The sequence below is a fragment of the Salvelinus namaycush genome, chromosome 34, assembly GCF_016432855.1.
Source record: "Salvelinus namaycush isolate Seneca chromosome 34, SaNama_1.0, whole genome shotgun sequence".
NCBI classification, from domain to species: domain Eukaryota; kingdom Metazoa; phylum Chordata; class Actinopteri; order Salmoniformes; family Salmonidae; genus Salvelinus; species Salvelinus namaycush.
Window position 1 is genome coordinate 39,821,365 of NC_052340.1, and position 68,291 is coordinate 39,889,655.

Genomic DNA, 68,291 nt, shown 5'->3' on the forward strand with positions numbered 1-68,291 from the left:
ATTTTCTAAACTTTATTTGCTTAAAACTGCATTGTTAGTTTAAGGGTTTCTAAGTAAGCATTTCACGGTAACGTCTACACCTGTTGTATTCGACGCGTGTGACAAATACAATTTGATTTGATTTAGTTTATTTGCAGCTGTCATTTAGAACAGTAGCAGTGGGATTTGTATTTGTATTTATTATGGATCCCCATTAGTTGCTCTTCCTGGGGTCCAGCAAAATGTGGGCTGTTATACATTTGAAAAACATTACAATACATTTGTTGGTGGTTACCCTGGAGGTCGGGTTTTGGGCTATACCGATGCCATGATTACTGTATAAGATGTGATAACCTTTGTATGCTTGCAATGCGCAATGATGGAAAAGTACTGGGTAAATGGAGACGTACTGCTTTAGTTCTCAGGCTGAGAACTGTCTGCTCCTGCTGACAGTCACGCAGCCTCAAGGCCGAGATAGTAGAGCTGAGAAACCACAGTCTGGACATGTTTTTCTCATCTTAGATACTTTGTATCTAATCCAATGCAACAATGTTAAGATATGATTGACGGTAGTTTGTATGAAAAGGGTTGTCTCTTGTTTCGCCACACAGACCTTTACTATAGACTACTGAAGTATTCTGTATGTGAAACTCTATCTGCAATTGCATTTTATTACTAAAGAGTTTTATACCAAGGTTCCTGTGTCTGTGTCATCAATCTGGAAGACTGATTGTTAAAGGAAACTTTACATCACCCCACGCAAAGGACCACCCAACACATTCATAACAGATTTATCAACACACTAAGTGTGTGCCCTCAGGCCCCTACTCCACTACCACATATCTACAACACAAAATCCATGTGTACGTGTTTGTATAGTGTGAATGTTATCATGTGTGTGTGTATCTGCGCCTGTGTATGTGTTGCTTCAGGGTACCCGCTGTTCCATAAGGTGATTTTTGTCTGTTTTTCTTAAATCAAATTTTACTGCGTCCATCAGTTACTTGATGTGGAATAGAGTTCCATGTAGTCATGGCTCTACGTAGTACTGTTCGCCTCTGTTGATAAAACAGTTACTGGAGACAGGAGATCAAGTTGAGACATAGGACGAGGTGTATAATTGTATAATAAGGCAGTTTATTCAAGTGTAAAGATATCTGGCAAATCGTGCAGCACGGCCCCGTTCTGTCTGATTCATATGGAATCGTCGGAGAAGAGGGCGCTAAACATATTGTACAGATTATATATGCGGTCAATGATGTAGGTTGATCTGGTAGTCTGGCCTTCTGATTGGTCGCTCTGGGTCGTGGGTAGTCCTGTTCGGGCCTGATGTCGACGTTCCATTGGCTCTTAACATAGTTCTTTGTCTTGAGTCCCAACCTTGAATATAGTGTGTGTGGGGTTGTTTTAGCAGGGGCCTGTTCATGGGGGAGGGGAGTTGTGTGTGTCTGTGGTTGGTGTCTAATGAGACCAGCATGTGTCCAAGGGAAAGAGGGGGTGTGTGCATTTTGTATAAAAGATAGCTTATGTTGAGAAGTTGTTATAACAAGTTTCCAGTATCTATTACAATTTCTTACAAATCCCCCTCTTCACGTCTTATAGACGTGAATAAACTAGTTAAAATTTGTCAGAAGACAAATTTTTGATTCCCCCTCTTCACGTCTCACAAGAGACGTGACATAAAAGTAAAAAAGACAAAGCTATGGGATAAAATTTGTCAGAAGACAAATTTTTAATTCCCCCTCTTCACGTCTCACAAGAGACGTGACATAAAAGTTTCTTAGTCCTCAAATAGATAGACAGGTCCAGCTTCCCCATCATCAAGCAATGGGAACATTTGGGCCCTTTCCTGTTTAGGGTCTATGGCGGCAGTGATAACACGGCTAGCAAGCGTGCGCGCACATGGAATGCAACAACATCCACAAAGTACAAGAATGCCCGCAAAAACGGAAATAGATACTAGGATAGAGGAAACCAGCGTCTTATATTTACCAAAAGCATCCATCCATGAGTCCCACATAGAAGTGTCCACTCCAGAATGCTGTTTCATCTTACCATTAAGGGTACGAAGTCCCTCCAAGGCCAGAGTCAGGCTTCCATCAAAAGCTGTATTGTTAGGAATAAATGTACAACATTGTTCTCCAAACATGTCTCCGACTCCCCCTCTTTCTGCCAGGAGCATGTCTACTGCAATACGATTTTGGAGGGTCATAAGAGAGGTTGCCGCCAATTGGCCATCCACAGCCTCAAAGCCTTGTTGAGTCCAATTTCCTAGTTTCTGAACATTAAAATGAATGTAATTGATTCAGCCCACATTTTTATTAACTGTGCACCACCAACAAACAAAAGATTCAAACCCAGCTGCCACTTGGTCCACCAGTTTATATTCATCTGGCACCCCCTAGGGACACCAATAGCATCAATGTAAGTTGGGTCGTAAATGAGCAAGGACCAAAAAGGAGACCACTCCAATATCTACACCTGGAGTGGCCAATCACACATTAGTAACCAAAAAACGAGAATATGTTAAACCCTTAGGTCCATCCCTCTATACAACCTGTACCAGGTGGGCTCGTCGCCACCCGGGAACTTCAAACCTTCACAACAGGGAGGACAAACATCACTTTTTTATTCATTCGACAACATCAACTACAGCAAACCAAGGGTCCTCCTCTGTCAGGCCCACTCTCCTGCGGAAGCTTGTTTTCGTATCAGCCTCTCCAACTGGAGCATCAAGCAACGGCATCATACCAGAGGCCCTTTACACATCTGTAACAGACTTCTTCAAACAAGGTATGATACAGGCAACACAGCACATGAGCATGCGAAAAACAACAACTAGGGTCTCATCACTGCAGTGTACTTACCAAACCAAGCACCCAGCCAAGGGACCAGTCCACTCTCCTCCACACCTGCAAGACCCTTCATCTCCACTGATAACCTTGCCAACCTACTCAGAGCTTTTGAAATGCTCCCATCCGGACTAGTATTGTTAGGGACAAACGTGCATCACTGTTCTCCAAACATTTTACATACACCTCCCTGGTTGGCCAGAATCATGTCCAGTGCTAGTCTATTTTGTCTACTGGTTTGAGAGGTAGCATCCAATTGTTCAGCCATCCCTGTAAGTGCTGTGTGGGTGTATTTAACAAATCATTATTAATTATAGTAGATATAATTGATCCAGACATTTTGTTTTAGCATCAACAATAGCTGGGCCAATGATGGGCATCAGATGCCACAGGCCATCTTTCCTGTTTAATGTCTGGAATTCGTGGGGGACCCCTATTGGGACCCCCAACAGGTTGGTGTGAATGTTATCTGTACCCTCGGACCAAGGAGCGTCACGTTTCTGCCGTCTCCTGGGTTGGTCCCAAGCCTCTGTGTCATGTGCGGCTCCCAGAAGTTGGTTAGCTGTAACCTCAATAATAGGCAATGGTGTTTATCAGACTGGCCAAAGCACATGTGCCCTGACAATCTCCTTTCACAATGGGGTCAACCGCCTGGCAGGTCCACACATCCACCATACATCAGCAACACCTCTAGTTAATAGTGACATTAGTGATGCAGGCAGTAGTAGGGAGCCTCCCATAGTCTATACCTCTACCTGTACCAGTGATACAGCTGTAATATCCCCCATATGCCTTAACTCCCCACGGTGCCTTCTGGGGAGGGACTTCTGGGAACACAAGACTCAGAGTCTTACACAGGGTTGAATTTGGCTTAAGCTTTCCAATATGCACATCCAACCTTCCCCATTACTTAGGACAAATGGGTGAGCAGCCAGAATAGGTCTGGCATGTCCACATACGACACAGTCCTTTCTATTAAGTGTTTTGTAGGCCAACCACATATTCTCCCTTCCCTCATAACCAGTTTCAGTCCCCAATTGGTCACTATCTGAGATGTCTTTTACATTTATTACCTGTACCAGATTGGAGAGCTTAGGTGATGGCGTGGGACTTGGTCTTGAAGTGGTGGAGGAGGCCGGCTGAACCCTGGTCCGTTGGAACTGGTGGTGGCTCTGGCAGTACTGTGATGGTAACATCCCCATCGTATCCTAAACAGACAGCTCAGGACTACAAGCAGTCCTGTAAAGCCCCATCCTCTCCCAGAGAACACATCACCAGCCAGAGATCAAGCAACACTTTCACTTCTATGAACGTACACAGTGATGCAAGGTCGGGGTCAGGGAATTTTCATTAAGGAGTTGACCCCCGAACTCTATTAGCAACGGTTCTTCTCCTTAACTCTGTGATCATTCGGCAGTGTCAGTGTGTCTCACCCTCCAAGTGCGATATGCCCCCAGGTCGGGTGAATCACCTTCTCCTTTAATTCACCTGTAATGCATAAAATCTTGGACATACAGGTTTGGTTAACAAACAGTTTCTCATTTGTTCTATCTGATTATATATTTAACTTCTATGCCTATTTTTTAGCTAGAAATTTTAGTTTTAAATTAGTTTATTATCCAATAAGCCCCATCCTATCCTAAACCACAATGTACCCCTCCCCCATTTGATACCTGGCTCTGGCCAGGTATCAACCTTACCTACTCTAAATAATGACTTAGGTAAGTTTATGGTCAAGAGTTATAAACTCTATTCTAATCATTTTAACTCAAAACTAGCATCCCAATGACCACAAATTCATTATTCTCACTACATCCCCCCGTGAGTGATCAAGTCACAGGAAAATGCAATGAAAAACAGGTCAAAAGGTTACACCTACATTCGTGTTCCATACCATATCTAGACATACCAAAAGAACCCTTTATCTTAACAAAGTCCCTTGATAATGGAGCACCACTGGCGTCCATCCATGGAGCCAACACATAAGGTTGGCAACCCTCCCTCAGACCTGGTGGGATAACCAGCCTCAGACCATTTTGTAGTTTAGTCAATGTAAGTTCCTTTCGCCATAATAAGACGTCCCGTCCTTTAGCATAACTCGACCAATCGGGACCCGTCTCAGCGGCAAGGTTTTTCCAGGACCATTTATCTAAACCCCCCAATGTCATATACCAATGAAATCCGGTCTGCCATAATGTCTTGTCTTCAGCACTGTCCCTAGAACTTTCCAGCATTCCCCAGGGTACCGTGACAGTGGTGGTGGCGTTTATGGGGACACATAGGGTGGTACTTCTAACTCGGTCTGTAGTACAGGTATGGTTACTAGTTACAGTATGTCGTTTGTATATTTTGTGGTTGTAGATGTGTGAAGTGGTGTTGGATGTGACATTAGTTTGGCTGCTGCGTGGGACAGGTGGATGTGCCAGGTGCTGTATTAGCCATGTGAAAGTTCCTAGGAAACTCCAGTGATTATAATGAAAATAACAAACAAGGGACCAGATATCCCCAATCTCGCCCAGGGCGGGAGATAACCCGTCCCCCGGCGAGATTCCTTAGTTCGTGTGACTGGGAGTCGTTCCCACATTCTCACTACCTGAGGTTTCTGTGATTAGAATCGAATTCAGGTCGTTCAAATCGGCCCTGACCTCAGTCAAAGTTCTGGAAGGAGTTGGTGCTGGAGTGCAATGTGTAAGGTGGTGCCAAGGTGCGCCTGATTTACCTTTGACCTGGACTGAGTGTGAAGTAACCTCCTTCACTTCGTACGGTCCAGTCCACCTGGGTTCTAGCCACTTTCTCTTGTGGACTTTCACCCTCACCCAGTCACCAATTTTTACCTTCAGTGATGCCGGATCTCCCGTCAGCTCCCCCTCTTGGACCTTGTGAATCTGTTTGGAGAGAGCTGCAGAAAGTTCCGTCAATTTTCTCCCATAGTACATTACAATTTGTTGTACATCAAGGGCGGGCATATGACCTCCCTCCCTTGGTGGACCAGGCATGACTCTACCAGTCATTATCTCATGAGGAGAGAGATGGGTGCCTGCACCTGGCGAGGCTCTCATGGCCATCAACGCCAGGGGCAGGGCTTCGACCCATGTCAACTTCGAACCTGCACATACCTTAGCTATCTTAGCCTTAAGGGTCTGTTTTGAGTGTTCCACGAGGCCCTGAGATTGGGGCTTGTACACTGACCCAAATTTGTGTACAATGCCAAATCTTTCCTCCACCTGCCTCAGGTGTTTGTTACTGAATTGGGATCCGTTGTAGGATCGGATTTGCCTGGGGACTCCATACCTTGATATGAGTTTGGTTTGCAGCCACTTAATGACCGATTTTGCATCCTCCCTTGCTGTTGGTATTGCCTCAACCCATTTAGAGAACCTGTCTACCATAACTAACAGGTACCTTTTTCCATTTGTCACATTATCTTGCCCCATATCTGTGTAATCTATGCTGATGTCCTGAAAACAAGCGTTAGGGACTGGGTATGAACCCATGGGCGTTTGATATGGTTTCTTTGGATTATGGCTACCACAAATGCTACACTCGTCACAAAACAAATCTGTCATGTCTTTCATGTGGGGGTGCCACCAGATGTGGGACACCTTCTGTAAAGTCTTCAGTTTGCCTTCGTGTGTGGACCCATGAGCTTCCCGTATTAGTTCTGGACAGAGGTTTGCAGGGGCCACTAGTCTGCCATCGTGGCATCTCTACAGTTCATCAGGTCCTTTGGTGGCCCCTTTCTGTCCCCATACTGAGTGTTCATAGGGTCCTGCTGAGAACTGGAGTTCTTTTATGTGTTGCTCTGTGAGCTCAGTCCGAGCTGGTTGGGTCTGTAGTATCATTTGTCTCGGGGTGTATCCACCAGCTTTCTTGGCTGCTTTGTCAGCTGCATCATTTCCCTCGCTGACTCTGTTTTTCAGTTGTTGATGTCCTTTACACTTCATGATGGCCACCTTCTTAGGTAGTGAGACTGATTTAATCAGTTTTTCCATCTGTGTCTTGTGTTTGACTGGCAGGTTTCCTGTGGTGGTGAAGTTGCGTCTAACCCATTGTGGTCCATCAGTATGGACTGCTCCATGAGCATACGCTGAGTCGGTGTAGATGTTTACAGTCTTTCCTTCAGCCTTTTCCAAAGCTTGTGTTAAACCTATGATTTCTGCCAGTTGGGCCAATGCAGGTTGTGGGATGATGGCAGATTCCAAGGTCACGTGTGACCCGTCTGGAAGCTGTTGTACCACTGCGTATGCTGCTATGTTCCCTTCCTCTCCTCTATAGCAGCATCCATCTGTGTATAACCATAGGTCCGGGTTGGTGAGTGGTTCGTTCCCCAGGTCAGGTCTCAGTTTCAGTTCTTGTGCAGCTCTTTCTGCACAGGAGTGGGGTAGACCTTCTTCAGCATTGAGTGCGTCTGCCATGTTTTTGTCAGTGTTGACAAATGTGATGTGTGATTGTGTGCATTTATTCTGGATTTTCGTTTTTCTTTCAGCGCTGAACGTGAATTGTTTGCTCATCAGATATGCTGCAACCCCATGGTGGGTGTGGATTTCCAATGGATGGCACATTACCAGGTGGGCTGTTTTTTCAATAGCTTTTGCCACTGCAGCTACATACCTGGAACATGTGGTTTGTCCTACTTCGATGTGGTCCAATTTGGAGGAGTGATACATCAACACTCTTCTCTCCCCCTCTTGTTTCTGAAAAAGGATGGATGATGTGAATCCTTCTTTTTCAGAAACATCCAGATGGAATTTGTTTTTGTAGTCAGGTGATGTCAAGGCTGCTGCCACTGAGAGATCTGTTTTCAGGAGTGCAAAAGCCTTTGATGCTTCAGTGGTCCATTTGGTGGGTCACTCCCTCCACCTCACACATGACAGTTGGTTCGGTGTGGAGTGGAAAATGCTGACCCCCATTCCCGTTCTGTGGTGGTGGGCAGCTTCAGGGCCATGGGGCATATTCGTCTGACATGCCCTGGAAAGGAGGAGGCGGCTGCTGGTTAGGGTCTGGGTTTGGGTGATTGTATGCGGTCGGAGGGGCTGCCCGTGGTTGGTACATCATGGGTCTTACTTCTCCCCTTGCCCTAGGGGCGTATCCTCTTGCCCTATTTGCTACCCAATGTTGCTGAGCCGCTGTTGTTGGGTATGGGCACTGGCGTGCAAAATGTCCCATTTGTTTACAATTGAAACAGCCCCCCCATGGTGTCTCGTGTCTTGGTTGTCCCCATGGTGCTTGGTATGGTGCCACAGGTGACTGGTATGGTGGCACTGGTGTTTGGTAGTATGGTGGTGTTGCCATCGGGATGGGTTGGTCCATTGGTGGTCCTGAAATGACCGGTACCTGTGGGGTTTGCATCATCTGAGATACTGTTTTCTCAATGATTTGAGAAATATCTGGTTGGTCTTCTGCCACCATCTGTTTCTTCGGTTTATCTCCTTTCTGGGCCTCTTTCAGTTGTAGTTTCAAAAGTTGTACCTGTAGGGACTGGACTTGTGTTTCTGCTTCTCCCTTGTCCTTGTTGTATTGAGTGATGTGGTGATGCACATGGGAGTTGAACTGAGCCTGGGCAATGCCCTTTATGGCGTCAGTCGGGGCTCCAGTGACCACCCCCATCATATCAGTTTTTTTTTATATGAGAGTGCCCTTCTGGTTTCTTCAATTGCCCACGTTCCTATCCTTTGTTCTGCCTCTGCTCTTTCCCTATGTTTTGTACCTTCCTTTTTGAATAAGTGGTTCCTATTCCTTTCAACTTCACTTTCTATCCCTTCCTTCACTGCTTCCTCTAATTCTTTCTCCATAGTGAGGAGTTGCCCTTTTGATGGGGCAGCTCCACTAAGGTAACCTGCCTGTGTCCATTTTAGCCTCACTTCCTCCCATACTTTCTTTATTGTTTTATATTGTATTTTTCCCCCTGCTCTGTCCTTTATTCTCTGATCTAAGTATTCATTGAATTTGTGTTTGGGGACGGTGGTCGTGGCCATTTTGTCGTTAAGCTATGTCTGGGTCTATACTATTTTGGTGCACTTAGCCCGTCACTTGGTCGAAACCAGCGATGTAATTTCCGTATCTTCAGTAAATTATTTTTCCGTTTTCCAACAATATTTCAGCTATATCCTTTTGGAACAATATATTAGTATATTCAAGCGCTCCCAAAATAATTGAAATAATATCTTTAGGAACTATTTTCCAAAAGATATTATTGTTATTCGCTTATTCGATTAATTAAATATTTTGCCAAAACATTTCAGAAATGTCCTTTTGGAACAATATATTAGTGAATTCAAGCGCTTCTATAATAATTGGAATGACAATTTTAGGAACTTTTATTCAAAAGTTATTATTATTTTTCGCTTATTCGATTAATTAAATACTTTGGCAAAACATTTCAGAAATTTCCTTTTGGAACAATATACTAGTATATTCAAGCGCTCCCAAAATAATTGGAATAAAGATTTTAGGAACTCTTTCCCAAAAGTTATTATTAATTTTAACTTTTTCGATTAATTAAATACTTTGCCAAAACATTTCAGAAATATCCTTTTGGGACAATATACTAGTATATTCTAGCGCTTCTAAAATAATTGTCAAATTAATTCTAACCCTTAAGGAATTACCAACAGCACAAGAGGGAAAAATCAGGTCAACTTTCAGCGCGGCGGCTGGACAACGACCTAAGCTTTTTGACTCGGCGGTCACTTTCAACACAGTCTCAATTTAGCGTATCAGTAATTAGTAGCAATCAGTCTCGTGGAACGTTCAATCACTCACATTAATTTGGAGAGTTTCAGGTTTAATACCTTCTACCATTAATCTCAAAATGTCAAGCTCAGACTTATTGCCGATGCTTCTAGTGGGATGCCATTCCCGCTAGGCCCAGATTTGCTAATACAACTTGAACATACAATATCATATTAGATTCCTCACGGTAACACCTAGCTGATCCACTATTGCCCGACTATATGAATCTTATTTTTATTTATTTTTTATTATGGATTCCTCACGGTAACCCCTAGCTGATCAACTATCAACTATGGCCCGACTATGTGAATCCTTTCTTTTAATTATGGATTCCTCACGGTAACCCCTAGCTGATCAACTATCAACTATGGCCCGACTATCTGAATCCTTATAAAGCTTATTCCTCACTGTACATCTAGTCAATCAAATCGACTAGTGCCAGACTATGTGAACAAGTCTTGACCTATTATTACTCAGATATCTTTACACAATGCCTTCGGTTATTGACAGTTTTCACATAATTTTTAACAATAATCCATACTCGCCTTCAGAAACACTGATCTTAATTTGGGTATTGACTATAATATAATATGCAGATTTCGATTTAACAGGTTCTGCTTACCTTTCTATTTGTCGAGCTCTTTGATCAGTATCCTGAGGCGGGCTGAATCACCGAATTTCTCCTGATTACCAGTCACCCCTCCTTCTCGAATCTTTCTCCAACCCGTCTCCTCTCTCATCACTTTCTATGGACCGAATTCCAAGATTTTAACAAACCATCCTCTGCATACCAAGTTTGTTGATAAAACAGTTACTGGAGACAGGAGATCAAGTTGAGACATAGGACGAGGTGTATAATTGTATAATAAGGCAGTTTATTCAAGTGTAAAGATATCTGGCAAATCGTGCAGCACGGCCCCGTTCTGTCTGATTCATATGGAATCGTCGGAGAAGAGGGCGCTAAACATATTGTACAGATTATATATGCGGTCAATGATGTAGGTTGATCTGGTAGTCTGGCCTTCTGATTGGTCGCTCTGGGTCGTGGGTAGTCCTGTTCGGGCCTGATGTCGACGTTCCATTGGCTCTTAACATAGTTCTTTGTCTTGAGTCCCAACCTTGAATATAGTGTGTGTGGGGTTGTTTTAGCAGGGGCCTGTTCATGGGGGAGGGGAGTTGTGTGTGTCTGTGGTTGGTGTCTAATGAGACCAGCATGTGTCCAAGGGAAAGAGGGGGTGTGTGCATTTTGTATAAAAGATAGCTTATGTTGAGAAGTTGTTATAACAAGTTTCCAGTATCTATTACAATTTCTTACACCTCCCATAGTCTGTTCTGGAGTTGGGGAGTGTGAAGAGACCTCTTGTGGAATGTCTTGTGGGACATGCATGGGTGTCCGAGCTGTGGGTCAGTAGTTGAAACAGGCAGCTGGGTACATTCAACATGTCAATACCCCTCATAAACACAAGTAGTGATGAAGTAAATCTCTCCTCCACTTTGAGCCAGGAGAGATTGACATGCATAGCATTAATGTTAGCTCTATGTGTACATCCAAGGGCCAGCTGTGCTGCCCTGTTCTGAGACAATTGCAAGTCCCTTTTTGTGGTACCTGACCACACAACTGAACAGTAGTCCATGTGCAACAAAACTAGAGCCTGTAGGACCTGCCTTGTTGATAGTGCTGTTAAGAAGGTAGAGCTGCGCTTTACATTGGACAGACTTCTCTAAATCTTAGCTACTGTTGTATCAATATGTTTTGACCATGACAGTTTACAATCAAATCAAATCACATTTTATTGGTCACACATGGTTAGCAGATGTTGATGCGAGTGTAGCGAAATGCTTGTGCTTCTAGTTCCGACCATGCAGTAATATCTAACAAGTAATCTAACCTAACAATTTCACAACAACTACCTTATATAAACAAGTGTAAAGGAATGAATAAGAATATGTACATATAAATATATGGATGAGCGATGGCTGAACGGCATAGGCAAGATGCAGTAGATGGTATAGAGTACAGTATATACATAGGAGATGAGTAATGTAGGGTATGTAAACATTATATAAAGTGGCATTGTTTAAAGTGGCTAGTGATACATTTATTACATACATTTTTCCATTAATAAAGTGGCTAGAGTTGAGTCAGTATGTTGGCAGCTTCACTCAATGTTAGTGATGGCTGTTTAACTTCTCTGGGATAGGGGGCAGCATTTTCACTTTTGGATGAATAGCGTGCCCAGAGTAAACTGCCTGCTACTCAGTCCCAGATGCTAATATATGCATATTATTATTAGTATTGGATAGAAAACACTCTGAAGTTTCTAAAACTGTTTGAATGATGTCTGTGAGTATAACGTAACTCATATGGCAGGCAAAAACCTGAGAAAAATTCCAACCAGGAAGTGGGAAATCTGAGGTTTGTAGTTTTTGAACTCAGCCCCTATTGAATACACAGTGGGAAATTGGTAATGTTGCACTTCCTACGGCTTCCACTAGATGTCAACAGTCTTTTGAAACTTGTTTGAGGTTTCTACTCTAAAGGAGGGGCTCATAAGAGTTCTTTGAGTGAGTGGTCTGGCAGAGTACCACAGACTCAGTCTCGCGCGCTCACGTGAAAGTTAGCTACGTTCCACTTCATTTCTGAAGTCAAAGGAATTGTCCGGTTGGAACATTATTGAAGATTTATGTTAAAAACATCCTAAAGATTGATTCTAAACATAATTTGACATGTTGCTACGGACTGTAACTGAACTTTTTTTGACTTTTCGTCTGCTCCTAGTGAACGTGCGTCATGAATGTGGATTACTGGTGTCACACCCTGGCCTTAGTTATCTTTGTTTTCATTATTATTTTAGTTAGGTCAGGGTGTGACATGGTGAAGTATGTGTTTTTGTATTGTCTAGGGTGTTGTATGGTTTAGGGGGTTAAGTAGAGTAGATGGTTTAGTGTTCAGTGTAGGTGTCTAGGAAAGTCTATGGTTGCCTGAATTGGTTCTCAATTAGAGACAGCTGGTTATTGTTGTCTCTGATTGGGAGCCATATTTAAGGCAGCCATAGGCTTTAGCTGGTTGTGGGTAATTGTCTATGTTGAACGTTTGTTGCTTGTCTGTGCACTTACGTTATTTAGCTTCACGGTCGTTTGTTGTTTTGTTAGTTTGTGTATAGTGTTCGTTTTCGTGTTTTTTCTCTCTTCCAAAATAAAGAGATGTATTTTGCACACGCTGCGCCTTGGTCCACTGTCTATCAAGAAGACGATCGTGACAACTGGACTGAACGCGCTAACAAAAGGAGCTATTTTGACATAAATGATGGACATTACCGAACAAAACAAACATTTATTGTGGACCTGGGATTCCTGGGAGTGCATTCTGATGAAGATCATCAAAGGTAAGTGAATATTTATAATGCTATTCTGACATCTGTTGACTCCAACATGGCGGATATCTGTTTGGCTTGGTTTGGGCTCTGAGCGCCGTACTCAGATTTTTGCTTTTTCGGTAAAGTTTTTTTAAAAATCTGACACAGCGGTTGCATTAAGGAGAAGTGTATCTATAATTCCGTGCATAATACTTGTATTGTATCTGCTCCGGGCTTCTCGTTGGGAGTGTAGGATGCTTTGCGAGAGGCCACTGTGTTCGGCTTCCACAGCTCGTAACATGCGATTGTCATTGATTGCCATGCTCCTCTTGCTGTGCTCTTTCGACTCTGCTATCAGATGGGGGATCTCCGGGCAACATTCACCAGTCAAATAACGGCAAACGAGAAGGCGGAGATGCATCCAAAAAGTGCGAACGCCGTTCAGCCACCGGCGTAGAAAAGGTAAACATTCCACTCTGCGTTTTCCCCAGTTTCTTACATAGGCAGGCGACCTGGTTGATCAAGGAACCCACCTCAAGCCTATAATCCCCGGCAAGCAAACAATTGCCGCATTGGAACTCCGAGTGATCCGGTTTGTCCGGAAACAACGTGTAGTAGATACAGCTCCTACAGCGCTGGAACAGTTAGTTTATTTCTCCAGACAAAGAGGGCTCCATTACAAAACTCATCTGGTACCAACTTCGTTAGCTTGATGGCTAGCAGCTTAGCGGCTCTGTCAAGCAGGCTTCAACATGTCTGTTAAGCGGGATTCCGGGACAAGAAATAGCGGTCTTAGCTGTTAAAAGCTAACCACGTCGCGGAATCCACGCAAAAACAAGTTTGGTATTTGTATTTAAAGGAATTTTGTGATGTTTTAGTCAAAAATAACAAACCGATTGTTTCTAGCATACAGCGTTCAGGTGCGCACTCTGATAACGTCACAAGGGTGGGGGTCAACCTCACAGCCTTTCAACCTAATGAGCTAACGACTATTTTTTATGCCGTATATCCAAAGGCATCTCACCCACCTCCACTAGTAAGACACATACAGATGTTAATTTAAACGCACCAATACATATCCTTCAACTTATATAATGTATTCTTTCCAGTCTCTGAAGCCAAGTCTTCGCCGCTATTCAATAAACTATACACCCGTAATCAATTGTCATCCTGGTTAGAACTCGTTAAATATCCATAAACCATTGTCTATCAGCTTGCCATTTATAACATGAGACCAAGCGCATAAGAGCCACCCCCTTCTTACACTTTGTTTCAACATTTATGACACAATGTTTCCATGTATATCTCTCATTGAACCATAGACCCAAATATTTGTGTAATACTGTAGTCAATCTTCTGACTGCCTCAGCACTTCTAGTGACACACACATGCACAGCCCTCAATCACACTGACCACATTGTCTAACCTCTTCAGTTCAGAGTTCAGAGTTCACCAGACACCAGTCAAACCAGAGACACAAACGCCAGTAGCATTCTGCTTTCAAATTCCTTCTCTCTGGCGTTGATGCACGTATGAATATCCCCCCCTTCCTTCCTTCTGTTTGGAAAATACACAGTGGAAGGATGTGGAAGGATGCAGTGAAAGGACACAGTGGAAGGATGTGGAAGGACACAGTGGAAGGATGTGGGAGGACACAGTGGAAGGATGTGGAAGGACACTGTGGAAGGATGTGGAAGGACACAGTGGAAGGATGTGGGAGGACACAGTGGAAGGATGCAGTGGAAGGACACAGTGGAAGGACACAGTGGGAGGACACAGTGGAAGGATGTGAAGGGACACAGTGGAAGGATGTGGAAGGACACAGTGGAAGGACACAGTGGAAGGATGTGGAAGGACACAGTGGAAGGATGTGGAAGGACACAGTGGAAGGACACAGTGGAAGGATGTGGAAGGACACAGTGGAAGGATGTGGGAGGACACAGTGGAAGGATGTGGAAGGACACAGTGGAAGGATGTGGGAGGACACAGTGGAAGGATGTGGAAAGACACAGTGGAAGGATGCAGTGGAAGGATGTGGAAGGACACAGTGAAAGGACACAGTGGGAGGATGTGGAAAGACACAGTGGAAAGACACAGTGGAAGGATGCAGTGGAAGGACACAGTGGAAGGACACAGTGGGAGGACACAGTGGGAGGACACAGTGGAAGGATGTGAAGGGACACAGTGGAAGGATGTGGAAGGACACAGTGGAAGGACACAGTGGAAGGATGTGGAAGGACACAGTGGGAGACAACACAGTGGCGAAGGACACAGTGGAAGGACACAGTGGAAGGACACACAGTGGAAGGGACACAGTGGAGGACACAGTCGGACACAGGGAACACAGTGGAAGGACACAGTGGAAGGACACAGTGGAAGGACACAGTGGGAGGACACAGTGGAAGGACACAGTGGAAGGACACAGTGGGAGGACACAGTGGAAGGACACAGTGGAAGGACACAGTAGAAGAACACAGTGGGAGGACACAGTGGGAGGACACAGTGGAAGGACACAGTGGAAGGATGTGAAAGGACACAGTGGAAGGACACAGTGGAAGGACACAGTGGAAGGACACAGTGGAAGGACACAGTGGGAGGACACAGTGGAAGGACACAGTGGGAGGACACAGTGGAAGGACACAGTGGAAGGATGTGAAAGGACACAGTGGAAGGACACAGTGGAAGGACACAGTGGAAGGACACAGTGGGAGGACACAGTGGGAGGACACAGTGGAAGGACACCCCCCCCCCCCCTCCCCCCCCCCCCCCCCCCCCCCCCCCCCCCCCCCCCCCCCCCCCCCCCCCCCCCCCCCCCCCCCCATTTGTGGATACTGACTGAACTTCAAAGGAGTCAAGCTGATTAGAGTTAAGTGACAATGGGTTAGAGATGAGAGGAGGTCTTGGATGGGGGCCTCTATACTCACAGTGGAAGAGATGAGAAGACTGTATATTATCTGAGAGTTTATATTACCATCTAGCCATGAAGAAAAAAAATACCAATAATAATTTTAACCCTCTACTCATTCCTTAACCCTTTTCCTAATCTTACTCCAAACCAGACAAAATCTGGAGGATTGTCACCGCAATGAGGCTCCCGTGTTCCATCCTGGTGATTGCGTCTAGCTATCCACCAGAAACCTCCCGCTCAGCCGGCTCTGCCGGAATCTGAGACCCCATTTTGTGGGGCCCTTTAGGGTCCACCGGAGGGTTAACTTCTTTGGGATAGGGGGCAGCATTTTCACTTTTGGATGAATAGCGTGCCCAGAGTGAACTGCCTCCTACTCAGTCCCAGATGCTAATATATGCATATTATTATTAGTATTGGATAGAAAACACTCTGAAGTTTCTAAAACTGTTTAAATGATGTCTGTGAGTATAACAGAACTCATATGGCAGGCAAAAACCTGAGAAAAAATCCAAACAGGAAGTGGGAAATCTGAGTTTTGTAGTTTTTGAACTCAGCCCCTATCGAATTCACAGTGGGATATGGGTTATGTTGTACTTCCTAAGGCTTCCACTAGATGTCAACCGTCTTTAGAATGTTGTTTCAGGCTTCTCATGTGAAGGGGGGCCGGATGGGAGCTGTTTGACTAAGGGGTCTGCCTGCAGCCTCATTCTCAGTCATGCGCATTTCACATGAGAGGTAGCTCTCGTTCCATTGCTTTTCTACAGACATTGGAATTCTCCGGTTGGAACATTATTTAACATTTATGATAAAAACATCCGAAAGATTGATTCTATACTTAGTTTGACAAGTTTCTTCGACCTGTAATATATAACTTTTTGAACTTTTCGTCCGACTGGACCTGAACACACTTTTGGATTTGTTTACCAAACGCTCTAACAAAAGAAGCCATTTCGACATAAATGGACATAAATGATGGACATTATCGAACAAAACAAACATTTATTGTGGAACTGCGATTCCTGGGAGTGCATTCTGATGAAGATCATCAAAGGTAAGTGAATATTTAATATGCTATTTATGACTAATGTTGACTGCGCAACATGGCGGATATTTCTTTTGGCTGGTTTAGGCTCTGAGCGCCATTCTCAGATTATGCTTTTTCCGTAAAGTTTTTTTGAAATCTGACACAGCGGTTGCATTAAGGAGAAGTGTATCTAAAGTTCCATGCATAACACTTGAATTTTCATCAACATTTATAATGAGTATTTCTGTGAATTCATGTGGATCTCTGCAAAATCATAGCATGTTTTTGAACTACTGAACATAACACGCCAATGTAAAATTTGATTTTTGGATATAAATATGCACTTTATCGAACAAAACATACATGTATTGTGTAACATGAAGTCCTATGAGTGTCATCTGATGAAGATCATCAAAGGTTAGTGATTCATTTTATCTCTATTTGTGCTTTTTCTGACTCCTCTCTTTGGCGGGAAACATGTCTGGGGTTTTCTGTGACTTGGTGGTGACCTAACATAATCGTTTGTGGAGCTTTCGCTGTAAAGCATTTTTGAAATCAGACACTGTGGCTGGATTAACAAGAATTTTATCTTTAAAATGGTGCCTAATACTTGTATGTTTGAGAAATTTGATTTATGAGATTTCTGTTGATTTGTATTTGGCCAATTTCTCCAATTCCCCTATCCCCAATTTCATTGGCTGTTGGCGCTAGCGGAACCCCAGTCCTAGACAGGTTAATGAATGAACTTACCATTTACAACTCCCCACCAACTACCGGATCTCAGCCCCTTTTCATGTTTCCCTCCTCAGGCCGGTGGTTCCTGGTCTCCATGCTGATGCTGTACCCCGCGACACCCCTCCGCCTCCCCTGGACATCGATGGGTCCCCTGCCTGTGCCATCAGGTCTCTACTGGACTCCTGATGTTGTGGGGGTCGGCTTCAGGATCTGGGGGGGGGGTGGGGGGGGGGGGGGTACTGTCACGCATACTCCCGTTCCCTCTCTCCGGTGCTTGACGTCGCCTGTCTACTAATTACTGCCGGTCCTGGCAACCATCATTACGCACACCTGTTCCCCATCATTACACACACCTGCTCCCCATCGTTATTCACACCTGGACTTCATCAGTACCTTGATTACTTCCCCTTTATTTAGCCCTCAGTAGCCTCCGTCTTCAGGCAGTATTGGTTATGTTCACATTCAGTACGCTTCTCCTGTTTTGTTTATCTGCCTTATTCTCATTATTAAACTCACCTTCTTCACCTGCTTCCTGACTCCCAGCGTATACGTTACAGGGGTTGAGTTGAGGTATGGTGGGGTGAGGGGTTGTTTGATGGGCAGGTCTTTAGTCATCAGAGGGACTTGGGCCTTCAGTCAGAGAGCAGGATAGAACATCAACAGTGATCTTCTAACACAGGAGGGCTGCTACAGAGAGGCCAAACAGGTTCCATCTTCCTTGTGATGTGCAATCCCTGGGACCAGGACCCCTGCTGTGCCCTGCGCTGGAGATAGACATCTCAGATGGAAGGCTGGGTTAGGGACAGGGGAGATGGGGACAGGGGAGATAGGGACAGGGGAGATGGGGACAGGGTTGCACCTAGAATAGAAGCTCAACAGGTGGTGTAATTTCAACTTAAATGACAAAAATTGATAAACAAAGTCATTGGTGTTTTTTTGAAGGAGTCAATTTGACTAGTCTACTTTAGTCATGAGTCCTGTCCAGGGGGTGAGGCCCTGCGATAGAGTAGAGTCCTGTCCAGGGGGTAAGGCCCTGCGATAGACTAGAGTCCTGTCCAGGGGGTGAGGCCCTGCGATAGACTAGAGTCCTGTCCAGGGGGTAAGGCCCTGCGATAGACTAGAGTTCTGTCCAGGGGGTAAGGCCCTGCGATAGACTAGAGTCCTGTCCATGGGGTGAGGCCCTGCGATAGACTAGAGTCCTGTCCAGGGGGTGAGGCCCTGCGATAGACTAGAGTCCTGTCCATGGGGTGAGGCCCTGCGATAGACTAGAGTCCTGTCCAGGGGGTGAGGCCCTGCGATAGACTAGAGTCCTGTCCAGGGGGTAAGGCCCTGCGATAGACTAGAGTCCTGTCCAGGGGGTGAGGCCCTGCGATAGACTAGAGTCCTGTCCAGGGGGTGAGGCCCTGCGATAGACTAGAGTCCTGTCCATGGGGTGAGGCCCTGCGATAGACTAGAGTCCTATCCAGGGGGTGAGGCCCTGCGATAGACTAGAGTCCTGTCCAGGGGGTGAAGTTGTACATCTAGCTACCTCACACTACAGAAACAGGAGATAGACTCCTGCTCCTATGAGCCGTTCCGGCTCACACTAAGCCAAGGCTCATACAAGGTTACTTACCAACATGATATGTGGGCATTTGATTGAATGAATGATGAATGGACTTCAACAATGTGGTACCACATAAGACATGGATATTTTGTTGCAGATGCCATCTAACCAGTTGTGTTTGACTGTGTTTGATTGTCCTCTCGCACAGACATACAAGAAGTTTCTCCTGAGCACAGAGCAGTGGCTCACATTCCAAAGGTTATAGAAGATAATTCCCTATTGCCCCATCCCCATTAACTGACATATCTCACTGCTCTAGACTGGCTATGGAAAATACTCTATAGATGTCATTTTTTTAACCTCCTCACTTCCGCACCAACCAGTGAGGTCCTCTATGAATACGCATTAAATATGCTAGTAGATACCATAGACTTCCAGTCATTGCGCTAATGCTAGTTAGGATTGGCTAGCGAAACTAGCTTCATACTGGACACAGAGACATAGAAATGGTATCCACATCTGACTCTGGGGAAGTAGATAAATTGCCTCGTTGCCAAAATCACGAAGTATCCTTTCAAGGGAACCACAGTCATGGTGAATTAGCCGCCAAGAGTCGATTAACGCACCGGTGCGTAAATCTAAGTAACATAATAAAATAATCCCCATCAAAATCATATAGATGCATTGGATGCGTCTCAACCCAAACCGTCCATCGATGTCGCACTTTCGCATCTGAGGTGAAAGGTGACAGAGCCAGAGTGGTGTTTGTCAGACCAGGAGACATCCCATCTGAGGTGAAAGGTGACAGAGCCAGAGTGGTGTTTGTCAGACCAGGAGACATCCCATCTGAGGTGAAAGGTGACAGAGCTAGAGTGGTGTCAGTCAGACCAGGAGACATCCCATCTGAGGTGAAAGGTGACAGAGCCAGAGTGATGTTTGTCAGACCAGGAGACATCCCATCTGAGGTGAAAGGTGACAGAGCCAGAGTGGTGTTTGTCAGACCAGGAGACATCCCATCTGAGGTGAAAGGTGACAGAGCTAGAGTGGTGTCAGTCAGACCAGGAGACATCCCATCTGAGGTGAAAGGTGACAGAGCTAGAGTGGTGTCAGTCAGACCAGGAGACATCCCATCTGAGGTGAAAGGTGACAGAGCCAGAGTGGTGTTTGTCAGACCAGGAGACATCCCATCTGAGGTGAAAGGTGACAGAGCTAGAGTGGTGTCAGTCAGACCAGGAGACATCCCATCTGAGGTGAAAGGTGACAGAGCCAGAGTGGTGTTTGTCAGACCAGGAGACATCCCATCTGAGGTGAAAGGTGACAGAGCCAGAGGGGTGTTTGTCAGACCCTGAGACATCCCGAAAAATTGGTCTTCTCACGAAAACGTCGGTAACGTCCGAACGGTTTGATCTACATTCACTATTATGACCCCTCTATGGAAAGGGTGGACTATCACAAACACAATGGTGTTCTCCATTTAGCTCAACAAACCTCACAAGTGTCTTTGGACTTGTCTGAAGGTAATCAGTACCGGTTTAAAAAAAATATATGAAAGTACAGTGTAATGGTAGTTTAGTTCAAACCAAAAACAGATGTTACATTTTTGTGCAAAAACACAAACACTTCATAAGCTGTGTTATATCTCCTAGATATAGGAAAAACACTTTAAACCATTATTCCTTATGATATATTTTTGACTGTCTTTTTTGCCTTTTATGTTATGTGTTGTTCAATGCATTTTTATGAGCTATAGTAGAAAGGCCAAATTCTATATTTTATCAAATCATTTTTGTATATATATATTTTTTATACCTACAGGGGTCCTAAAATTCTAAATCAAATAGCTAAATGATTCATGGTATGGGTACAGTGTTTAATAGTCACATGTACAGGGTTAGAGGTGTGACTGCAGGATACAGTGTTTAATAGTCACATGTACAGGGTTAGAGGTGTGACTGCAGGGTACAGTGTTTAATAGTCACATGTACAGGGTTAGAGGTGTGACTGCAGGGTACAGTGTTTAATAGTAACATGTACAGGGTTGAGGTGTGACTGCAGGGTACAGTGTTTAATAGTCACATGTACAGGGTTACAGGGTACTGTGTTTAATAGTCACATGTACAGGGTTACAGGGTACTGTGTTTAATAGTCACATGTACAGGGTTACAGGGTACTGTGTTTAATAGTCACATGTACAGGGTTACAGGGTACTGTGTTTAATAGTCACATGTACAGGGTTGAGGTGTGACTGCAGGATACAGTGTTTAATAGTCACATGTACAGGGTTGAGGTGTGACTGCAGGATACAGTGTTTAATAGTCACATGTACAGGGTTGAGGTGTGACTGCAGGGTACAGTGTTTAATAGTCACATGTACAGGGTTGAGGTGTGACTGCAGGGTACAGTGTTTAATAGTCACATGTACAGGGTTGAGGTGTGACTGCAGGGTACAGTGTTTAATAGTCACATGTACAGGGTTGAGGTGTGACTGCAGGGTACAGTGTTTAATAGTCACATGTACAGGGTTGGAGGTGTGACTGCAGGGTACAGTGTTTAATAGTCACATGTACAGGGTTGGAGGTGTGACTGCAGGGTACAGTGTTTAATAGTCACATGTACAGGGTTGAGGTGTGACTGCAGGGTACAATGTTTAATAGTCACATGTACAGGGTTAGAGGTGTGACTGCAGGGTACAGTGTTTAATAGTCACATGTACAGGGTTGAGGTGTGACTGCAGGGTACAGTGTTTAATAGTCACATGTACAGGGTTGAGGTGTGACTGCAGGGTACAGTGTTTAATAGTATGTTTAGACTATGTGAAATAAATAATTAACATGGTCATAAAAACAACAACAATATATATAAAAATATACAAAATAAATATAAATTTACAATATGAATATAAATATAAATATACAACATAAATATAAATATACAATATAAATATAAATATACAATATGAATATAAATATACAATATGAATATAAATATACAATACAATACGAATATAAATATACAATATGAATATAAATATACAATATAAATGTAAATACAAATATACAATATGAATAAAAATATACAATATGAATATACAATATGAATATAAATATACAATATGAATATAAATAACACTATAAACATCCTAACTGTAGCAGTGATTAATAAATACATGTCTATTGGGGTGGCGGCAGAGAAAAAGATTGTTGAGGCGGTGTGGGTGAATTGACCAGAGTGGGAGCAGCATGACAGTTGAGGGGGTGGGGGGGAATTGACCAGAGTGGGAGCAGCATGACAGTTGAGGGGGTGGGGGGGAATTGACCAGAGTGGGAGCAGCATGACAGTTGAGGGGGTGGGGGGAATTGACCAGAGTGGGAGCAGCATGACAGTTGAGGGGGTGGGGGGGAATTGACCAGAGTGGGAGCAGCATGACAGTTGAGGGGGTGGGGGGGAATTGACCAGAGTGGGAGCAGCATGACAGTTGAGGGGGTGGGGGGGAATTGACCAGAGTGGAAGCAGCATGACAGTTGAGGGGGTGGGGGGGAATTGACCAGAGTGGGAACAGCATGACAGTTGAGGGGGTGGGGGGGAATTGACCAGAGTGGGAGCAGCATGACAGTTGAGGGGGTGGGGGGGGAATTGACCAGAGTGGGAGCAGCATGACAGTTGAGGGGGTGGGGGGGAATTGACCAGAGTGGGAGCAGCATGACAGTTGAGGGGGTGGGGGGGAATTGACCAGAGTGGGAGCAGCATGACAGTTGAGGGGGTGGGGGGGAATTGACCAGAGTGGGAGCAGCATGACAGTTGAGGGGGTGGGGGGGGAATTGACCAGAGTGGGAGCAGCATGACAGTTGAGGGGGTGGGGGGGAATTGACCAAGTGAAATAAAAACAATACAAATTATTATTAATAACAAATAATCAATGATATACATACAGTACTGCCTGTGTCTGAGTGATCGAAGCAGGAAGAACAGGGGGTGTTTATTAACGGGGTGTCTGATAATCTTCTTGGCCTTCCTGAGACACCTGGTGTTGTAGGTGTCCTGGAGGGCAGGCAGTGTGCACCCAATGGTGCGTTTCGGCCCTCTGAAGAGCCTTGCGGTCCGCGGTGGAGTTGACGTACCAGGCTGCAATGCAGCCCGACAGCATGCTCTCGACGGTGCTCCTGTAGAACACTGTGAGGAGGTCCTCGGGGACAGACTGAATTCCTTCAGCATCCTGAGGTTGAAGAGTTGCTGTCGTGCTTTCTTCACCACGGTGTCAGTGTGGTTAGACCATTTCAGCTTCTTGGAGACGTGTACGCCGAGGAATTTGAAGTTATTGACCGTCTCCACGGCGGTTCCGTTGATGAAGATGGGGGCGTGTCCAGTCTGGTTCCTCCTGAAGTCCACAATGAGATCCTTTATTTTGCTGACATTGAGGGAGAGGTTGTTTACATGGCACCATGCAGTCAGAGTGCCTCCCTCCCTCCCTGTAGGCTGTCTCGTCATTGTTGGTGATCAGGAATGTCGTGTCATCACTGAACATGAGAATTGAGTTGGAGCTGTGTGAGACCACGCAGTCGTGGGTATATAGAGAAATTATTGCATGGAACTCTATTACATCTCATATTGCTAGCAGGTTGCTAGCAAACCTGGTTTCAAAAACCAGATAAAGCAACACCTCACGGCACAACGCCTCTCCCCTATTTGACTTAGATAGTTTGTGTGTATGTATTGATATGTAGGCTACGTGTGCCTTTTTTAAAAATGTATGTTGTTCTGTCCTTGAGCTGTTCTTGTCTAATGATGTTCTGTATTATGTAATGTTTCATGTTTTGTGTGGACCCCAGGAAGAGTAGCTGCTGCTTTTACAACAGCTAATGGGGATCCTAATAAAATACCAAAAATACAGGAAAAACAGGAGGAGACGCACCCTTGTGGGGCCCCCATGTTAAGAATCAGTGCCTAAGGGGCCCATCAGGAAGTCCAGGACCCAGTTACATAGGGAGGAGTTCAGACTCAGGCACTATGCTATTCTTTTAGCAATCCAGTGACTGAGTTGGCATATTCATTGATGTTGTCTCCCGAGGCAACCCAGAACATATTCCAGTCCACGTGATCAAAACATTCTCGGAGCATCAATTCAACGCTGTACAGACCTGACCACCGGAACTTCCCTTTTGAGTTTTTGTTTGTAGGCGGGAAAAAGAAAGATGGAGTCATGGTCGGATTTGCCAAAAGAAGGACGGGAGAGGGCCTTATACCCGTGTCGAAAAGACGTGTAGCAGTGGTCAAGAGTAGAATTTCCACAAGTTAGACAATCAATGTGTTGGTAATAATCTGGGAGCACGGTTCTCAAATTACTTTTGTTAAAGTCCCCCGCAATAATGAACTCTGCCTCCGAGAATGCAGTCTCCAGTTTGTTCAGGGTCTATTGAAATACAACAATGAAGATCTTTGAGAGCCATTTTGGTGTCGGTCTGAGGCGGGATTCACACAGCCACGTCGATAATCCCTGAGAATGCTCTCGGGAAGGTAAAAAGAGCAACACGTCGGGGGAGCAGAACCTCTCAGGTTCCTGTACGTTTTCTTCGTCGCACCATGTGCTGTTGGGCATAAAGCAGAACCCACCACCTTTGTTCTTGGCAGAGAGAGCCTACTTCCTATCTGCTAGAAAACTGTAAAAACCCGCTGGTTGTATATAATCAGTCTGGATGTCGGAAGAAAGACAAGTCTCAGAAAAACAGAGTATGTTGCAGGATCTGATGTCCCTCTGGAGCATCCCAGCGTAGGGAGAGAAGCTATAGAGCTTGGGAGTGTAAACCAGATGCCACAATAACCCCCCACTCCCCTCCTCTAAAGGGAACAGAGGTGCTGTTCCTAATGACCTCCACCTCCCTCCTCTAAAGGGAACAGAGGTGCTGTTCCTAATGACCTCCACCTCCCTCCTCTAAAGGGAACAGAGGTGCTGTTCCTAATGACCTCCACCTCCCTCCTCTAAAGGGAACAGAGGTGCTGTTCCTAATGACCTCCACCTCCCTCCTCTACAGGGAACAGAGGTGCTGTTCCTAATCACCTCCACCTCCCTCCTCTACAGGGAACAGAGGTGCTGTTCCTAATGACCTCCACCTCCCTCCTCTACAGGGAACAGAGGTGCTGTTCCTAATGACCTCCACCTCCCTCCTCTAAAGGGAATAGAGGTGCTGTTCCTAATGACCTCCACCTCCCTCCTCTACAGGGAACAGAGGTGCTGTTCCTATTGACCTACACCTCCCTCCTCTACAGGGAACAGAGGTGCTGTTCCTAATGACCTCCACCTCCCTCCTCTAAAGGGAACAGAGGTGCTGTTCCTAATGACCTCCACCTCCCTCCTCTACAGGGAACAGAGGTGCTGTTCCTAATCACCTCCACCTCCCTCCTCTACAGGGAACAGAGGTGCTGTTCCTAATGACCTCCACCTCCCTCCTCTAAAGGGAACAGAGGTGCTGTTCCTAATGACCTCCACCTCCCTCCTCTAAAGGGAACAGAGGTGCTGTTCCTAATGACCTCCACCTCCCTCCTCTACAGGGAACAGAGGTGCTGTTCCTAATGACCTCCACCTCCCTCCTCTACAGGGAACAGAGGTGCTGTTCCTAATGACCTCCACCTCCCTCCTCTAAAGGGAACAGAGGTGCTGTTCCTAATGACCTCCACCTCCCTCCTCTAAAGGGAACAGAGGTGCTGTTCCTAATGACCTCCACCTCCCTCCTCTACAGGGAACAGAGGTGCTGTTCCTAATGACCTCCACCTCCCTCCTCTACAGGGAACAGAGGTGCTGTTCCTAATGACCTCCACCTCCCTCCTCTACAGGGAACAGAGGTGCTGTTCCTAATGACCTCCACCTCCCTCCTCTACAGGGAACAGAGGTGCTGTTCCTAATGACCTCCACCTCCCTCCTCTAAAGTGAACAGAGGTGTTGTTCCTATTGACCTCCACCCCCCTCCTCTACAGGGAACAGAGGTGCTGTTCCTAATGACCTCCACCTCCCTCCTCTACAGGGAACAGAGGTGTTGTTCCTATTGACCTCCACCCCCCTCCTCTACAGGGAATAGAGGTGCTGTTACTAAATATCCCCCCTCCCTCCTCTACAGGGAACAGAGGTGCTCTTCCTAATGACCCCTCCCTCCTCTGCAGGGAACAGCGGGGCTCTTCCTAACGACCCCTCCCTCCCTCCTCTGCAGGGAACAGCGGGGCTCTTCCTAATGACCCCTCCCTCCTAATTACCTCCAAACAGTGAGCACCAAAAAACTGCTTTGGGACAAAACCCAGAGCCTCCAACCTCATAGTGGCCTGGCTGAAGAACCTATTCGATCTACGTGGACCTCTGGGAGCTATATTCTTAGAAAGTGCTCTGCATTGACCCCTTGAACACAACTCAAAACAACTCAACCACGTTGCTTCAGTCAGCTCAATTAGCTTCACATTGGACGAAACAGGACAAAATACAGGACAAGAAACACGTTCCATCTTTGGTTTAATTTCATCTCCCGGGTACCATTCATTTACACCTAAGCACCAATTAATTTCCACAAAGTCGTTATTAGCTACAAAAGGCATAAATATATTATTACATAAAACCAATAATGCATAATTGTATTTACGTTGAGAGACAGTTCATATAATGCCACTGAATACTGTGTAAATTATAATTTCACATCCATAAAAGTTGGTATTAATACCCAAGCACTATCAAACCACGATAGGAGAGATAGAGAATAACATCACAAACTAACAAAAGCTCATTCAAAAAAGATCAACATTTGGAAATGTGAGAAATGTATTATGAACAACTGTATGATAATCCAGTGTAGAATGTATATGAGAAATATATATTTGGCAGTCCATAAAAATATACTGCTTGTATATAAACAAGCAGTGAAGTCAGAATAGGTGGAAACATTCTCATAATAGTTATTTTTCTCTCTCTCTCTCTGTCATTGCAGCAAATCCGTCACTAAACGACCAAAAAAGAGACATAAACATCGAGGCAGTGTCCAGAGGGAACATAGTGAGTGGGTTTCTCTGTCTTCCTCTCTCTCCATAGGCTGTAACAGTATAGTGTTGGGTCAGAACTGTCAACATGTAGCCTCGCTGTCAGACCTAGTCTCTAGACCCTTTAAAAACATGTAACCTCACTGTCAGACCTAGTCTCTAGACCCTTTAAAAACATGTAACCTCACTGTCAGACCCAGCCTCTATACCCTTTAAAAACATGTAACCTCACTGTCAGACCCAGTCTCTAGACCCTTTAAAAACATGTAACCTCACTGTCAGACCTAGTCTCTAGACCCTTTAAAAACATGTAACCTCACTGTCAGACCTAGTCTCTAGACCCTTTAAAAACATGTAACCTCACTGTCAGACCTAGTCTCTAGACCCTTTAAAAAACAAAACAATAGAGAACCAGTGGTGGGTTTCCAGACCTCTGACTATGTTACAGTAAGAATAATAGCTAGTCCGTCTTTCTGGGAAAAGAACAGATCCTCTTCTGTACAGTTTCCCTTTCTTTTTGTTCCCTCCTCCTTTCCCTCCTCCTCCTCTCAATAATCCGGTTCTGCTACTGGGCTGATTGATGTGAGCTGTACCGTGGTCAAACTATTCCACAAACCCGGCTCTTCACAAGTCCACATGGGGAAAATAGTCTTTCCTGACATTGTACATTATAGGACACACTGTGAAGTTTCTGTGTCTGTTTAGAGTTTATAGTCCAGGGTTTTTATATTCCCCTTCAGTCAGCGTTGGTCCTCACAGCACACGCATATACGTAACCCGTGAGTCCGTGCCCAGATGGTTTTTGGCCAGGCACTTGTAGGTGCCAGAATCTGCTGTGGTGGGTCTCTGGATGATCAGCGTGCCCTGTGGGTGGAGCAGCTCGCTGCCCGTGGGCCGCCCTTTCCCCGCCGTGGAGAGCACAGAGCGGTCAGGCAGCTCCCAGGTAATCTCTGGCTTTGGGATCCCGATGACGGCACAGTTGAGTTGGATGGGCGCCCCCGCCACCACCCTCACGGTGGGAGGGGGTCCCGCGGTGATGCGGGGAGGGTAGGCGATGATGATGACCGGCACTGTGAGAACCGCCTCGCCTGCGTCATTCCCTACCCGACACACGTAGTTTCCCCGGTCGTGGAGGGTGGTGTCCCTGACAACCAGGGTCCCGTTCTCCATCAGCTGGTGGCGTCCATGGACCTGCGGCCTGACCAGGGTGTGGCCTCCAGGGATGGTCCAGTAGATGCTGGGGCTGGGGCTGCCATCAGCCAGGCAGTGGAGGAACAGAGGGTCCCCAGACACACTGCGTATGATTCCTCTGGGCCTGGTGAGGATTAAAGGTTTCTGGCCCACCTCCAGAACTATCAGTTTCTCAATGTAGCCCACCGAGTTCTTAGCGGCACAGCGGTACTTCCCAGCATCCTCCTTCGTGGGGTTGTAGATGACGAAGGTTCCGTCGTTGCCTATGTGTTGGCGCAAGCCCCGGTCGGGGCTGCCAGTGAAGCGGGTCCCATTAGGCAGCAGCCAGATGATCTCTGGTGTGGGGTGACCATCTGCAGAACAGTTCAGCACCGTGGTCTTGCCCATGCGGGTCACCACCTTCTCGTTGAAGGGGTTCTTGAAGATGGGCCGTCGGAGCATGTCAGTGACCTCCAGCTGTACCACCATCACCGCCTCCCCTCCGTCGTTCCTTGCCATGCAGATGAACTCCGCCATGTCCGTCGGACGGACGTTCCGGAATTCCAGCGTTCCGTTGTGGTGGACGATAATTCTGCTGCCAAAATACGGAGCATTCAGGAAGATGTTATCCGGCATGATCCAGGTGATCTTCGGAGGTGGGTCTCCAGCGGCCTTGCAGTCTATGAACTTCCTGGAGTACTTAGCAGCCGTGTCTTTCACCACGGTCCTGTTCTGGTAGTAGCCGTTGATCACCGGAGGGTTTCCGTCAATATCCAGCTTGTAAACCTTGCTGTCATCCCCGGCGGTGTTGCGAGCCATGCACACGTACTCACCAGCATCCCTAAGCTTAACGTCCCGGATATCGAGAGACCCGTTGACGTGCATCAGGTAGCGTTCGTTGGAGGCTGCGATCATGTCGTTGGTAGGGAGCATCCACAGGATTTTGGGCTTGGGCTCGCCCGTGGCCTCGCAGTCGAAGCGGATGTCACCTCCAGGCTTCACTTGGGCGTAGGTCCGGCTGGGCGTCCGTATCCGTGGCGCTGCAGTCACCACGGTGATGTGTACGTGCATCTCATCCTTGCCCAGCTGGTTCTCGGCGTAGCACGTGTAGTCTCCCTCCTCCGCCATGCCCACCTGTAGACAGACACAGTACCAGCAGATCGGAGTCAGAGGACTACAAAGACAGAGAAGAAATACATCTAGCAACGTTGAGTTAGCAACATTGAATACAGCCCATTATTCCTAGCAAGCCAATGCATTAACTAATTAGTGTTCAGGTAGATTTCACACCTGGTTGAGATAAAGCGTGCCATTATCAAACAGGATGTATCGACGTGCGCGTCCCCCTCCACTGCTGCTGTCTGCCTGCAGGGCGCTGTTGACCATGGTGCCGTCCGGTAGGCCCCAGGAGATCTCTGGCTCCGGGGCTCCAGACGCTTTGCAGTCCACCTTCAGGTCGTTGCCGTAGGGGACCTGCTTCTTGCTGTACGTCTTGGGCTCGATCTTGGCTGGCTTCATGGACACAGTGACCTTCATGAGCTGGAGGTCGTCTCCCACCTTGCTGCGCGCCACACACAGGTAGTCCCCAGTGTCCTTGTCACTCACAGAGTCTATGACCAGGGTACCGTTGTCCAGGACCTGGATCCTGTTTCCCATCCTGGATAAAGAGTTGTGAAAAATAATTAGGTACATTGGCTCTTTCTTTAAAAGTTACTTCGTACTGCAGCACAGCTTGCGGGCTGCCGCAGAATTCTATGGCACGTTATTTAAGTGTCAGCCATTGTTACCATTAATGCTAGTTAGTTCTAGTTTGACCCCCAGAGGCCATCTTTGAGAAGCATTTGACTGTTTTTTATATTGGCTGTATTAGAGAATTTAAAACCTTTTTTTGTAAGAACATAGTATATGGGATTGATTTTAAGAAATGTAGCTTAATTAATTTGATTAATATTATTGTGTTTCTATTCCAAGAAAAACAAAACCCTCAGGGTTTCCGTTAGGAACATATGGCGCTGTACAATGTGACCGGCCGGGAGGAGGATACTAAGTGACTACGAGTGAAGAGCAAAATAATCTTAACATTTCCACACCCTAATTGTAGGCTAACCAATACCCAAACGAAGATTCAGTGTGTCATCATTTGTAGATAACAACAAATTAAAAATTGTTGAATAGAGAAAGAATGTTGCTTTATATGATATTACTTCCTATTGATTTTACAATAACATACAGAAGTATAGTAGGTCATGTAGAGTTGAGACTACTGGGGGAAATGTTCTGTTTAAAACAGCAGCAGTCATGTCATCACATCAACAACATCTAATGACTTTTCCTCCTTGTGGAGCTTATATGTCCTCCTGCTTGGTATTTCCATCAATCTCCGTAAAACATACGTGGAATGTGTCATTCTTACAGGGGCCAGATGGGCTTACAGCAGATCACTCTATCACACCTGGCAGGGCCAGACGGGCTTACAGCAGATCACTCTATTACACCTGGCAGGGCCAGATGGGCTTACAGCAGATCACTCTATCAAACCTGGCAGGGCCAGATGGGCTTACAGCAGATCACTCTATCAAACCTGGCAGGGCCAGATGGGCTTACAGCAGATCACTCTATTACACCTGGCAGGGCCAGACGGGCTTAAAGCAGATCACTCTATTTCACCTGGCAGGGCCAGACGGGCTTACAGCAGATCACTCTATTACACCTGGCAGGGCCAGACGGGCTTACAGCAGATCACTCTATCAAACCTGGCAGGGCCAGATGGGCTTACAGCAGATCACTCTATTACACCTGGCAGGGCCAGACGGGCTTAAAGCAGATCACTCTATTTCACCTGGCAGGGCCAGACGGGCTTACAGCAGATCACTCTATTACACCTGGCAGGGCCAGACGGGCTTACAGCAGATCACTCTATTACACCTGGCAGGGCCAGACGGGCTTACAGCAGATCACTATTACACCTGGCAGGGCCAGACGGGCTTACAGCAGATCACTCTATTACACCTGGCAGGGCCAGACGGGCTTACAGCAGATCACTATTACACCTGGCAGGGCCAGACGGGCTTACAGCAGATCACTCTATTTCACCTGGCAGGGCCAGACGGGCTTACAGCAGATCACTATCACACCTGGCAGGGCCAGACGGGCTTACAGCAGATCACTCTATTTCACCTGGCAGGGCCAGAGGGGCTTACAGCAGATCACTCTATTACACCTGGCAGGGCCAGACGGGCTTACAGCAGATCACTCTATTTCACCTGGCAGGGCCAGACGGGCTTACAGCAGATCACTCTATTACACCTGGCAGGGCCAGACGGGCTTACAGCAGATCACTATTACACCTGGCAGGGCCAGACGGGCTTACAGCAGATCACTCTATTACACCTGGCAGGGCCAGACGGGCTTACAGCAGATCACTCTATTACACCTGGCAGGGCCAGACGGGCTTACAGCAGATCACTCTATTACACCTGGCAGGGCCAGACGGGCTTACAGCAGATCACTCTATTACACCTGGCAGGGCCAGACGGGCTTACAGCAGATCACTCTATTACACCTGGCAGGGCCAGACGGGCTTACAGCAGATCACTATCACACCTGGCAGGGCCAGACGGGCTTACAGCAGATCACTATCACACCTGGCAGGGCCAGACGGGCTTACAGCAGATCACTCTATTTCACCTGGCAGGGCCAGATGGGCTTACAGCAGATCACTCTATTTCACCTGGCAGGGCCAGACGGGCTTACAGCAGATCACTCTATTTCACCTGGCAGGGCCAGACGGGCTTACAGCAGATCACTCTATTACACCTGGCAGGGCCAGACGGGCTTACAGCAGATCACTCTATTCCACCTGGCAGGGCCAGATGGACTTACAGCAGATCACTCTATTTTACCTGGCAGTTCCAGATGGACTTACAGCAGATCACTCTGTTTCACCTGGCAGGGCCAGACGGGCTTACAGCAGATCACTCTATTACACCTGGCAGTGCCAGACGGGCTTACAGCAGATCACTATTTCACCTGGCAGGGCCAGACGGGCTTACAGCAGATCACTCTATTTCACCTGGCAGGGCCAGATGGGCTTACAGCAGATCACTCTATTACACCTGGCAGGGCCAGATGGGCTTACAGCAGATCACTCTATTTCACCTGGCAGGGCCAGACGGGCTTACAGCAGATCACTCTATTTCACCTGGCAGGGCCAGACGGGCTTACAGCAGATCACTCTATTTCACCTGGCAGGGCCAGACGGGCTTACAGCAGATCACTATTACACCTGGCAGGGCCAGACGGGCTTACAGCAGATCACTCTATTTCACCTGGCAGGGCCAGACGGGCTTACAGCAGATCACTCTATTTCACCTGGCAGGGCCAGACGGGCTTACAGCAGATCACTCTGTTTCACCTGGCAGGGCCAGATGGGCTTACAGCAGATCACTATTACACCTGGCAGGGCCAGACGGGCTTACAGCAGATCACTCTATTTCACCTGGCAGGGCCAGACGGGCTTACAGCAGATCACTCTATTCACCTGGCAGGGCCAGACGGGCTTACAGCAGATCACTCTATTTCACCTGGCAGGGCCAGATGGGCTTACAGCAGATCACTCTATTACACCTGGCAGGGCCAGATGGGCTTACAGCAGATCACTCTATTACACCTGGCAGGGCCAGATGGGCTTACAGCAGATCACTCTATTACACCTGGCAGGGCCAGACGGGCTTACAGCAGATCACTCTATTTCACCTGGCAGGTCCAGATGGGCTTACAGCAGATCACTCTATTACACCTGGCAGGGCCAGACGGGCTTACAGCAGATCACTCTATTTCACCTGGCAGGTCCAGATGGGCTTACAGCAGATCACTCTATTACACCTGGCAGGGCCAGACGGGCTTACAGCAGATCACTCTATTTCACCTGGCAGGTCCAGATGGGCTTACAGCAGATCACTCTATCAAACCTGGCAGGGCCAGATGGGCTTACAGCAGATCACTCTATCAAACCTGGCAGGGCCAGATGGGCTTACAGCAGATCACTCTATTACACCTGGCAGGGCCAGACGGGCTTAAAGCAGATCACTCTATTTCACCTGGCAGGGCCAGACGGGCTTACAGCAGATCACTCTATTACACCTGGCAGGGCCAGACGGGCTTACAGCAGATCACTCTATCAAACCTGGCAGGGCCAGATGGGCTTACAGCAGATCACTCTATTACACCTGGCAGGGCCAGACGGGCTTAAAGCAGATCACTCTATTTCACCTGGCAGGGCCAGACGGGCTTACAGCAGATCACTCTATTACACCTGGCAGGGCCAGACGGGCTTACAGCAGATCACTCTATTTCACCTGGCAGGGCCAGACGGGCTTACAGCAGATCACTCTATTACACCTGGCAGGGCCAGATGGGCTTACAGCAGATCACTCTATTTCACCTGGCAGGGCCAGACGGGCTTACAGCAGATCACTCTATTTCACCTGGCAGGCCCAGACGGGCTTACAGCAGATCACTCTATTACACCTGGCAGGGCCAGACGGGCTTACAGCAGATCACTATTACACCTGGCAGGGCCAGACGGGCTTACAGCAGATCACTCTATTACACCTGGCAGGGCCAGACGGGCTTACAGCAGATCACTATTACACCTGGCAGGGCCAGACGGGCTTACAGCAGATCACTATATTTCACCTGGCAGGGCCAGACGGGCTTACAGCAGATCACTATCACACCTGGCAGGGCCAGACGGGCTTACAGCAGATCACTCTATTTCACCTGGCAGGGCCAGACGGGCTTACAGCAGATCACTCTATTACACCTGGCAGGGCCAGACGGGCTTACAGCAGATCACTCTATTTCACCTGGCAGGGCCAGACGGGCTTACAGCAGATCACTCTATTACACCTGGCAGGGCCAGACGGGCTTACAGCAGATCACTATTACACCTGGCAGGGCCAGACGGGCTTACAGCAGATCACTCTATTACACCTGGCAGGGCCAGACGGGCTTACAGCAGATCACTCTATTACACCTGGCAGGGCCAGACGGGCTTACAGCAGATCACTCTATTACACCTGGCAGGGCCAGACGGGCTTACAGCAGATCACTATCACACCTGGCAGGGCCAGACGGGCTTACAGCAGATCACTATCACACCTGGCAGGGCCAGACGGGCTTACAGCAGATCACTCTATTTCACCTGGCAGGGCCAGATGGGCTTACAGCAGATCACTCTATTTCACCTGGCAGGGCCAGACGGGCTTACAGCAGATCACTCTATTTCACCTGGCAGGGCCAGACGGGCTTACAGCAGATCACTCTATTACACCTGGCAGGGCCAGACGGGCTTACAGCAGATCACTCTATTCCACCTGGCAGGGCCAGATGGACTTACAGCAGATCACTCTATTTTACCTGGCAGTTCCAGATGGACTTACAGCAGATCACTCTGTTTCACCTGGCAGGGCCAGACGGGCTTACAGCAGATCACTCTATTACACCTGGCAGTGCCAGACGGGCTTACAGCAGATCACTATTTCACCTGGCAGGGCCAGACGGGCTTACAGCAGATCACTCTATTTCACCTGGCAGGGCCAGATGGGCTTACAGCAGATCACTCTATTACACCTGGCAGGGCCAGATGGGCTTACAGCAGATCACTCTATTTCACCTGGCAGGGCCAGACGGGCTTACAGCAGATCACTCTATTTCACCTGGCAGGGCCAGACGGGCTTACAGCAGATCACTATTTCACCTGGCAGGGCCAGACGGGCTTACAGCAAATCACTCTATTTCACCTGGCAGGGCCAGACGGGCTTACAGCAGATCACTCTATTTCACCTGGCAGGGCCAGACGGGCTTACAGCAGATCACTCTATTTCACCTGGCAGGGCCAGACGGGCTTACAGCAGATCACTATTACACCTGGCAGGGCCAGACGGGCTTACAGCAGATCACTCTATTTCACCTGGCAGGGCCAGACGGGCTTACAGCAGATCACTCTATTTCACCTGGCAGGGCCAGACGGGCTTACAGCAGATCACTCTGTTTCACCTGGCAGGGCCAGATGGGCTTACAGCAGATCACTATTACACCTGGCAGGGCCAGACGGGCTTACAGCAGATCACTCTATTTCACCTGGCAGGGCCAGACGGGCTTACAGCAGATCACTCTATTTCACCTGGCAGGGCCAGATGGGCTTACAGCAGATCACTCTATTACACCTGGCAGGGCCAGATGGGCTTACAGCAGATCACTCTATTACACCTGGCAGGGCCAGATGGGCTTACAGCAGATCACTCTATTACACCTGGCAGGGCCAGACGGGCTTACAGCAGATCACTCTATTTCACCTGGCAGGTCCAGATGGGCTTACAGCAGATCACTCTATTACACCTGGCAGGGCCAGACGGGCTTACAGCAGATCACTCTATTTCACCTGGCAGGTCCAGATGGGCTTACAGCAGATAACTCTATTTAACCTGGCAGGTCCAGACGGGCTTACAGCAGATAACTCTATTTCACCTGGCAGGGCCAGACGGGCTTACAGCAGATCACTCTATTTCACCTGGCAGGGCCAGATGGGCTTACAGCAGATCACTCTGTTTCACCTGGCAGGGCCAGACGGGCTTACAGCAGATCACTCTGTTTCACCTGGCAGGGCCAGACGGGCTTACAGCAGATCACTATTTCACCTGGCAGGCCCAGACGGGCTTACAGCAGATCACTCTGTTTCACCTGGCAGGGCCAGATGAACTTACAGCAGATCACTATTACACCAAGAGCAGGGCCAGACGGGCTTACAGCAGATCACTCTATTTCACCTGGCAGGGCCAGACGGGCTTACAGCAGATCACTCTATTTCACCTGGCAGGGCCAGACGGGCTTACAGCAGATCACTCTATTACACCTGGCAGGGCCAGACGGGCTTACAGCAGATCACTCTATTCCACCTGGCAGGGCCAGATGGACTTACAGCAGATCACTCTATTTTACCTGGCAGTTCCAGATGGACTTACAGCAGATCACTCTATTACACCTGGCAGGGCCAGACGGGCTTACAGCAGATCACTCTATTACACCTGGCAGGGCCAGACGGGCTTACAGCAGATCACTATTTCACCTGGCAGGGCCAGACGGACTTACAGCAGATCACTCTATTTCACCTGGCAGGGCCAGATGGGCTTACAGCAGATCACTCTATTACACCTGGCAGGGCCAGATGGGCTTACAGCAGATCACTCTATTTCACCTGGCAGGGCCAGACGGGCTTACAGCAGATCACTCTATTTCACCTGGCAGGGCCAGACGGGCTTACAGCAGATCACTATTACACCTGGCAGGGCCAGACGGGCTTACAGCAGATCACTCTATTTCACCTGGCAGGGCCAGACGGGCTTACAGCAGATCACTCTATTTCACCTGGCAGGGCCAGACGGGCTTACAGCAGATCACTCTGTTTCACCTGGCAGGGCCAGATGGGCTTACAGCAGATCACTATTACACCTGGCAGGGCCAGACGGGCTTACAGCAGATCACTCTATTTCACCTGGCAGGGCCAGACGGGCTTACAGCAGATCACTCTATTTCACCTGGCAGGGCCAGACGGGCTTACAGCAGATCACTCTATTTCACCTGGCAGGGCCAGATGGGCTTACAGCAGATCACTCTATTACACCTGGCAGGGCCAGATGGGCTTACAGCAGATCACTCTATTACACCTGGCAGGGCCAGATGGGCTTACAGCAGATCACTCTATTACACCTGGCAGGGCCAGACGGGCTTACAGCAGATCACTCTATTTCACCTGGCAGGTCCAGATGGGCTTACAGCAGATCACTCTATTACACCTGGCAGGGCCAGACGGGCTTACAGCAGATCACTCTATTTCACCTGGCAGGTCCAGATGGGCTTACAGCAGATAACTCTATTTAACCTGGCAGGTCCAGACGGGCTTACAGCAGATAACTCTATTTCACCTGGCAGGGCCAGATGGGCTTACAGCAGATCACTCTATTACACCTGGCAGGGCCAGACGGGCTTACAGCAGATAACTCTATTGCACCTGGCAGGGCCAGATGGGCTTACAGCAGATCACTCTGTTTCACCTGGCAGGGCCAGACGGGCTTACAGCAGATCACTCTGTTTCACCTGGCAGGGCCAGACGGGCTTACAGCAGATCACTATTTCACCTGGCAGGGCCAGACGGGCTTACAGCAGATCACTCTGTTTCACCTGGCAGGGCCAGATGAACTTACAGCAGATCACTATTACACCAAGAGCAGGGCCAGACGGGCTTACAGCAGATCACTCTATTTCACCTGGCAGGGCCAGACGGGCTTACAGCAGATCACTATTACACCTGGCAGGGCCAGACGGGCTTACAGCAGATCACTCTATTACACCTGGCAGGGCCAGACGGGCTTACAGCAGATCACTCTATTCCACCTGGCAGGTCCAGATGGGCTTACAGCAGATCACTCTATTTCACCTGGCAGGGCCAGACGGGCTTACAGCAGATCACTATTACACCTGGCAGGGCCAGACGGGCTTACAGCAGATCACTCTATTTCACCTGGCAGGGCCAGACGGGCTTACAGCAGATCACTATTACACCTGGCAGGGCCAGACGGGCTTACAGCAGATCACTATTACACCTGGCAGGGCCAGACGGGCTTACAGCAGATCACTATTACACCTGGCAGGGCCAGACGGGCTTACAGCAGATCACTCTATTTCACCTGGCAGGGCCAGACGGGCTTACAGCAGATCACTATTACACCTGGCAGGGCCAGACGGGCTTACAGCAGATCACTCTATTTCACCTGGCAGGGCCAGACGGGCTTACAGCAGATCACTCTATTTCACCTGGCAGGGCCAGACGGGCTTACAGCAGATCACTCTATTACACCTGGCAGGGCCAGACGGGCTTACAGCAGATCAGCTCTGTCTTTTATCAAGGCCATTGGCAATGACTCACAATAATGGCTTCTTCCCGAATCCTACGACAGTTGCAGAAAATAATAAAACACTAATAGAAAACACGTCAGGGTTGCCTAGCCAGCCTCATAACAGTTTAAATCGGACAAGAAACAGAGGGAAAAACATTCCACTAAGTGTCATTATCTGCATAATGAAGTTAATGATATAGGGGGGGAATAATGATTTTATGAACTGAACAGTGAATCAAACCAATAGGCACTAGGTTTTTCGACATTCACAAAGGAAGTGTTGTATATATATTTTTGTTTGCCAATGTGTGCTTACATAAGTCTCTGTTCCAAATAGACTTCCAAAATACGAACAAGCTCTTTTTTTCAGTGACTGCATGCAGAGAGGACACATAACAGAATGTCAGCTACACTATTAGGAGCCAGATAATGTCTCAACCAGGAAGCCAATGTTCTTCTGGTACTCTCATGTTCATCTTTAAGAAGCTCTGACTGAGTCCTTGCTCAAATAATATAAAACTTGTTTGTGTCGATATCCAGTCTAAAATCCGTCATATTGGCTTGTTATTCTGGCAAATACCCCCTCAGATATTCTGGTCTCAGTTTATCCCCAGCTAAGAACCACTGCTAATGGAGAAAAGATTGAGAGGCTTAATAAGGTCATTTATACTGGGTTGAATTCATTGGGTATAACAGCATGCTACGGCTTGTGATGAGATGACGTGTTATGGGTTCATTTGAAGACTACAGTCTGTACCTTTTGTCCAAGGAGAGATTACATTAACATGTAGCTTTAGATCAGATGCTGCCGAACAAATTTCTGCCCTGCTAGAGCTGCCCCGGTCAACTGTAAGTGCTGTTATTGTGAAGTGGAAACGTCTAGGAGCAACAACGGCTCAGTCGCGAAGTGGTAGGCCACACAAGCTCACAGAATGGGACCGCCATGTGCTGAAGCGCGTAGCCCGTAAAAATTGTCTGTCCTCGGTTGCAACACTCTCTACCGAGTTCCAAACTGCCTCCGGAAACAATGTTAGCACAATAAATGTTCAGTGGGATCTTCATGAACTGGGTTTCCATGGCCGAGCAGCCGCATACAAGCCTAAGATCACCATGCTCAATGCCAAGCATCGGCTGGAGTGGTGTAAAGCTTGCTGCCATTGGACTATGGAGCAGTGGAAACGCGTATCTGTAGTGATGAATCACGCTTCACCATCTGGCAGTCCAACGGACTAATCTGGGTTTGGAGGATGCAAAATCTCGGGTTAGGCCCCTTAGTTCCACTGAAAGGAAATCTTAGTGCTACACCATACAATGACATTCTGGACGATTTTGTGCTTCCAAATTTGTGGCAACAGTTTGGGGAAGGCCCTTTCCTGTTTCAGCATGAAAATGCCCCCGTGCACAAAGCGAGGTCCATACAGAAATTGTTTGTGGAGATCGGTGTGGAAGAACTTGACTGCCCTACACAGAGCTCTGACCTCAACCCCATTGAACACTGTTGTGATGAATTGGAACACCGACTGCGAGCCTGGCCTAATCACCCAACAATAGTGCCAGACCTCACTAATGCTCTTGTGGCTGAATGGCAGCAAGTCCCCGCAGCAATTTTCCAACATCTAGTGGAAAGCCTTCCCAGAAGAGTGGAGGCTGTTACGGTAGCAAAGGGGGGACCAACTCCATATTAATGCCCATGATTTTGGAATGAGATGTTCGACATGCAGGTGTCCACATACTTTTGGTCATGTAGTGTATTTCTGACTCTACAAATAACAGAGCAAGTCTTTACATGTCTCTGCATGATGTGTTCAGCCTGGCAGGTCAGATTCCGAGACTGGCTTATTTTTCATTTAAAAACTTTAGTTTATTATTTTTTTACCCCTTTTTCTCCCCAATTTCGTGGTATCCAATTGGTAGTTACAGTCTTGTCTCATCGCTGCAACTCCCGTACGGACTCGGGAGAGGCGAAGGTCGAGAGCCGTGTGTCCTCCGAAACACAACCCAACCAAGCTGCACTGCTTCATGACACAACGCCCACTTAACCCGGAAACCAGCCGCACCAATGTGTCGGAGGAAACACTGTGCACTTGGTGACCCGGCCCGCCACAGGAGTCGCTAGTGCGCGGACAAGGACAGCTGCACCGCAGCTAACACGGCGACGCAGTTTCTTAGACCGCTGCGCCACTCAGGAGGCTTCTGGCTTTATTTTTTGAAGTCTCTGTTTTCAATCCACGTTTCTGTACATTTTCAAACTTAGGTGCTCAGTGTATGGATGGACTAACTTAAACTAGTACTGAAGAGGCACGATTCTTCTCTCTGGAAAACCCCAGTTTTAGCTCTCTGCACTGGAAACACATCTAAATAATTTGAGGAGAAGTTATAATGATGAACTCTTTTGGTGTGTTTAAACAGCTGTGTTGTAGCACAGAGAACCTGGATACTTTTCAATATGTGTGTATGTTGATCTGCTGGCGTGTGATTGTACCTGTACGTCTCTGAATAGACTGCGTGATTACGTATATATTACAGATCATGTCCTCATTACCTGTGCCACTGGTCCACCACAGCCTTGGAGGGTAGTCTCCAGATTATCCTGGGTTTGGGGTCCCCGGTGGCCGAGCAGTTCAGCCTCAGCTGGTCCCCATACGACAGCACCGTCCTGCGGTGTGATGCCTCAACAATCTCAGGAGCCATCTCCTTCTTCTCCACAGTCAGCGTCACCACCCTGCGCTCTGACCCTGTAGAACTGGTGACGATGCACTCGTACTTCCCACTGTCCGTGGCGGCCGTATCAGTCAGGTGGAGCGTCCCGTTAGCGAACACAGACACCCTGGGGTCCACAGAGGGCTTCAGGGGCAGCACCGCCATCCCATCATAGAGGACCCAGTGTACGGTGGGCTGGGGGCTGCCCTGAACTGTACAGGGTAACCACAGGCTCTGACCCACACCGGCCTGGACCTGCTGTCGTTTGGCCTCCAGGATACCAGGAGGTGCTGCCACCACCTGTAGTCTGACAGTGGCAGTGTCGGCTCCTGCTGGGTTACTGGCGATGCACTTGTAGTGGCCCCGGTCATACACAGACACATGCTTGATGAGCAGAGTACCCTCTGGGGTCACTGACACTCTGGGGTCTGAGTTGTGGCCCCTGACTTGGGTGCGGTTAGCCAGGATCCAGGAGACTAGAGGGGTGGGGCGGCCCTCCGCCTTGCACTTCATCTCCACTGTCTTCCCTGAGTGGGACTTTATCTCCCGTACCTTGGGCTCCAGGATGCGTGAGGGGTAGGCCACTACGGACAGGGTGACCAGGAGCTTGTCCGACCCCTGGTCGTTCTCGGCCAGGCAGAGGTACTGGCCACGGTCTTTGATGTTGGCGTTCTGGATGGACAGAGTGCCGTTCTGGAACACCTCAAACTTGCCTATCTTGCCCTTGATGGTCATTGTGCTTCCTGAAAGGAAGGGAGGAACAGGAGAGAGAGAGAGAGAGAGAGAGAGAGAGAGAGAGAGAGAGAGAGAGAGAGAGAGAGAGAGAGAGAGAGAGAGAGAGAGAGGGGGGAGAAAGAGAGCAAGATAGAGGGAGTGAGAGAGAATATGTAAATACAATATAACTTCAGTACAACTTCATTCCAAAGTAGTTTTATAACATGCTAAATATCTATACCCTTTTACCCGTGCTTGAAGAGAAGCGTTTCCAGCTGATGGTGGGTTCAGGGCTGCCCGCGGCTTCACAGGGCAGGAAGGCGTCTGAGTTGGACAGGACAGTGAAGCTAGCCGCGTTGCCTCCCACAATCCTGGGCTTGGTGAGCATGTCCTTGGTAGATGGCTCAAAGCCCACAATGTTAGCGGTTGTCGTATCATAGCCGGTGATGTGGGTATAGGTGTTAGAGATGGCATTGTCTATGTCCTTGCTACTGTAGGGGCCATTGGTGTGCCCTTGCTCTGCTTCCAGAACAGTCAGTGTGTCGAAAGTCAGGGTCTTGTCTGGGCTTGGTCTGGCCCTTTTACTGGACACCGTTGGCCTGGTTCTCCTGATCATGGGTCTCTGTGTGATCTGGTAACGACTATCTCTCCCTGACGGGAGCCTGATGTTAGTGTTCACTCTGATGGGGTCGGTGTTAGTCTGGACGCGGGTTGATGATGTCGTGTAAGGCCTTGAGGTGGTGGTTGGATGAGGTGTGTTGGAAGTCATTCTGGGCCTGGTGGTGGAAGTATAGGCTCGTGGACGGTTAGTGGTGGACTCCATCTCGTCTGTCCAGTTCTCATCTTCGTATGAGTCGTAGTCTGTGGTGGTTTCTCCCACGGAGGTCAAGTCAGTGGACACAGTCACTGCAGACCTTTCTGATTCCCTGGAGGGCGTGTACAGGGGCTTGGAGACGGAGACGGTCCGTGTGGGATATGTGGTGGTTTCCATGGTGATCTCTGTTGTTTCCATGGTGGTGCTGGGCGCTTCGGTAGTTGTTATGGTTTTTCTGAAAGGCCACCTGCCCCTGAAAGGCCTCCTGCCCCCTGACCCTCCATTCGGTCTCCGGTTTCCCCCAAATCTACGGGATAGGTACCCCCCTGACCCTCCGGATTCAGACCCAGAGGACGAGGCCTCATCTGTGTCTTCTCTTGGGGCAGGTTTTTCTGTGGGTGGAGTAGCGATAGTCTTGGTGTCTGGGGAAGACTCTGTGGTGTTGGAGTACCTGTAGTGCCAGGCTGGGGTTGTAGTTCCACGGCTAGTGCCAGGCTGGGATGTGGTCGAGGCCTCAGAGTCAGGCGATGAATCTCCATAGTCATCGTCTGATGAGCTCTCTGGGGTCTCTGGGTGTTTACCTGCTCTAGACGGTGACTCGGTCACAGGTTCAGTCAGAGACCGCTGGGTGGGCAGTGCGGTTGTAGTTGTAGTTGCTGTGGTGGTGGGTTGGACCGTTGCTGAACCCTCTGTGCTGGTGGAGGGCCTGGCTGGTTTACGTAGCCCGTTGAGTTTCTCCTTCTGCCTCGCCCTGTTCCCAAACAGCCTGTCCCAGTTGATCTTACCACGGACGACCTTGGAGGCGGTTGTGGTTGTGATGGTGGAGGTTGTTGGTTCATCTGTTGTGCTCGTCATAGGGCCGTGTGTTGGGTCAGACTCTGGGGCATCAGAGGAGGTCATGGATACCTCACCTCTGGACTGAGAGTGAGTGGAGGTGGGCTGGGTGGTGGTGGTGGTGGTGGTGGTGGTGGTGGGGGCTTCTGTTGAGTATGTGGTGGTGGGAGTGTCCAGTGTTGTAGAGATGGGCCTCTCTGTTCTTCCTAGAGAGGAGCTAGAGACTAAAGGCGATGATTTAGGTGATGTTGTGGGTGTGACGATCCGCTGACCACTTGTCTTCTTCTTCCCATCCTCATCACAGTCACAGTCTGAAATAGCAACAACAATAACAATGAATCATCATCATCATCATCATGATCTTTTGGCTGTTCCTAAAAAGCTCAAGAGTCTCACCAACAAAGATAATGTCAACATCAAAGACAAGAAACGACATAACATATTTGAACAACATGACAAGTATAACTATATTTAAGTATATGAAAAAATATATTTTAAATACATTTAATGTCAATTTTATTTGTATTTTATTAGCATTTAAGTTTATTAAATATATTTAAAATGATCTAAATTGGGATGTTTTTTTAGTATATTAGATAAAGAGCAGAACAAACATACGTTGAATACACCTTAAGTACTAAAATGGTATTTGAAATATAATTCCTGTATTTGCTTTACAAAGAAAGTGCATTTATAACGTGTTTCAAGTATAATTTTACAAATAGACTTCTACTCATTAACCACATTAGTTATCGTAATTAGCCATGTAAAGGTTACCTTCATTTACCAAGGCATCTTTTCAGCTAATGCTATTTACAAAGCAGTTGTGGCTGGAGCAGCAAACTACAAGGTAGGCTTTTGATAACTGTGCACCAGTAGTATTTCACACTTTAGCTGTTCACATGGTGATAAATTAACATTTCAATAAAATGTGTAATGTGTCATTTGTGATGTGTAACTAAAAGTACAACATTATTCAGTTTGAAAATGAACATCAAAACATTTGAATAAGCTAAATATAAGGAACACTATCATATTATAAATGGAGACTTCAACTGCAGAAAAGTATGCTGGGTAATATGCAAAACATTATACTTTTTTGAAAGTATAATTTAATATATTTTTTGGACATTTATGTTAAATATACTTTTTTGAAAGTATATTTACTTGAGTTATGAAAAAGTATAGTCTCAGGAAGCATTTTCCTCAGCTGTGCATGCTACCTTATGTGGAATAAACAATCGTTATCATTGTCAACTTTCTCTGCACTCTTCTGAACTGGAATTAAGAAAGTATTTCAAAACTCATTATTGCCACTGAAACTACGGTGCAAAAGTCTTTATACCCCTTGGATTTCTTAAAATGTTATCGTTACAAAGTGGGATTAAAATTGATTTCCTTTTAATTTTTTTAGTCAACAATCTACGCAAAGATTTTATTTTACATTTTGTAAAGATTGATAGACATTTAAATAACTAAAATATATTTGTTGCATAACTATTCAGCTCCCAGTGTCAATACATTCTAGAAACACTTTTGGCAGTGATTAGATTGGTGAGTCTTCCTGGGTAAATCTCTGAGAGCTTTCCACACCTGGATTGCGCAATATTAACCCTTTATCCCTGAGAAGTTTCATTCCAGTCCTGCAGCTCAGTTCAGGAGTACGACTGTATATCTTTGATGTGTCTGGGTGGTTTAATACATAATCCACAGCATAATTATTAAAATGACCATGCGTAAAGAGATATTCAATGTCTGATTTGATATTGTTACCCATCAACCAATCACTGCCCTCTCTTTATGAGGAAGGGTTAGTCATTAAACCCCTATTGTTTCACACAGAGTGAGTCCATGTGTAATTAGTTAAGCCACGTTTTACTCCTGAACTAATGTATACTTAACTAAACAAAGGGGCTGAATACTTATGCAACGACTATACTTTAGTTATCTTTATATATATATATATATATATATATATATATATATATATATATATTTTGTATTAATCTTACTATTTATTTAGATTTATTTCTCACTCTGACATTACAGAGTATTTTGAGTTCATTGTTGGCAAGAAATTACAATTAAATCAATTTCTAACACAACAAAATGTGAAGAAATACAAGCGCTGTACCTTACAGCTGTATACTAATATATTGTTTTGCTGCGCCTGACTTCCCACTCCGACACCCAGTACCTTACAGCTGTATACTAATAGCGCACTTGATCACTTACAAGCAGTTTCATAAAAATAAAATAAAAATCAGTGCTTCAACTTAAAAACAACTCCAAGTGTATTTTAAATTAAAATACAAAAATACATTTAAAGTGTTTGAAATTGAAGTACAGTTTTAATGAGTGTGTTTAAGTTTAATGATAGTGAACACATAGTACACTAAAAGACTGAAAAGCAATGAATTTATAGTACACTTTGAATAAGTGTATTGAAGTGTGATGATAGTATACTGATCAAAAATGTAATCCCAACATGCAAAGTGTTTGTTCCCATGTTTCATGAGCTGAAATAAAAGATCCCAGAAATGTTCCATACGCACAAAAAAAGTTTTTCTCTCAGATTTTGTGCACAAATGTGTTTATATCCCTGTTAGTGAGCATTTCTCCTTTGCAAAGATAATTCATCCACCTGACAGGTATGGCATATCAAGAAGCTGATTAAACAGCATGATAATTACACAGGTGCACCTTGTACTGGGGACAATAAAATGACACTCTAAAATGTGCCGTTTTGTCACACTACACAATGCCACAGATGTCACAAGTTTTGAAGGAATGTGCAATTGGTATGCTGACTGCAGGAATGTCCACCAGAGCTGTTGCCAGATAATTGAATGTTAATTTCTCTACCATAAGCCACCTCCATCGTCGTTTTAAAGTGTGCAGTACGCCCAACCGGCCTCACAACTGCCGCCCAGGACCTCCACATCCAGCTTCTTCACCTTTGTCTGGGACCAGCCATCCAGACAAGCTGATGAAACTGAGGAGTTGTATTTCTGTCTGTTATAAAGCACTTTTGTGGGGGAAATTTCATTCTGATTGGCTGATTCCCCAGTGGGTGGGCCTATGCCATCCCAGGACCACCAATGGCTGGGCCACTGCCCAGTCATGTGAAATCCATAGATTAGGACCTAATTTATTTATTTCAATTGACTTATTTCCTTATATGAACTGTAATTCAGTAAAATCCTTGAAATTGTTGCATGTTGCGTTTATATTTTTTGTTCAGTATATATTTATAGTATACTTAAGATATACCAGAAAAGTACATCTCGCATTTGAAATATATTATTTACATTTGTTGTATATTTAAGTATACTTTAGCATACTTGTAATATATTAAAATATACCATTTTTTTTCTCATTTGGGATAACGTACCTGTGGTCAGAGCCATGGTGTAGAAACTACATATCCTATTTGAACAACATGACATAACGTACCTGTGGTCAGCTCCATAGTGTAGTGTACTGTGTTGTTGCCATGCTTCTTCACCGTGGTGGGCTGTTTGAGTTTGTTCAGGATGGACTGGATGTCTGTGATCCGGTTGGGCTTGATGAACCTCCTCCTGCCGGGAGGGTTCCTCCTCCGGCCCCCTCCTCTTCCTCCTCCTCCTCCTCCTCGGCCGTTCTTAGGGGGGATGATGTGGATCTGCTGGCGGGAGATGATGGTGGAGCCTGCAGGCAGACGGGGGGACTTGATCCTCTGGGTGGTGTGGAAGGTGATCTCATCCTGCTCTCTCTCTGTGGTGGTGACTGCAGTGAAGGTGGTCTGGCTGTCTGGGTCAGTGGCTGTGTGGATCTCAGGCCCTCTTGGGGGTGATCTGGGACTGTCCATCATGGGGGTGACGTTGGGGTCGGCGACGAGCGATCGCGCCGCCCCGGTGGAGGTCTCCGGTTCTGCAGGTGCTTCTCCGGAGAATAGGATCTGGGTCTCGTCTGTGGTGTCGGTCACGGTGAGGCGGAGAGTGACGGGTAGCCTCAGGGGTACCGTCATGTTCCTCTCCAGAGCGTACGACTCACCGCTAGACCCAATAGTTCCACTAGACCTACCGATACTGGGAATGTATGGTGTGACTGCCTCACTCTGAGTTTCACTGATACTCCCTGTGATGTCGGGGCCGTGGGTGAATGTGGACTCGATGGGTGTGGCGTCTGACCGGCTGTATGACTCTGTTGTCACTCTGTCAGTGTTTTCTGTTGTTACAGTGAAACTAGTCCAAATGTCATCTGGGATCTCCATGGTTGTCATGAAACTGGTTTCACTGTTCTGATTGTTTACGTTCTCTATGCTTGCAGTTACACTCATCTTTCTTTCATCTGGAGTATCTGGGGTTGGTATGATGGTGCTTGGTAAAACAACGAGTCCGTCTTCATGAGACAGACCCTCCCCAGATCCAGCATCCCCGTCCGCAGACATGTCAGTCTCAGAAACTCCTTTTTCTTTCTCCCTCTCTGTCTTCGTTGTTGAACCACCTTGAGCCTTCTTCATGAACTCTGCAAATCTCTGGGGGTCTACTTTTCTGGAGGCTTGATCAAAGACCCTCCTGTTGCTCCATATGCGTCTACTGCTGGCTGGGCCCCTCAACCTCACCCCTGAGCCCCCTGATCCTCTGCCCTGAGAGGAGGACCTGAGTCTGGGGTACGGCCTATCTGATGTGATGGTCCTGGACTCCTTGATGGTTCTGTCAGAGGGGCTGGAGGAAGGGATCTCACTGTGGGAATCCTCCCTCTCCTTTATGCCCCCGTCAACCTCAAACTCAACCCCAGCTTCCACCCCTGACCCCTCTCTATCCACCACCGTCACCTTCCTGTACCCCTCCCCAGTGACAGTCACCTGGGACGTCAGCAGGTCCACCCCCAGGTAGTTAGCACTGAGACACCTGTAAAACCCCCGGTCTCTGGAGGTCAGATCTTTTATTCCTAGAGTCCCGTTCCTATAGAGCTTCCTGTTCCCATAGGATTTATCCAGGACTGTGTGGTCAGGTAGAATCCACTGGACCGAGGCATCAGGGCTGCCTGCGGACCCACAGTCTAGAACCAGGCTCTGGCCCAGAGGCCGTGAGAGCTTGACCCCGTTGACCTCCTCCTCCTCCACATCAGGAGACAGCACGGTGACGCGGAAGCTTAGCACGTCTGCGTCCAGGTAGTTAGTGGCGATGCAGCGGTAAAGCCCAGTGTCTGAGGTGTCCGTTCCTCTCAGGGTGAGCCTCCCATCAACGGTGATCACTATCCTGCGGTCCTCGCTGGAGTAGGGCGCCCGTACCTTACTGCCGTCCGATAAGATCCACTCTACAGAGGGCTTTGGCTCCCCCAAAGTCTGGCAGTTGAGCTCCACCACCCCACCTGTAATTACAACAAGAATCACATGAATAAATTGATTTTATAATGTACATTGCTATATTGTAGCTGAGAGTATGTTACATACATTATATGGACACATTTCTGCTCATCCACAACACAATGTGCACTGTAGGACCCACCTATGAGGACAGAGTGCTCAGTCATGACACATTTTAACCATGCATTGCTTTGATGTAGCCCTTTTCAACAAGCATCAACAAGCATTGTATGGGGGCTCTATCTCTGCCCAACACCCACCTATGAGGACAGAGTGCTCAGTCTGAGTCTGGTTGTCTCGTTTGATGATGGTCCAGCTGTAACGGTCCCTCGTCTGCGACACCTTGTTCTCTACACGCAGGTTAACCACTGACCTGTACTTAATGTGCAGAGTGGAGAATGTGGTCGTGGTACGGTCCAGCTGAAAGTTGACCTCTCCCTGCATCAACCATGCGGGTGAAGCCTTAATCTCAGCCTCGATATCTGTGTGGATTTCATCATGTCCCTCCATTGGTCTGATCTGGGTGTACTTGTAGATCATGTCTGGGGTCCTGGAGAGCATCAACCCTCTCTCTAGCCTCATGGGAACGTCACTGTACGTAGCCAGGATGCGCCAGAGCTGTTGGATGTGTTCATAGTCAATATTACAGACCAGCCATGTAGAGATGGTGGTGGACAGCATGGTCACGTTCTTCTCCCCCTCCTCCACCTGGGTTAGAGTCAGGTTCTCCATGGCTGATGGTCTCTGGACTGTGCAGGTAAGGCTAGCGTCATTGTGGAACTGATCTGTCAGGTTCATCTGCAGGGATCCGACGGGAGCGATGAAGTCCCGGGGGGAGACTGGGGTGTAATCCCCCTCGTCCAGGCTGACGTTCCTCTGCTTCAGATGGGGGTGGATCCAGGGTTTGGTACAGGTGAAGGAGTCACGGGGTAGCTGGGTGAGGCTCCTGCCTCGAATGGGAGAAGGGGTCTCACAGACGGGACAGGCTTCACCTCTGGCATACTTCCTGTCTCGCTTGCATTTCAGCACACCTGGAAAACAAGGTCATTACTGAATCGATACGTAGTTTTAATCCAACCATTCCCTTATGATCTTTTTTTATGTACAGTAACTGCCAAAGTTAAATCAAACAATCAGAATGTTGCAGACAGAACTCTAATGTAACATTACCTGAATTTATCTCCGCCCACTCTGGGAACCAAGCCATGCGACAGTCACAGGACCAGGGGTTGCCATGGAGATAGATGTTCTCCAGCTGGGAGCAGCCAGTAAAGATGTCTTTGGGGAGGCTGGCGAGGAGGTTGTCAGACAGGTGGATGTTCCTAACGGAGGACACCTTGAACACCTGGCTGTGCCTCAGCGTGATGAAGGTATCCGGGTGAAGCTGCTGGAGCAGGTTGCCCTCCAGGTGGACCAGCTGTAACATGGTCAGACCGTAGAACGCCTCCGGGTTGATGAACTCGATGAGGTTGTGGTCCATGTGGAGTCGTACCAGGCCCTCCAGGCCTTGGAAGGTGTCCTTGTTGATCTCCTTCACTCTGTTGTAGCTCATCTTCAGGACCTGAAGGAACATCATTTAATAGTCATACATAGAGACCCCTGGAGCGAGAGTGTACCACGGCTAACGTGTTTGAGGAAAAACGTGTTTGAGGAAAAACAGTGTTGTAAAAATAATCCGGGCCAGAGGTGATGTGAGGTTATTCTGCCTGGGAGCACTTCCAGAAGTCAGCTGTTGTGAATGTTTTTTCAATAGGAGTAACTCAAAGCAGTTGTAGAGTGATGCATTTCCAAGGCCTTTTATAATCCTTTTTCTCAGTTAACCCTCAGGGCCTACAAACGTCTTTGGAATAAAATATGAACACCACGGACAAAAGACACAGCTGTTTATTTGGTGATATATTTTACAAGATGAATTACACTTGGATTTGAAAGATGTTACTGGAAGGAAGAACTTGTATTTATTAATGTCTTAGCATGCTTAGTTCTTTGGCTCCACTAGCTTGGGGGGAAAAAGTCTACTCTGTCAAGAAATTATATGAGGTTATGAATGGAGTAGGGTTATACATTTAACAAAATCATTGTCTAGTCTGCCAATATGGATATGAGCAAATGTGAATCAAATGAGTCAACGTATGAAACACATAAAGGATCCTTTGTAGCTCAGTTGGTAGAGCATGGTGCTTTCAATGCTGGGATAGTGGGTTCGATTCCCGGGACCACCAATTTGTGCAAAAATTATGCGGGTGTGGCTTTGGATACAAAATGTCTTCTAAGTGGTGTATATATATACAGGTAATAAAGGAAACACCAACATATAGTGTGTTAATATGACTTTGGGACACCAGCCAGATCAGAACACCTCGGCATAGATTCTACAAGTGTCCGGAACTCTGCTGGAGGGATGTGACATCATAATTCCATAATTTGGTGTTTTGTTGACGGTGGTGGAAAATGCTGTCTCAGGCGCCTCTCCAGAATCTCCCATAAGTGTTCAATTGGGTTGAGATCTGGTGACTGAGACGGCCATAGCATATGATATACAGTGTCTTCAGAAAGTATTCACACCCCTTGACTTTTTCCACATTTTGTTGTTTCAGCCTGAATTTAAAATTGATTTAAAAAATTCACTGGCCTACACACAATCATCCAATAATGTCAAAGTGGAATTATGTTTTTCAAAATTGTTACAAATTTATAAAAAATGAAAAGCTGAAATGTCTTGAGTCAATAAGTATTCAATCCCTTTGTTATGGCAACCATAAATACGTTCAGGAATAAACATGTGCTTAACAAGTCACATAATAAGTTGCATGGAATCACTATGTGTACAATAAATAGTGTTTAACATGCTATTTTTAATGACTACCTCATCTCTGTACCCCACACATACAATTATCTGTAAGGTCCCTCAGTCGAACAGTGCATTTCAAACACAGATTCAACCATAACGACCAGGGAGGTTTTCCAATGCTAAGAAGGGCACTTATTAGTAGATGGGTAAAAAATAAAACAAATCTGACTTTGAATATCCTTTTGAGCATGGTGAAGTAATTAATACACTTTGGATGGTGTATCAATACACCCAGTCATTACAAAGATACAGGCGTCCTTCCTAACTCAGTTGCCGGAGAGAAAGAAAACCACTCATGGATTTCACCATGATGCCAATGGTGACTTTAAAACAGTTACAGAGTTTAATGGCAGTGATAGAAAACTGAGGATGAATCAACAACATTGTAGTTACTCCACAATACTAACCTAATTGACAGAGTGAAAAGAAGAAAGCCTGTACAGAATACAAATATTCCAAAACATGCATCCTGTTTTCAAAAAAAAAAGAAAGTAATATTGCAGAAAATGTGGCGAAGCAATTTACTTTTTGTCCTGAATACAAAGTTTGGGGATAATCCAATACAACACTTTACTCAGTATCACTTTCCATATTTTCAAGCATAGTGGTAGGTGCAACTGGGTCCTGGACTTCCTGACGGGCCTCCCCCAGGTGATGAAGGTAGGTAGGCAACAACACCTCCACTATCCTGATCCTCAACACAGGGGCCCCACAAGGGTGCGTGCTCAGTCCCCTCCTGTACTCACTGTTCACCCACGACTGCGTGGCCATGCACGCCTCCAACTCAATCATCAAGTTTGCAGATGACACTACAGTGGTAGACTTGATTACCAACAGCGACGAGACGGCCTACTGGGAGGAGGTGAGGGCCCTGGCGGAGTGGTGTCAGGAAAATAACCTCACACTCAACGTCAACAAAATGAAGGAACTGATCATGGACTTCAGGAGACAACAGAGGGAGCACGCCCCCATCCACATTGGACTGCGACATTGACCCAATATTTCTATATTTCTTATTTCCATTCTTTTACTTTCTTAGATTTGTGAGTATTGTTGTGTATTGTTAGATACTACTGCACTGTTGAAGCTAGGAACACAGCCATTTCACTACACCCGCAACATGTGTCTATGCGACCAATAAAATGTGATTTGATTTTATGGGTATGCCTGCATCATGTTATGGGTATGCTTGTAATTGTTAAGGACTGGTGAGTTTTTCAGGATAAAAAAGAGACAGAACGGAACTAAGCAGAGGCAAAATCCTAGAAGAAAACCTGGTTCAGTCTGCTTTCCACCAGACACTGGGAGATGAATTCACCTGTCAGCAGGATAATAACTTTAAACAAAAGGCCAAATCTACACAGGAGTTGCTTACCAAGAGGACCGTGAATTTTCCTGAGTGGCCAAATTAGAGTTTTGACTTAAATCTACTTTAAAATCAATAGCAAGACCTTAAAAGGATTGTCTAGCTGTCACGCCCTGACCTTAGAGAGCTTTTTATGTCTCTATTTTGGGTTTGGTCAGGGTGTGATTTGGGTGGGCATTCTATGTTCTGTATTTCTATGTTTTTTATTTCTTTGTTTCTGGCCGAGTGTGGTTCTGTCACGTTCCTGACCTGTTTTCTGTTGTTTTGTATGTGTTTAATTGGTCAGGGCGTGAGTTGGGGTGGGTAGTCTATGTTATGTGTTTTCTATGTTGGGTTAATGGTTTGCCTGGTATGGTTCTCAATTAGAGGCAGGTGTGTGTCGTTTCCTCTGATTGAGAGCCATATTAAGGTAGGTTGTTCTCACTGTTTGTTTGTGGGTGATTGTTCCTGTGTCTGTGTTTACCACATGGGACTGTTTCGTTTGTTCGTTCGTTTTAGGTAGTCTGTTCCTGTTCGTGCGTTCTTCGTCTATATGTAAGTTCGTTTGTTTCAGGTCTGTTGCCTTCGTTTATTGTTTTGTAGTTTGTTCTAGTGTTTTGTCAGTGTTTTCGTCTGTCATTTAAATAAATTAGTATGTATTCCTCACCTGCTGCGCCTTGGTCCGTTCATTCACCACAAGACGAACGTTACAGAATCACCCACCAACAAAGGATCAAGCAGCGGTGTAACGGGAGAGAGAAGCAGTGGTACAAGGAGGAATGGACATGGGAGGATGTTTTGGACGGCAAGGGTTGCTACACATGGGAGGAGATCCTGGCTGGAAAGGATCGCCTCCCATGGGAACAGCTGGAGGCAGCTCGGAGAGCGGAGGAAACCGGAGAGAGGAACCGGCGTTATGAGGGGACGCGTCTAGCACGGAAGCCCGAGAGGCTCACCCAAAAATTTCTTGGGGGGGGGCTAAAGGGTAGTGTGGCGAAGTCAGGTAGGAGACCTGCGCCCACTTCCCATGCTTACCGTGGAGAGCGGGAGTACGGGCAGACACCGTGTTATGCGGAAGAGCGCACGGTGTCTCCTGTACGGGTGCATAGCCCGGTGCGGGTTATTCCACCTCCCCGCACTGGGCGGGCTAGAGTGAGCATTGAGCCAAGTGCCATGAAGCCGGCTCTACATATCTGGCCTCCAGTACGTCTCCTCGGGCCGGTGTACATGGCACCAGCCTTACGCATGGTGTGCCCGGTTCGCCAACACAGCCCAGTGCGGGTTATTCCACCTCCCCGCACTGGACGGGCTACGGGGAGCATTCAACCAGGTAAGGTTGGGCAGGCTCAGTGCTCAAGGGAGCCAGTACGCCTGCACGGTCCGGTATATCCGGCGCCACCTTCCCGCCCCAGCCCAGTACCTCCAGTTCCAGCACCCCGCACTCGCCTTATGGTGCGTGGCCCCAGCCCAGTACCACCAGTGCCTACACCACGCACCAGGCTTCCAGTGCGTCTCCAGAGCCCTGTTCCTCCTCCACGCACTCTCCCTGTGGTGCGTGTCTCCAGCTCGGTACCACCAGTTCCGGCACAACGCACCAAGCCTCCTGTGCGTCTCCAGAGCCCTGTACGCACTGTTCCTTCTCCCCGCACTCGCCCTGAGGTGCGTGCCCTCAGCCCGGTACCTCCAGTTCCGGTACCACGCACCAGGCCTATAGTGCGCATCGAGAATCCAGTGTGCCCTGTTCCTGCTCCCTGCACTAGCCTTGAGGTGCGTGTCTCCAGTCCGGTACCACCAGTTCCGGCACCACGCACCAGGCCTACTGTGCGCCTCAGCAGGTCAGAGTCGGCCGTCTGCCCAACGCCGCCTGTACTGCTCGTCTGCTCAGCGCCGTCTGAGCTGCCTGCACTGCTCGTCTGCCCAGCGCCGTCTGAGCTGCCTGCACTGCTCGTCTGCCCAGCACCGTCTGAGCTGCCTGTCTGCCCAGCGCCGTCTGAGCCATTCGTCTGCCCAGCGCCGTCTGAGCCATCCGTCTGCCCAGCGCCGTCTGAGCCATCCGTCTGCCCAGCGCCGTCTGAGCCATCCGTCTGCCCAGCGCCGTCTGAGCCATCCGTCTGCCCAGCGCCGTCTGAGCCATCCGTCTGCCCAGCGCCGTCTGAGCCATCCGTCTGCCCAGCGCCGTCTGAGCCATCTGTCTGCCCAGCGCCGTCTGAGCCATCTGTCTGCCCAGCGCCATCTGAGCCATCCGTCTGCCACGAGCCATTAGAGCCGTCCGTCAGTCAGGAGCCGCTAGAGCCGTCCGTCAGTCAGGAGCCGCCAGAGCCGTCCGTCAGTCAGGAGCCGCCAGAGCCGCCAGCCAGTCAGGAGCCGCCAGAGCCGCCAGCCAGTCAGGAGCCGCCAGAGCCGCCAGCCAGTCAGGAGCCGCCAGAGCCGCCAGCCAGTCAGGAGCTGCCAGAGCCGCCAGCCAGTCAGGAGCTGCCAGAGCCGCCAGCCAGTCAGGAGCTGCCAGAGCCGCCAGCCAGTCAGGAGCTGCCAGAGCCGCCAGCCAGTCAGGAGCTGCCAGAGCTGCCCTACAGTCATGAGCTGCCCTATAGTCATGAGCTGCCCTACAGTCATGAGCTGCCCTCCAGTCATGAGCTGCCCTCCAGTCATGAGCTGCCCTCCAGTCATGAGCTGCCCTCCAGTCATGAGCTGCCCTCCAGTCATGAGCTGCCCTACAGTCATGAGCTGCCCTACAGTCATGAGCTGCCACCCAGTCCGGAGCTGCCACCCAGTCCGGAGCTGCCACTCAGTCCGGAGCGGCCATTCAGTCCGGAGCGGCCATTCAGTCCGGAGCGGCCATTCAGTCCGGAGCGGCCACCCAGTCCGGAGCGGCCACCCAGTCCGGAGCGGCCACCCAGTCCGGAGCGGCCACCCAGTCCGGAGCTGCCACCCAGTCCGGAGCGGCCATTCAGTCCGGAGCGGCCATTCAGTCCGGAGCGGCCATTCAGTCCGGAGCTGCCATTCAGTCCGGAGCTGCCATTCAGTCCGGAGCTGCCATTCAGTCCGGAGCTGCCATTCAGTCCGGAGCTGCCATTCGTCCTGAGTTGTCCCTCTGTCCTGAGCTACCTCTTTGTCCTGAGCTACCTCTTTGTCCTGCGCTACCTCTTTGTCCTGAGCTACCTCTCTGTCCTGAGTTGTCTCCTCTATTTTAGAGGGGCGTTGGTGAAGGTTCCTGGACCATGGTCGGGGGCGAGGGTCGCCACTCAAAGGACGCTAAGGAGGGGGACAAAGACAGTGGTGGAGTGGTGTCCTCGTCCACCGCCGGAGCCGCCACCGCGGACAGATGCCCACCCAGACCCTCCCCTTGAGTTTTAGGGGTGCGCCCGGAGTTCGCACCTTGAGGGGGGGGTTCTGTCACGTTCCTGACCTGTTTTCTGTTGTTTTGTATGTGTTTAATTGGTCAGGGCGTGAGTTGGGGTGGGTAGTCTATGTTATGTGTTTTCTATGTTGGGTTAATGGTTTGCCTGGTATGGTTCTCAATTAGAGGCAGGTGTGTGTCGTTTCCTCTGATTGAGAGCCATATTAAGGTAGGTTGTTCTCACTGTTTGTTTGTGGGTGATTGTTCCTGTGTCTGTGTTTACCACATGGGACTGTTTCGTTTGTTCGTTCGTTTTAGGTAGTCTGTTCCTGTTCGTGCGTTCTTCGTCTATATGTAAGTTCGTTTGTTTCAGGTCTGTTGCCTTCGTTTATTGTTTTGTAGTTTGTTCTAGTGTTTTGTCAGTGTTTTCGTTTGTCATTTAAATAAATTAGTATGTATTCCTCACCTGCTGCGCCTTGGTCCGTTCATTCACCACAAGACGAACTTTACAGGTTCCCAATCAGAGGCAGCTGTCTATCGTTGTCTCTGATTGGGGATCATACTTAGGCAGCCCTTTTCCCTCCTTCTGTGTGGGATCTTTGTTTGCGTGCAGGTAGTTTGCACAACGAAGCTGTTCGGTCGTTGTTTTCTTTATTGTTTTTTTCTTTTCCAAAGTTTCATTTCGTCAATAAATTATGTGGAACTCAAAGAATGCGTTCGTCCTTCCGGCGACACCCGTTACATCAACAACACATTTGACAGGGCTTGACACATAATAATAATGGGCAAATGTTGCACAATCCGGGTGTGGAAATCTCTTAGAGACTTAGCCAGAAAGACACAGCTGATATTGCTGCCGAAGGTGCTTGTATAAAGTATTGACTCAGGGTTGTGAATACTTATGTAAATGAGACATTTCTGTATTTAATTTTCAATACATTAGCAAAAATATCTAAAAACAGGGAGTACAGGAGGGGTCGGAGCACACACCCTTGTGGGGCCCCTTTGTCATTCTGGGGAAATTGTGTGTAGATGGGTGAGAAAAAACATAGATTTAATAAACTTTGAATTCATGCTGTAACACAACAGAATATGGAATAATTCAAGGGTACGAATACTTTCTGAAGGCACTGTACATCGTTTTCAGGCTCAGCTAACCAGTGACCGCTTGTGCCCTGTGGATGGGGGCATTGTCATATTATGGGGGCATAGACATGCGACAATAATGTCCAAAATAATGGCCTGCTAAAAAATGTATGACCCATTCAATACATGACCCTAAGCATGATGGGATGTTAATTGCTTGATTATAACTCAGGATCCACACCTGTGTGAAAGCACCTGCTTTCAATATACTTAGTATCCCTCATTTACTCACATGTTTCCATTACCTGTATATCGACAGGTGTTTATGACAGTGCTGTACGTATACCTGTAAGGACTTGAGGTCTTGAAAGGCCCTGTCAGCGATGCTGTGGATGGTGTTGCTGTGGAGCATCAACAGCTCCAGGTATTCCAACCCAGACAGATCATTCTCCTTCAATGCGGTTATACTGTTATACCTGAAGACAGAAAAGTGGGAAAACCATCTAACAGTGAATCATTTATTCTTTCTCAAAATGTTACATCAACGGTCTAATATATAACTAAAATATACTGTATGTGCATTCATAGAGGGGGAGAAAACAGAGACTGGGAGAGAGAAAAAGAGAGATCGGAGAGAGAGAGATCCAGCCTCACCCTACTAGAATCTGAAGTCAAATGTCTACTGTTTTCTGATGATCTGGTGCTTCTGTCCCCAACCAAGGAGGGCCTACAGCAGCACCTAGATCTGTCCCAACCAAGGAGGGCCTACAGCAGCACCTAGATCTTCTGCACAGATTCTGTCAGACCTGATCCTTGACAGTAAATCCCAGTAAGACAAAAAATAATGGTGTTCCAAAAAAAGTCCAGGACCACAAATACAAATGCAATCTAGACACCGTTGCTTGCCCTAGAGCACATAAAACAACTATACATACCTCGGCCTAAACATCAGCACCAAAGGTAACTTCCACAAAGCTGTGAACGATCTGAGAGACAAGGCAAGAAGGCCCTTCTACACCGTCGAAAGGAACATAAAATTTGACATCCCAATTAGCATCTGGCTAAAAATACTTGAATCAGTTATAGAACCCATTGCCCTTTATGGTTGTGAGGTCTGGGGTGAGCTCACCAACCAAGAATTCACAAAATGGGTCGAACATCAAATTGAGACTGCATGCAGAATTATGCTAAAATATCCTCCATGTACAACGTAAAACACCAAATAATGCATTCAGAGCAGAATTAGCCGAAACCCGCTAATGATCAAAATCCAGGAAAGAGACGTTAAATTCTACATCCACCTAAAAGGAAGAGATTCCCAAACCTTCCGTAACAAAGCCAGCACCTACAGAGAGATGAACCTGGAGAAGAGTCCCCTAAGCAAGCTGGTCCTAGGGCTCTGTTCACAAACACAAACACACCCCGCAGAGCCCCAGGACAGCAACACAATTAGACCCAACCAAATCATGAGAAAACAAAAAGATAATTACTTGACACATTGGAAAGATTTTACCAAAAAACAGGTCAAAGTTGAATGTTATTTGGCCCTAAACAGAGAGTACACAGTGGCAGAATACCTGACCACTGTGACTGACCCAACATTAAGGAAAGCTTTGACTATGTACAGACTCAGAGAGCATAGCCTTGCTATTGAGAAAGGCCGCCGTAGACAGACCTGGCTCTCAAGAGAAGACAGGCTATGTGCACACTGCCCACAAAATGAGGTGGAAACTGAGCTGCACTTCCTAACCTCCTGCCAAATATATGACCATATTAGAGACACATATTTCACTCAGATTACACAGATCCACAAAGAATTTGAAAACAAATCAAATTTTGGTAAATATCTACTGGGTGAAATATCACAGCAGCAATATTTGTGACCTGTTGCCACAAGAAAAGGGCAACCAGTGAAGAACAAACACCACTGTCAATACAACCCATAACTATTTGCACATCATTTTTAACACTGTATATAGCCATAAAATGACATTTGAAATGTCTATATTCCTATGAAACTTTTTTCAGTGTAATGTTTACTGTTCATTTTTTTATGTTTATTTTAATTATGTTTATTATCTATTTCACTTGCTCTGACTATGTAAACATATGTTTCCCATGCCAATAAAGCCCTTTTAATAAACATTGAAAAAGAGAGCGGAGAGAGAACAGAGAGAGAGTGGAGGGAGAGAGAGAGCGGAGAGAGAGAGAGTCTGACTCTCACCCTAAGTTAATTCTTTCCACAGCCGTCTGGATCTGGCCTGGTATTGCGGTCAGATATCTGAAGGTACAGTGCACTTCGGTGGGAACGTAGCACGCGCACGACTTGGGGCAGCCGCTGGTTATTGGTAGCAGAGCGACCAAGACAAACACAGCCGTCAGCAGCCACCGCCGCAGGTATGAGGGGCCGTCGGTACACACACTCATTCTGGAGAGGGAGAGCGCTTCACACTCAGTCACACACTGCGTGGCTCGGGTTCTTCTCCTCTCATTAATGAATGTCAACCTGTTGGAGAGACACAGGGGTTGGTTGATTAGTTTAAAGAAGGACTAATTACATATGTGCAAACAATGCAGTGTATTATGTGTCAAAGAGAACGTGAAATACAAATAAAATGAGAGATGGGTAGAGAGAGCGAGAGAGAGAGAGAGAGAGACAAAGAAAGAGAGAGAGAGAGAAAGAGAGAGAGAGAAAGAGAGAGAAAGAGAGAGAGGAGAGAGAGAGCGAAAGAGAGAGAGAGAGCGAAAGAGAGAGAGAGAGCGAAAGAGAGAGAGAGAGAGAGAGAGAGAGAAAGAGAGAGAGAGAGAAAGAGGGAGAGAAAAAAGAGGGAGAATGGACAATTAGAAAGGAGGGAGAGAGATGTCTGTGTGTAAGTGTGTGTGTATGTCTGTGTCCATAGTTTTAAGTTGGCAAACACAAAGCAATGATGAATCAACAGAAATAGTTTTTTAAACAATATATGCACAATTGCTAAATCAATGTAGATAATATTCTAACTCTCCATTTAGATGAAAGGCCCAGGCACTTCAACATCAATGGACATTCAAAGGGTTCTGATAACAGGGATCGAAATAAAGTCATTGAGAGTCATATAAAAAAATATATACAGATTAGATAAAAATGTGAATTATAATCTTTCCCAATGTACAGAGAGAAAGGTTGTGCGTAAAGTCGACAGGGTACTACAGTGTTGTAGTCTAATAATCCCCTACCATTCGTCGTGCTCCTTTCCTAAACCCCATCAACACTTCACCTCTGAAACTGATTTTTTTAAATACACTATGAGGTCCATGCTAATGAAACGCCTTGTTCCATAAATGAAGTTATCTAAAGTCACCAATTAACATGATGTTTAGATTAGTTGTTTATTTATTTATTTGTTTATTTCCATGTTTGATTTGAGCTTTTCTTCTACGTTCAGAAATATTTTCTAGAGGCAATAAACAACTGATATGTAATAATATTACACTTCAAATTCAAAACACTGTGTTTCTAATTACCATATTGTAATCTGTCATCCAATTAAAAGTTCTCCACACTTCACCGCACTTACCTGTGTCAAAGCAGAAATGAATCCAAAATCCTTGAGTCACGTAAATACGTTATTTAGTTATAGTGTTGGATCCTAGTAGCCAGTCGTAGGAGAAATCCTTCTGGTTGCAAGCCATTCCCGTTACAAGACCACTCCTGTCTGTCTGAAACACAGGCAACTGTGCGTGCTGGAGGATGAATGGTCTGAGTGCTCATGTCTAGCTTCCACCCACCCTTGCCTCCCCCGCTCCGGGGCGAAGATTTCCCAAGGTACAGATCTAGGATCAGCCCCCCCCCCCCCCCCCCCCCCCCCTCTCCAATAGCCTTAACCAGAAGTGGGGACACGCAGCCTGGTGGTTAGGAGTGGTTAAGAGCATGGGCCTGTAACCCGAAAGTTTGCTGGTTTGAATCCCCGAGCCTACCGCAGGGTGCAAATCTGTCAATGTGCCCTTGAGCAACGCATCTAAAACCTAAATTGCTCACGTAAGTTGCTCTGTAGAAGAGCGTCTGCGAAATTGAAGACGATGTTTAAATGGGAAAATGCAAACCTGACCCAAGTTCAGCATCTCAAAATCAAGTTTTATTGGTCACGTACACGTGTTTAGCAGATGTTATTGCGGGTGTAGCAAAATGCTTGTAGGGGGCACCTCCACTCTCCTTTGCGTTGCTACTGTGCTTGTACACTCTCAGTCATTGTGTAAATGCTAGTAAGCGTTGACTCGCAAAACTACTACTGACTTCCTTTATACTGCTTGCAGAGCCATAGTTATTGGCCAAAAGGCAGACAAGCAGAGGAAATAGGCTTTCCATCACAATGCTAATGCTAGTCCCGGATGTTGCGTATCGTGTTCAGCCAATCAGGATGCAGTGGTGAAAAAAAACTGATTGCTGCAACGTGATTGGCTGAACGCAATACACAACATCCGGGATGGTTGCGGTGGAAAATGTTTCATAAAGAAAGTATGCATATTTTACCCGTTTTTTTTTTCTTCCACTTTCTTGCAATTAAATTGAGGAAACCGATGTCTTTCCAGCCTGAATGGAGAATGTTTTATGTATGAACCGTTCTGTCACACTGGCTCAATTGTATGAAAATGACACTCCCACTATAATAAACCATTCCGTTTCCAATCTGTTCTACATTCATCTAATTGGCTTCAAACATTGATTCCTATGGTTATAATGATTACTAGACTATGAACAGCTTTACCAATTGATTTGTGTCATATTAATATACGTGTATTTTTTCATTGTGGTCCTCGGTAAAAAAACAACAACACAAACTTTAGCCTGTAATTACAGTAGAGTTCATGATCTTTGTTTCTTAATTCATTTAATTATACTGATAGGTTGCACCTCCGTGACTCAGTCGTGTCGTTGTTATGAATGTTCTCATGCTGCCATCTATCTGTGGTGCCCTAAAGTGGTGATACAGTGCGAAAGTATTCACCCCCCTTGGAATTTTTCCAATTTTGTTGCCTTACAACCTGGAATTAAAATTGATTTTTTGGGGGGTTTGTATCATTTGATTTACACAACATGTCTTCCACTTTGAAGATGCAACATATTTTTTATTGTGAAACAAACAAGAAATAAGACAAAAAAACAGAAAACTTGAGCATGCATAACTATTCACCCCCCCCCCCCCCCAAGTCAATACTTTGTAGAGCCACCTTTTGCAGTAATTACAGCTGCAAGTCTCTTGGGGTATGTCTCTATAAGCTTGGCACTTCTAGCCACTGGGATTTTTTCCCATTCTTCAAGGCAAAACAGCTCCAGCTCCTTCAAGTTGGATGGGTTCCGCTGGTGTACAGCAATCTTTAAGTCATACCACAGATTCTCAATTGGATTGAGGTCTGGGCTTTGACTAGGCCACTCCAAGACAATTTAAATGTTTCCCCTTAAACCACTCAAGTGTTGCTTTAGCAGTATGCTTAGGGTCATCGTCCTGCTGGAAGGCGAACCTCCGTCCCAGTCTTAAATCTCTGGAAGACTGAAACAGGTTTCCTTCAAGAATTTCCCTGTATTTTGCGCCATCCATCATTCCTTCATTTCTGACCAGTTTCCCAGTCCCTGCCGATGAAAAACATCCCCACAGCATGATGCTGCCACCACCATGCTTCACTGTAGGGATGGTATTCTCGGGGTGATGAGAGGTCTTGGGTTTGCGCCAGACATAGCATTTTCCTTGATGGTCAAAAAGCTCAATTTTACCAGAGTACCTTCTTCCATATGTTTGGGGAGTCTCCCACATGACTTTTGGCAAACACCAAGCATGTTTTCTTATTTTTGTCTTTATGCAATGGCTTTTTTCTGGCCACTCTTTCGTAAAGCCCAACTCTGTGGAGTGTACAGCTTAAAGAGGTCCTATGGACAGATACTCCGATCTCCGCTGTGGGGCTTTGCAGCTCCTTCGGGGTTATCTTTGGTCTCTTTGTTGCCTATCTGATTAATGCCCTCCTTGTCTGGTCTGTGAGTTTTGGTGGCCGGCCCTCTCTTGACAGGTTTGTTGTGGTGCCATATTCTTTCTATTTTTTAATAACGGATTTAACGGTGCTCTGTGGGATGTTCAAAGTTTCAGATGTTTTTATATAACCCAACCCTGATCGGTACTTCACAACTTTGTCCCTGACCAGTTTGGAGAGCTCCTTGGTCTTCATGGTGCCGCTTGCTTGGTGGTGTCCCTTGCTTAGTGGTGTTGCAGGGGCCTTTCAGAGCAGGTGTACATATATTGAGATCATGTGACAGATTGCACACAGGTGGACTTTATTTAACTAATTATTAAGGTAATTGGTTGCACCAGATCTTATTTAGGGGCTTCGTAGCAAAGAGGGTGAATACATATGCACGCAACACTTTTCCATTTTTATTTTTAATAAAAAAAAATTGAAACAAGATATTTTTTACATTTCACATTACATGAAATCCAAATAAAAATCCATTTAAATTACCGGTTGTAATGCAACAAAATAGGAAAAACACCAAGGGGAATGAATACTTTTGCAAGGCACTGTAAGCCCAGCCATTCTGGACGGAGAATAACTACTGTTTCGTCTAATAGTGTAATAGTGCCTGGAAATACAATGATGTTGCTAAAGTAGTCAAATATTGAGCAGGAAACAACTTTTCCAGCATTATCATGTCGCCAAATTTACTTTAGACAGATGGCAATGTTGTCATTAGCTAGAAAAGTTTGTCAAAAATAACTAGCAATGCTAACGTTAGCAAACTAAAATCCGGTGGCCTCCCCTCAATCTTAGCTAGCTAGCTAACGTTATACTGAATCTAAAGTCAATCTGGTGACATCAAAATGATGACATAAGGTTCTCCAACTAATTGTTTGCTTCCTTTTGAATGTCATTGTATTTCCAACCACTGTAATGCACTTTTGATTAAATCTTCAACAGCGATCATTGTTCCATAATGTTCCTGGATGAACTATTAGGTCTACGTTTAGTCTGTCTGCCATGTCCGTCTCTCTGTTTCTCCGTGTAATGTGTCTGTCTGCCATGTCAATCTCTCTGTTTCTCTGTGTAATGAGTCTGCCATGTCAGTCTCTCTGTTTCTTTGTCTAATGAGTCTGCCATGTCAGTCTCTCTGTTTCTCTGTGTAATGAGTCTGCCATGTCAGTCTCTCTGTTTCTCTGTCTGTTGTTGATAATGAGGAATTTGCATGGGTTTTGTTTGTTTCCAACATCAATCGCACTCCACACTGGCCTTTCCCACCTGGACAAAAGGAACACCTATGTGAGAATGCTGTTCATTGACTACAGCTCAGTGTTCAACACCATTGTGCCCTCAAAGCTCATCACTAAGCTAAGGACCCTGAGACTACACACCTCCCTTTGCAACTGGATCCTGGACTTCCTGACGAGCCGCCCCCAGGTGGTAAGGGTAGGCATCAACACATCTGCCACGCTGATCCTCAACAGGGGGGCCCCTCAGGGGTGCGTGCTTAGTCCCCTCCTGTATTCCCTGTTCACCCATGACTGTGTGGCCAAAGACGACTCCAACACCATCATTAAGTTTGCTGACGACACAACAGTGGTAGGCCTGATCCCCGACAACGATGAGACAGCCTATAGGGAGGAGGTCAGAGACCTGGCAGTGTGGTGCCAGGACAACAACCTCTCCCTCAACGTGAACAAGACAAAGGAGCTGATCATGGACCACAGGAAAAGGCTGTCCGAGCACGCCCCAATTAACATCGACGGGCTGTAGTGGAGCGAGTCGAGAGTTTCAAGTTCCTTGGTGTCCACATCACCAACAAACTATTATGGTCCAAACACACCAAGACTGTTGTGAAGAGGACATGACAACACCTTTTCCCCCTCAGGAGACTGAAAAGATTTGGCATGGGTCCTCAGATCCTCAAAAAGTTCTACAGCTGCACCATCGAGAGCATCCTGACGGGTTGCATCACCACCTGGTATGGCAACTGCTCGGCATCTGACCGCAAGGTGTTATAGAGGGTAGTGCGTACGGCCCAGTACATCACTGGGGCCAGGCTTTCTGCCATCCAGAACCTATATACTAGGCGGTGTCAGAGGAAGGCCCAACAAATTATCAAAGACTCCAGTCACCCCAGTCATAGACTGTTCTCTCTACTACCGCACGGCAAGCGGTACCGGAGCGTCAAGTCTAGGACCAAAAGGCTCCTTAACAGCTTCTATCCCCAAGCCATAAGACTGATGAACAATATTTACATTGACACCCCCCCATCCCACTGCTGCTACTCACTGTTTATTATCTATGCATAGTCATTTTACCTCTACCTACATGTACAAATTACCTCGACTAGCCTGTACCCCCACACATTGACTCTGTACCGGTACCCCCTGTATATAACCTCGTCATTGTTATTTTATTGTGTGACTTTTAAAAAAAATATATTTTCTACTTTAGTTTATTTAGTAAATACTTTCTTAACTCTATTTCTTGAACTGCATTGTTGGTTAAGGGCTTGTAAGTAAGCATTTCACGGTAAGGTATATACCTGTTTTTTTCAGAGCATGTGATACATAAAATTGCATTTGATTTGGGTGACCTGGTAAAGAAAGTTAACCAGAGTAAACATCCACAGCTCAAACACACTACCTACCATGTGTGTTCAACACCATCATCATGTCTCTCTCCCTGCTACTCACCGCAACGTCGCTGACACAACACTCCACTGCAGTGGGAAGTGAGACACAAACACAACTCAAACTGCAAACAACAATCCGATCAAACACCACCAATAGTCTCAAAGGAAGAGGGAGGTAGTCCCAGCCAAAGGTGCAAACCGTGGAAATACAGTAAGTGACATCATTGTATTTGGGATACAGCCAGGGAATGGACACACAACAAGGTAAAGGGAGAGTCTGGCACGTTAAGGTAAAGGGAGAGTCTGGCAGTTCCTGATAAAGGGAGAGTCTGGCAGGTCAAGGTAAAGGGAGAGTCTGGCAGGTCCTGATAAAGGGAGAGTCTGGCAGGTCCTGGTAAAGGGAGAGTCTGGCAGGTCCAGATAAAGGGAGAGTCTGGCAGGTCAAGGTAAAGGGAGAGTCTGGCAGGTCAAGGTAAAGGGAGAGTCTGGCAGCTCCTGATAAAGGGAGAGTCTGGCAGGTCCTGATAAAGGGAGAGTCTGGCAGGTCCTGATAAAGGGAGAATCTGAGCAGGTCCTGATAAAGGGAGAGTCTGGCAGATCCTGATAAAGGGAGAGTCTGGCAGGTCAAGGTAAAGGGAGAGTCTGGCAGGTCAAGGTAAAGGGAGAGTCTGGCAGGTCCTGATAAAGGGAGAGTCTGGCAGCTCCTGATAAAGGGAGAGTCTGGCAGGTCCTGATACAGGGAGAGTCTGGCAGGTCAAGGTAAAGGGAGAGTCTGGCAGGTCCTGATAAAGGGAGAGTCTGGCAGGTCCTGGTAAAGGGAGAGTCTGGCAGGTCCTGATAAAGGGAGAGTCTGGCAAGTCCTGATAAAGGGAGAGTCTGGCAGGTCCTGATAAAGGGAGAGTCTGGCAGGTCCTGATAAAGGGAGAGTCTGGCAGGTCAAGGTAAAGGGAGAGTCTGGCAGGTCCTGATAAAGGGAGAGTCTGGCAGGTCCTGATAAAGGGAGAGTCTGGCAGGTCCTGATACAGGGAGAGTCTGGCAGATTCTGATGTAGCTCAGGTAATCTGATGACCAGCGAAAGACAGCACGGGCAGAGCCAGTTATTAAATACATGGCTTTGACAACTGGCAATTAGACAGCAGTCTAATTCACCTCATTTGGCACTATAGCTCGTCTGTGGGTTCACTGTCTCATCACATCACTGGGCTGTGGTAAAGTCATGTTCACCAATGAAATATCCATATTCAGTGTTGGGATTAGTTACTTGAAAAAGTAACTTTTACTCGTTACATTTAACAAAAGTAACATGTTACTTTACAATACTACTTTGTGTAGAAAGTAATACATTATATTACTAGTTACATTACTTAGCGTTTTTTTTTCATGAAAAAACCCCCCCCTCTTTGTTTTGACTGACAACGGAGGGAGTAAGGCGATCCTTCACAGTACCAAAGATAGGTTACTATAGTAACTCAGTTTCGATCACTAGCTTCTCCTTTCGTCTGGGGTGGGGGGGGGGGGGTGATTTCCTGTTCTAGTCTACACCTGCTGCACTATCATATGGGCTGCTTTATCTGCAAGTAAATACTGTAAACCAAACATCTGTACAAATTTATTTTCATTTAAAGTCTTTCACTCAAGCGACTAGTTCTGGTTTTAGACCTCACATACGGACCTATAGAGATGTATAGTTATTAGGGAGAAAACCTGTTCCCATTCTCTCTTTTGAGAGAGAACCTGGTTTCTTTCACTCGCCACGAGACGGACAAGTCCTGTATGGATGGGCTTTGCTATCACAAAAGTGATCAATGGCAATGGTTACATCCTCTATACATTTCTGTTGACAGCAGCTATAATGACATTTCTCCAAACAGTCTTTCTCCGGCTTCGCTCGATAACTAAATGAGGAAACAAGTCAAGATTGAATCATGGACACGCCCTGTAGAGATATGATTCTGAGATGTAACACACGTCCTGTAGAGATATGATTCTGAGATGTAACACACGCCCTGTAGAGATATGATTCTGAGATGTAACACACGCCCTGTAGAGATATGATTCTGAAAATGTAACACACGCCCTGTAGAGATATGATTCTGAAATGTAACACACACCCTGTAGAGATATGATTCTGAGATGTAACAAACGCCCTGTAGAGATATGATTCTGAGATGTAACACACGCCCTGTAGAGATATGATTCTGAGATGTAACACACGCCCTGTAGAGATATGATTCTGAAAATGTAACACACGCCCTGTAGAGATATGATTCTGAAATGTAACACACGCCCTGTAGAGATATGATTCTGAGATGTAACACACGTCCTGTAGAGATATGATTCTGAGATGAAACACACGCCCTGTAGAGATATGATTC

General features: G+C 46.9%; 1 protein-coding gene across 1 annotated transcript; it reads right to left on the reverse strand.

Annotated features, from left to right (window-relative positions):
- Positions 1-27,892: 27,892 nt before the first annotated feature.
- Positions 27,893-59,726, reverse strand: LOC120028530 (immunoglobulin superfamily member 10-like). The gene is made up of 9 exons (XM_038973722.1): positions 59,524-59,726; positions 57,646-57,775; positions 49,851-50,241; positions 48,941-49,711; positions 46,784-48,685; positions 41,921-43,638; positions 40,808-41,688; positions 29,600-29,966; positions 27,893-29,443 (listed from the first exon to the last, which is right to left on the reverse strand). The coding sequence occupies exons 1-9, from the start codon at positions 59,724-59,726 to the stop codon at positions 27,893-27,895; spliced, it is 7,914 nt and encodes a 2,637-aa protein (XP_038829650.1).
- Positions 59,727-68,291: the final 8,565 nt, after the last annotated feature.

Bases quoted from the DNA above. Each gene is read 5' to 3' on its own strand.
- LOC120028530 (XM_038973722.1), bottom strand. From the start codon at position 59,726: ATGAGTGTGTGTACCGACGGCCCCTCATACCTGCGGCGGTGGCTGCTG. The intron at 57,776-59,523 runs GTGAGAGTCAGA...TTCTGTCTTCAG, and splicing joins GTGGAAAGAATTAACTTAGG to GTATAACAGTATAACCGCAT. The intron at 49,712-49,850 runs GTAATGTTACAT...CTTGTTTTCCAG, and splicing joins GTGGGCGGAGATAAATTCAG to GTGTGCTGAAATGCAAGCGA.